This window comes from Telopea speciosissima, chromosome 7 (genome assembly GCF_018873765.1).
Source record: "Telopea speciosissima isolate NSW1024214 ecotype Mountain lineage chromosome 7, Tspe_v1, whole genome shotgun sequence".
Lineage (NCBI taxonomy): Eukaryota > Viridiplantae > Streptophyta > Magnoliopsida > Proteales > Proteaceae > Telopea > Telopea speciosissima.
Genome location: NC_057922.1, coordinates 58,409,386 through 58,471,486, shown reverse-complemented (window position 1 = coordinate 58,471,486; position 62,101 = coordinate 58,409,386). Strand labels below are relative to the sequence as shown.

The 62,101-nt window shown below is 38.1% G+C and overlaps 3 protein-coding genes and 1 long non-coding RNA gene across 5 annotated transcripts; 2 read left to right on the top strand and 2 right to left on the bottom strand.

Moving 5' to 3' along the window:
* The first annotated feature begins 26,951 nt into the window (after window positions 1-26,951).
* LOC122667528 (clavaminate synthase-like protein At3g21360) lies at window positions 26,952-29,551 on the top strand. The gene is made up of 3 exons (XM_043863830.1): window positions 26,952-27,390; window positions 27,486-27,739; window positions 29,028-29,551. The coding sequence occupies exons 1-3, from the start codon at window positions 27,004-27,006 to the stop codon at window positions 29,386-29,388; spliced, it is 1,002 nt and encodes a 333-aa protein (XP_043719765.1). The 5' UTR covers window positions 26,952-27,003; the 3' UTR covers window positions 29,389-29,551.
* A 182-nt stretch (window positions 29,552-29,733) lies between these two features.
* Window positions 29,734-33,152, bottom strand: LOC122667527 (senescence/dehydration-associated protein At4g35985, chloroplastic-like). Its single transcript, XM_043863829.1, has 5 exons — window positions 32,500-33,152; window positions 31,134-31,261; window positions 30,796-30,962; window positions 30,537-30,621; window positions 29,734-30,067 (listed from the first exon to the last, which is right to left on the bottom strand). The coding sequence occupies exons 1-5, from the start codon at window positions 33,073-33,075 to the stop codon at window positions 29,905-29,907; spliced, it is 1,119 nt and encodes a 372-aa protein (XP_043719764.1). The 5' UTR covers window positions 33,076-33,152; the 3' UTR covers window positions 29,734-29,904.
* A 5,106-nt stretch (window positions 33,153-38,258) lies between these two features.
* LOC122667526 (lysM domain receptor-like kinase 3) lies at window positions 38,259-50,120 on the bottom strand. Of its 2 annotated transcripts, XM_043863828.1 has the most exons (13): window positions 50,039-50,120; window positions 49,900-49,995; window positions 49,265-49,867; window positions 46,943-47,020; window positions 45,779-46,078; window positions 45,016-45,161; window positions 44,820-44,909; window positions 44,601-44,706; window positions 42,014-42,165; window positions 41,838-41,935; window positions 41,597-41,744; window positions 39,269-39,376; window positions 38,259-38,692 (listed from the first exon to the last, which is right to left on the bottom strand). In XM_043863828.1, exons 3-13 carry the CDS (start codon window positions 49,851-49,853, stop codon window positions 38,528-38,530), a joined length of 1,980 nt encoding a protein of 659 aa, XP_043719763.1. In that variant the 5' UTR covers window positions 49,854-49,867; window positions 49,900-49,995; window positions 50,039-50,120; the 3' UTR covers window positions 38,259-38,527. The 2 variants fall into 2 exon arrangements, with proteins under 2 accessions (XP_043719763.1, XP_043719762.1); XM_043863827.1 differs by lacking the exon at window positions 50,039-50,120 and having other exon boundaries at window positions 49,265-49,866; window positions 49,899-49,992.
* Window positions 48,143-56,874, top strand: LOC122667529. The gene is made up of 3 exons (XR_006333808.1): window positions 48,143-48,641; window positions 52,233-52,235; window positions 56,861-56,874. It is a non-coding gene; the product is annotated as an uncharacterized LOC122667529 (long non-coding RNA).
* The last annotated feature ends 5,227 nt before the right edge of the window (window positions 56,875-62,101 follow it).

Below are 62,101 nucleotides of genomic sequence, written 5' to 3'. Positions count from 1 at the left end.
AAATTGAGTTGCAGTTTAAATATGGGTGTAGTTTAAATTATCTTAGAAAGACTATTTAAAATGTGAACATCATAAGCTGCGTAATCATATTCGAAATAAGTACACAACACTTGCTGAAAAAAGAAGAACAAAAAGAGGAAAAGAAAAAGAAACTACTATAAGAACAAGAATACAAGTTGGCTCTACCACATTCCATGGTGGTTTACAGAACATTATCAATATTTTTTTTTTCCTTCCTTTTATCATTGTTCATTACAAATTTTCAGTATAGAAAGAGAAATACATAGATGTTTTAGGGACAATTTGGATTATACTTTATTGAATTGTTTTCTGTTCTTCCTTTTTGGTTAATTTTTTTTTGAATTGTTTTCTTTATGTTTGGTTTTTCTGAATAGCTGGCTGGAGCATCCAATTAGATGTCCTCAAGATTTCATATTAAAAAAAAAAAAAAAAAAAGATTAATCATTCTCTTGTTGCCAAATCTTAATATAGTACAAGTGATTATAGAATGAGTACCTACATTACATAATTAATCTAAACGCGGGATTCTTGCGATCAAATAATTAAAGTTTTCGTCTTACTTTTTCATGCAAAATTACAATAGTTTAAGAGATTCAAATATAAGCATAAAGCCATAATGTAATGATATGTAATATATCTCTTAAAGTAATTGTTGCAATGGGGGGGGGATGTATCAAGTGAGAATCTCATATTAATTAATTAATTAAGGAGAAAATCACACCTTCCCTAAGCAATGCTAAATTGTCAATGCTGTAGTTCCCTCATCTATATTACATCTCTAGAAGAAACTTATTAAAGTTAAGTGGAATTGTGGCACTTATGTCTCATTGCCCCTTCAAACACTGAATGTAATGGGTCAAAATGATCACAGTAAATCCCCTATCACATCATCAATATCATAATTGTCACTCTGGAAGATACTAATTCCTTTTTGGGTGGAAGGTGTAATAGACCAATTGTTCCATAGCATTTGATTCTTTATGTAGTTTATGATTAGATATTCAACACGTTTGAAATGAATTATCTGATAATTTGTTTGTTTTTTCACCTTGGACCCAAATGTATAGTCATTTCTGCATAATGAAGTATGATGATTGAAGAAGAAGATTAGAGAGAGAAAAGAGAGATGGAAACCAAAACGTTAACGTGGTTCAGTTGGACAAAACTCCAACCTACATCCACGGAATTCCCTGTGAATCCACTATGAAATCATTCCTCTATTACAATGCTTATTTAAGGTTGATGAGAGAGCAATCAAGGGGTAAGATCTCTCATATAAGGTAAGTGGATAATCACAATGACTAGGATCCTCATCTTTACTGATTTTATGTGCTAGATTGGCACTGGTATAACGGCTATGCTTATCCTGAGTTGTCAAGACCAAATCTTCCTTAGTCACCGAGATTTGGTCTCTTACACGCCCCTGCAAGCTCAATGGGGATGAAGTGACCTTGAGATTGGACAAAATATATCTAAATCATGTCGTAGAGAGTGCCTTTGTGAATATGTCAACAATCTGATCCTTAGTGGAGATAAAACGCACATCAAGGTTTCATTTGGCCACTTTGTCTCTTACAAAATGAAAGTCAATCTCAACGTGTTTCGTTCGAGCATTAAAAACAAGGTTGGCAGTAAGATAGGTAGCACCAACGTTGTCACACCATAATATTGGAGCCCGTGGCAGATAAATATTGAGTTCCTTCAAAAGAGATTGTAGCTAGGTGAGTTCAGCCGAAGTATTTGCAATGGCCCGGTATTTTGATTCTGTGCTAGACCGAGCAACAATGGCTTGCTTACGAGAGCTCCATGAGATTAGGTTTGTACAAAGGTAGATAGCAAAGCCCGTCAAAAAAGACTGTAGCCGGGTGAGTTCAGTCGGAGTATTTACAATGGCCCGGTATTTTGATTCTGTGCTAGACCAAGCAACAATGGCTTTCTTACAAGAGCTCCATGAGATTAGGATTGTACAAAGGTAGATAGCAAAGCCGCCAGTGGATTTTCTGTCGTCGGGACACCCTGCCCAGTCGGCATCGGAGAATGTTGATAATGTCATAGAGGTGTCTTAATCAAGAACAAGACCATGATATAGAGTCCCTTTTAAGTACCAGAGAATACGTTTCACAGCGGCTCAGTGATCAGAGGTCGGTCGATGCATAAATTGACAAACCTTGTTAACAGCAAATTGAATGTCGGGTCGTGTGAGCGTGGCATATTGCAATGCGCCCACTATATGGCGGTATAAGGTCGCCCTCCATTAATGTGCCGGAGGCCATGGTAAGCCGAGCTGATGGTGAAATGGGTGAGGAAATCGGTTTGCACTTTGTCATATTGGTGCGAGATAGTAACTCAACAATATACTGTTCTTGAGAGAGAAAGAAACCCTTGGAAACTGGCACCACTTAGATACCCAAAAAATAGTGTAGGGAACCCAAGTCTGTGATAGAAATGTAGCACCCATCTGTCCTTCTTTCTTGCACTAGTCATTCTTGATGGCACTTGTTTTTCAGCAAAGTCATTCGTTCTGGCTCGACTACTTGTGTTTCGGGCACTACTCTTTTCCTTCGTGCTGTGCCACTTTTCGGCATATATCAATGATAGGGACTCGTTTTGTGTACTTCTTTACTGCAAGGGTGTTTCCTCTATCCCCCTGGTACTGAAGGGCAGCTTGGAGGTATTCGGAGGGAGTACTTGAAGTTTGGACATCGTCGTTTATCTGGTCATCATGAATTTCATCTCTTGATTATGGGCATTCAGTAAGAAGTATCCCATAGAAGGTGCAGGTACAAGGGGATCTCCGCTTAAGGGAGGCGATCGATGGTACGGTTGGTGTCTGGTAGGTGGTTTATGGGTCTGGGTACAAGGTACAATGCGGGTAGTGAATCTTTTGATGTAGGGGTCAAGCGAAGCGATCGTTCTTTTACAATGTGATATTTGGGGGTGCTGTCGGTATGGATAAACTGAGAGACAAGAGTGGAATTATTGCCCGTGACAATTATGTCATCCACATATATTAAAATATAAATTTTCTTAGCATAAAGAAATAGAGACGTGTCTGTTTTGGAATCTTCAAAACTAACCTCCAACAAAAAAGAACTCAGCCGCTCAAACCAGGCCCGGGAGCTTTTTTAAGGCTTTAGAGTGACCTGTTTAAGCGGCACACATGACGGGGATGAGCTGCATCGGTGAACCCGGGTGGTTGAACCATGGACACCTCTTCATTTGAAAAACCATGTAAGAAAGCATTTTGGACATCTAACTACCGGATGGGTTAGGATCACGACAATGCAATGGAGAGAACTAGGCGAATAGTGGTTGGTTTCACAACCGGACTAAAGGTTTCGGCATAGTCAAGACCCTCCTGTTGATTGTAACCCTTGGCGACGAGTCACGCTTTGTATCTATTAATGGAGTCATCAGCCTTTATTTTTAGTTGAAAAACCCATTTGTACCCTACAACATTCATGGATGGATGATATGCTACAAGTGTCCATGTTTTATTTTTCAAAAGGGCAGTGAACTCAGAGGCCAAGGATTGCCGCCAGTGTGGGTGACGATTTGCAGATGTAAATGAGGTGGATTCAACAGTGCCAAGAGCAGTCACTGTGAGAGCCTTGGGTCGTAGAGTACCATCCCTAGCGAGTAATCATGTGATGCCGAGGTGGAGGAGGTGGTGGAGGGGGCAGTGGTGATGGGGATAGTGTGCCCACCGGCAAGTCCACAACTAGGTCAAGGGAAGGTAAAGAGGAGCTCAAATTGGGTGAGGGGCAGTAGAGGGGGGAGATGGCGGTATAAGAGGTTCTGTGGGGGTAAGGTTGTGTCCTGTTGTATATGTGAGGTAGGAAGCATGGGTAAAAGACTAAAAGGGGAGGTGGCCCAAGGATGGACTTTCGGTTAAGAGGTGATGCACTTGCACTAGGAGAGGACTTTTGAAATGGGAAGGTGTCCTCATCGAAAACTACATGGGGTGAAATGACAAGTTTCTTTGTAGTCAAGTCCAGACACTTATAACCATGATGTCTGGAGCTATATCCCAAAACACATGCAAGCTAGATCGGTAATCCATCTTATGACGGTTGAAGGGTCTTAAAAGTGGGTAACAAGCACTACCAAAGACACGGAGTTGATCATAGGTTGGGTGTTGTCCATATAATTAAACATAGGGGACACATTCCCTAAGACCAGTGTAGGAAGACGGTTAATTAAGAACACAGCCGTCTCGAAAGCATGATTCCAGTAATGGTTAGGAACATAAGCATGAGCAAGAAGGGAAAGTCCACTTTCAACAATATGTCTATGACAGCGCTCCGTAGAGCCATTTTGCTCGTGTGTGTGGGGACACAAAAGTCTATGTTCAATCCCTGATTCTTCAAGAAAGCGAGAGACATTTCGAAATTCGCCTCCCCAATCACTGTGAAACTGTTTAATGCGACAGTCATACAAGTTTTCCACCAACACTTAAAAATTTGAAATAATTTAAAAACTTTAGATTTGCATGTCATGGGATAGAACCATATGAATTTACTGTAGTCATCCACAAATATTAAATAAAATTGGTACCCATAGAAGGAAATGGTGACGGTCCCCTAACATCAGAATAAATAAGATCCAAAGGGCCACCCGAGTGAGATTTGGATCGGCCAAAAGGTAATTTGTGTCTTTTACCCATTTGACAAGCACTGCAAACAGACGAATTGGTCATGGTAGTAAAATGTAACCCAAAAGAAGAGATAATACTGTAGACCAACCGAAATGCCGGGTGCCCCAATTGACTATGCCACTGACAGAGAGAGGTACGTTCGCCAAACAACGCCTGTAAGGTACTTTTATTCTCTGGCGCAACCTAATTTAGTACGAGTTGATAGAGCCCATTTTTAGTGCTGCCCTGAAGCAGACACTTCCCTGTGCATCGGTCCTTCACATAGAAACATTCCGGGTGAAATTCAAATAGCACATTATTGTCTTTTGTAAACTTGGAAACGGATAAGAGGTTCCTAGTTATAGAAGGAACCCGAAGTATGTCCTGCATTAGTAATGGTGAGGAAAAACCAAGAATAGTAACCTCCCTACTAAATATATTAGGGTACAGAAATTTTTAGAGGGAGGGTTACTAGGGAGAGATTGCTGCCTCTGGTTGATAAGTTCATGCTTCGCCTCTCAGGATGGAAAGGAAAGCTCCTATCTTTTGCAGGAAGAGTTAAGATTGTGCAATCGGTGATGATGAGTATTTTGGCTCATAATTTCTCAGTGTATTGGTGGCTTGCTTCTCTACTGTCGTTGATGGAGAGATGGATTCAAAATTTTATTTAGTCAAGAGACATTGAGTCCAGAAAGGTGCTTCGGTAAAATGGGATTCTGTTTGTAAGCCTAAATCTGAAGGCAGATCGGGCATTTGTAGGCTTCGAGATTTGAATTCGGCGCTGCTTTGTAAATTGGTGTGGTCGGTTAAGCATGATAATTCGGTGGTTAACAATTTCTTGCGTGCGAGATTTGTCAACTTAGATGGCTCTCTTAAGACCCAAACACTGTCCTATTCGATTTGGCCGGGCATTCGAAGGGTATGGAATATTGTTAAGCAACATGAAAGGTGGGTTATTGGCGATGGAAATTCAGTTAAATTTTAGAGCGATTGCTGGTTGGGTAGTGAATCGATCACAACTGCTTCGGGTCTTGGGTCTGATTGGTTTTGAGGATAAATCCTCTTTGGTGGCAGATTTCATTTCTGGGTCCTCTTGGTCTCTTCTGTAGGTTCGTTTTAATTTTCTTGGAAATATTTTTGCTTCTATTAAAAATATTTCCCTTCCCTTTCCCCCTTTCCCGGATTCATGTTTTTGGAGCATTACTCCTTCCAGGGCATTCCCTGTGAGATCGTCTTGGGAAGTTATTAGATTGAAAAATCCTAAAGTCCCATGGGGTAGTGTGGTGTGGAATAAATCTCTCCTTCCGAGACACTCTTGCTTTGCATGGAGGCTTTTGTTTGGTAAACCGCCGATGGATAATGCTCTCTCCTTTAAAGGTATGCACTTGGTGTCTAGGTGTGAGTTCTATAAAATTCATGTGGAATCGGATGTTCATATTTTCCTAGTGTGCTCTTTGCTCGATCCTTGTGGTAGAATTTCATGAACCTGGTCGGTGTTCCTTGGCCTGGTTTGTTGTCTTTTGAAGAGATGTTTGTTTGGTGGTCTCGAAAAGCCAAAGTGGTTCCCATGCATGAGGCTTGGCTGGTTGGTATGGTGTTGATCCCTTATTGTATTTGGCTGAGAGGAATTGTATGAAATTTGAGGGGAAGTCCAGGTGCATTGAGTCTATTTTTGCTGGGTTTCTAGTCTCCTTGAGGGAGATTTCGGGGTCCTTCTGTTACCCGGTCTCTTCTCAATTTGATTTGATTTGTGCTAGTAGATTGAATATCCCAATTCTCCCTAAGCCAGCGCTGGTGATAAGAGAGGTTCATTGGTGTTGTCCTCCTCAAGGTTGGGTCCAACTCAATACCGATGGGTGCTCCTTGGGGAACCCTGGTAATTAAGGCAGGAGTAGGTGGCATTCTTAGGGATGATCAGGCTGCCTTGGTGTTGGTTTTTAGTCTCTTTCTTGGAATAAAATCAAACTATGTGGTGGAATTCTTGGCTATCTTTCATGGCTTGTTGAGAGCTAAGGAGATGGGTATCACTCGCTTATGGGTTGAGTGTGATTCGATGGCAGTTGTTGATGCTCTCCATTCTGGTTCTATTCCCTGGTTTGTCAGACAGCTTTGGATTGGTTTAAAGCCCTTTCTTCAATCCTTTTCTTGGAAGATATCTCATTGTTTCCGGGAAGCCAACCATGTGGTAGACTTTCTTGCTAAATATGCGACGAAAAGTGAAGCTTCCTTCCCATGGGTTTCGGTTTTCCCTCCTTTTGTCAAGGAATTCTTATATGAGGTTGCATTAGGCAGGCCTAGATTCAGATTTGAGTAGTGATAGTTTGTTTTTTGTGGCTTCTGGGTTCTTCCTTGGCCTGGTGTTTTTGTATTCGTCTAGATATGCCTGGATGTTAAATTGTTGTATTCTTTTTTCTTATATTAATCTTAAAATTGCTGATTTTTTTTAAAAAAAAGCACTCTCCTTAAGATCATAAATTTCCCCTAATACACTCCGGGTTCTGTACATTTTAATCTCCAAGATAAAACAACCCACAAAAGAAAATATATAGAGAAGTGTTGTACTCATTCTTTGGTTTACTTAGAGATGGGAAAAGCTATATACAACAATTCAAAAAAAACGAAAGAAGCTGAAGACTTAAATCCGAACTCAGTAAAACAGTGAGAGAGAAGGAGAGAGAGATAGGGAAATCTTCAATATTACGAATTTTGAATGAATGAAAATGGGCTGCCAATAGAGGTATTTATAGAGAGGAAGTGACTTCTGAAAGAAACTTTTGGAAACCTTTGAAATGGTGTTATCTGTAAATATATACAGGTATTCATACCAAAAAGATATGTGGGTCAAAGCCCACCCACCATACGCAAGTGTGTGAAAAGCACACTAGAGACACCCCCACCCCACATCCCCAAGGAGGGACACTTCTTTGTATATATCTCCCACTTCTCATATGGGATTAAAGAACTATAAGAAACAAGACACTTTCCAAAGACAAAGCAAAACAAAGTGTGAACAAGAAAGAGGTCAAGCCTTTAAGACTACACTCCAAAACTAAGGGAATAGTTTCTTAAAAAGACATTTTGAAACATATATAATTATAATAAACAAATACAACATTCTGCCTTGCGGAAACTTGTAATTTAATAGAAAGAAATATTTGGTTTCTCATGTTAGAAAAAAAATTTGTAATCCTAATCAAAACAACAATGAACTAAACCAAAGAGAACTAGCTAGACCACTCTAAGTGCAATCCATGCCTAGGGCGGGGTTGCTAATCTAACCTAGTTTGCTCTTCATACTACTCGGACCAGTAAGGCAACTTAAGGCTTAGAAAGGATCAGATTTGAGTTGGATCAACCTTTGATCTAATATAGCCCAATATAATTCAAGAATCCGATGGATCTACAAAAGGTGAATTCGTATTCGATAAAAATCTCCAATCTGATTTGATTGAATCCAAATGCATCATTCCACTAATTTTTTTTTTTTTTTTTTTTGGGGGGAGTAGGGGGTTGTGAGGAAATCAGTTTTTTCTTCACCCAAGGAAAAAAACCTGAAAATGCAAAATTTTTTCTTAAAAGTGTAGTAGTTACTTCCAATTAAGTTTTTTTTTTTCAGTTTTAGGACAATTATCTGCAGTAGTTGCCAAACTACAAAAACTAAACAATGAAAAAAAATAAAGGAAAAGGTCCACATCCCTAATATCACACACACACTCTCTCTCTCTCTCTCCTAAGGGTGTCAAAACCAAATCGAAATCAGTTACTGAAATGAAATCGAGTCGTTTACATCGGAATCGTAAAATCATTTAATAAATGGTTCAATGTTGATTTTAGAAATGAGATCGTTTAATAAACAGTTCGAGGCCGTTTAATAAACAGTTAGTTTTGGTTTTAACCATTTAAAAGTTATGTTGATTTTTATACAATCACATGATTTATGAGCAAATCTGTGAAGGTTGCAACTTTAGAGGTGATAAAGCATATACAGTGCACATTCCAAGGTTTTCTAATGGTATTCGGATCTTTGATGATGTGGATCCTATTTTTCATGTTTTGAGCATATGGATCATATGGTGTGTATGATGAAATATTTGGTGATAGTGTTGGGATGTGTTGGAGGTGTTAGAGATGAGCTTAGAGTATGTTTAATATTTCAACACGTGTTTTGTATGTCTGGGAAGCCCATGGGTGTTTTCATAATTATGCACAGTGAGTTCGATGTGTTTTGATGCCCAAAGGCATTTTGGTAATTTTGCACTGGCCCTAAAAATTGTAATTGATGTGATTTGTTAGTCACTGATGGCTACTAATGAGTTTGGGATGCATTCGGTATGTTGTTTTCATGAGCTGATGAGCTTTGTACTGTGTGTGGGCACCACTAGGGGATTTGGTGATGATTGTGAGTGAAAAATTTCAAGTGGCTAGCCCACTTAGGTTAAATCCTACCTTTCTTTTACTGGTAGACCCTAGGTTGTGTCGATGCATGATAATTGATCATTGTCGGGATTGGGGATATCAATTTTACAATCTTATTTTCATTGTAATAGTCTTTTAAGTTGTTGCTCATAAAGTATATGTAAAAATTTGTACGAAGACTTAAGGTTCTCTTTGGTATAAATTTTTTTTTTAATTTTTGTCTATTTAATAGAAATCATTAATGAAAACCATTTTTGATCAAAACGTAAAAATCGTTTGGGAACCAATAGACATAATAGATTATCTACTAAGAAATAGATTTGGTATATCTATGTGCATAATGATTTTAAAAGAGAAGATACCCCTCCCAACTGGACCCCTCAACTATGGCCACTCCTATAGTTGGGGCAAAGCAGGTCTCTGCAATTAGGGCTTCACATTTCCTTCAATAAACCTAAATAGGTAGAAACAACAGCAGCGGCACCAACACCGACCGCCTCAAGCGGTAGAAGTTTAAGTGAAGTTCTCTCCACCAAAAACCCACTTTGTTCTCCAATTCTCAATTCCAAACAAGTGAATCAAATGTGGGTTGAGATGAAGAAGATCAATGGAAGGTGATGAGCTACAAAGGGCAAAAGGGAACCCATTAGAATGGAAGTTTAAAAGAGGAAAATTCTCAATTTTTCTGTAGCTTTAGTGTTCTAATCTAGAAACACAACATTAGAATAGAAGTACAACACGAACAAACCGTATGACTACGGAGAGAAAGAAAAGAAAAAATCATTTCTATGACAACACCATAACCATCAGACATCAAGGAAGTTAAGGAGCAGAGGAAGAAATAAAGAAATGAAAACCCACATTTGAACAAGCAGTACCTGTTGCGTGTGAACACCTCCGTCGCCCGATTCGCACACGGATGAGCCTGCAAAAAATTGAGTGAGTGCAAGAGAGCCGGTGTGGCTCCGGCCTAGGACTCTCCGATGCTCAAGTCAGGTCTCCAATGCAATAGCGGAACAGCTAGTAAAAAGTGAGATGAGCATTTGAGCTCCATACCTGAGTATTTATAGAATGAGGGGAGGCGGTTGGAGGAGTCCTTGTATGGTAAGAGTCCTCTGTTGGTTGGGCTCTTCCGCGCAGAGCAGAGTAGAGAGTTACTTTCGGGGTCGGACTCTCACTAAGATAAGAGTCCTTATTGGAGTGTGATTTGGTATCGTGACGGGATCGTGGCTCGATCCTTATCCCGCGATACTCCGACGGTGCTGACGTGGCACCGTGATCCTCGGTGGGGCGTTATGGTACCTTCTGTGGAGAAGGGCTGGGCCTCGGGCGGCCGTGGCATGGGCGCTCGGCCTCGGACGGGAGTGGTCGGGGTGCTTAGCCTCCATCCGTGGCCTCGGTACTCGGCCTCCGACTGTCGTGGCCTCGGCATATGTGGCTGGGAGTTTCCCCCGGCCACGCTGGAGCTCGGTTGAAGGCGGCCGACCTTGGGCCAACCTGTATGGACTCAGCTCATGGCTCGGCTGGCTTGAGCCTCGGCCATGCCAAGGAGATCATTTACTTGCTTTGAATGAGGTATGGCGCCGTGCACCGGGTGCTCGGCCTCGTCCTCGACGGGCTGAGCCGATGTACTCGGCCAGGTCTGAAATGAAGTGTTGCTTCCTTCCGGATGAACGGTTCGGCCCGGTCTGGGTCGTGCTCAGCTCGGCCAAAGGTCTTGGTCTCAGCACATCCACATGGCGACCTCTGGTTGGTTGGGTGATTTATGACTCATCACAGTACTACTGAGAAGGCTTTTCTTGATGGAATAAAGAATTTTAGGAGGAACAACAGTGTTGGCTAGCATATACTGAAGATCAACGGAAGAGCAGACCCAAATGGTTCTTGATGATGTGATTCAAAGAGTTTCGGTGTCTTTGGAGAAGGAAGCTGATCGGACTGATGCTTTGATTTCCATTGCTTCAGATGGTAGTCCATGGAGAGAGAGAATTGAAATGGTGTTGCAGGGACAGAGTGGTGGTAGAGTGGGGTGGGTTGAAATCGTGTTGTAGGGACACGGTGGTGGGGCGGGCGGGGTTGCAGGAGGAGGAAGAAGAAGAAGAAGAAGAAAAAGAAGAACGGGATTGCTTTTCTAATTATAAGAACAATTGACTATTTTACCCTCAATTTTGGGGCTTATGAGCATGTGTTCATTAAAGTATTCGCAAAAATAGCGAAAAATGGTTTTCAATGAAAAACCATAAACAACTTTCGATCTATTTATTGTTTTTGTATTTTTTCAACCTTTTTTAAACAGAAATAGGCTCCATAAACGATACCAAACGCAACCAAAAATGTTTTTTGGGGCAAAACTCAAAAATACAAATGATACCAAAGAGGCCCTTAGGTACTCATAGTTGGGGGTTGTGAGTGTTTAAGGTAGTTGTCCTTCATCTTTGTACGATCAAGGACCAAAGTCATAACTATTGTTCCAAAGTATTGTGCAAATACTGCAAATACGAAACCCAACTCGGGTATTGCACTGTGGATATAGGTTTATTGTCGAACCACGTATATTTATATGTTGTGGTTTGTTTCTTGTATCTTGTGAAGTATCGTGGTGTGTGCAAAGTGGGTGTGTTACTCCAGGTAGGCCTACCCAATCTTGGTGATAGGCGGGGATACACACGAACTGTAGCTGACCAATGGAGTGCCCCAGCCAGTGGTGCTCAGGTTGATTTTTTCCAGCTCTTGCTAGCCCGTGAGTGTATGTATCTTGTGAAGCCAGTGGAACTTAGTTTTTGGGAACGATTTTTGGAGACTACTGATTCACCCCCTCTTAGTAATAAAACTTAGTACAACACTAACATCCTCCCAAATCTTCGATATCCTCATGGCCTCACCCCAAATTGATGAAATTATTTATGCTTTTTTTAAAAACAATCATTCAAAATTTAAAAAGATGTAGTAGATTTATATTAAATAATTATTTATATATTTTTATATAAGAATATATTTATATTAAATAATTTCTTATGACTTTTTCTTTTGTAATGAAAGTAGATTTTTGGGTGTGGCATTTTCTATGAAGCCGTATAACTGTTTAATAAATGGTTCAGTTTTGGTTTCATTACATGAAACCGTTTAATAAACGGTTTATTTTTTGTTTCTACTTCTGACATCATGAATTGAACCTAATCGAACTATATCGTTTAATCGAAACTACACCGTTTAACATCCTTACCGTCTCCTAATTTTCCCATCAATGCTCATACCTAAAATTCTCTTTTGCTCAAAACCTACTCTACATAAGGAGGGTGTCAATGTCTATCAAGTACTGGATACCGAAACCATTTCCATACCAAATTATCTATACCGAATCATACCAAATAAAGTAGGTATGGTATCGGTATGAGATGCATGTATCAAGTCAGTATTCGGTATGGTATCCATATGGACATAATATTGAAAATACCCCATACCCATACCATACCAATACCGTACCAAATAATATCAAATCGATTTGGTATGGTATCAGAATGAGATACCTATACCGGATCGATATTTGGTACAATATCCGTATGGAATGTATGTGTAGTGTATTGTATTGAAACTCTATCGATATCCCGAAACCATATTGATTGACATCCTTAACTATGCATTCTCATAAAAGTTTCACCTTTCCCTCCCCCAATCCTCATATCATGGTTTTTTTTTTTTTATTAAGTTTTCCATTTTGTCATCCCTTCTTTTATTATTTAGCTCTAGTTCTCTCCCCCCACCCACAACATCATCATATTTCTTTTGTTAATTAACATTATCCTATTTTATAGTTTCAAATAATTTCACTAAAGGAATTGTTGAAATGATACATCTATAGGTGTATTTAGAACTTGGCACCTTTATATTCTTTCTTATCCAAAAATTCTTCACGTCAACGGTTGAAAAAAGTTTTAAAAAATAATCTATCATTATGTCATTATCTAAAAATGTCATTATCTGCCATACTTTTCAAGTAAACATGTAAAATATCAGTAAAAAATTAAAGACATAAATTATTTAACTACTTTTAGAGTGTGCAATAAAAAAAACCCTTCACTAAAAGAGTATAAATAAATACAGAATACAAACTGAACACCCAATAAAAAATATTACAAGACAATGCACTTACCATTAATTTGCCCAGCCGTAATATCAATCAATCACAATCACAATTCTCATTAAAAAGAAAAAAAAATGTTTTTCTTCCCTCACTCAACGGAAAATTATGACCACAAATGCAAGATCTTTTTTTTTTTTTTTTAATATTTTAAGATATGTATGTGTCACATGGATGGTCTGAAATGGGTAAATGGCCCATGTCTCTTATATCGGCTTGTGATGATAATTAAAAAGCTTCAGATGATAATTGAAGTGGGTCCCATTACATGCTTTTTAAAAGGGTCATTGTAGTGGTTTCTTAAAAATATTGAAATGTAGGGATATCATCATATAGGGCCATTTTACTTTTTTGTAACCCTAAAATCCTAATCTATGATCCCATAATTATCTAAGTGATTGACACTTTTATATATTTTAATTCAATTCCATTCAACCATACAATGTAGCCATTTTGATTTTTAATTATTTAAATAAATTTTTTTTTTATGTAATTAACCTATTTTTTAAAAAGTTTTATGGCTAATGTTTTTGTCCTAGATCCCGAGACATTCGTCATAGGAGCCACTGAGCTAAGACAGAGACAATTACTTCTTTTCTTAGGTACTTTTTTTTCTGTTAGTTTTTGAAAATTTGTTTTTAATCAATAAAAACAAAATTTATGGGGAATGAAAGCTTTTTACAAACAGATTAAGAGAGTGAACTAGACAAGTTCAAACACAAACATAAGATGTGCAATAATTTCAAATCTACGTGATCTTAGTAAAATGAATATATCTTGTGAATGACTTACTTTCAAAGCCTACTGAATAAAGAATCATGACCCTACAATTTTGATGATAAATATTTCTCAGATAAATACTCTACAGTGCTTGATATGGTTCATGAAGGTGGTGCACAAGCAAGAATAGAATTTTGAAAAGAAATGGATGTGGATAGATATGAGGTTGAAATGCAACTTTTCTAGGATGATTGCAGTTCCAACGAAAACTTGCAACTCTTGTAGGATACAAGTGAAGAACAAAACCCCTACTCTTCTAGGAAGAAAAAAAAATTCTTCAAGGGTTTCTAAGTTGAACTTTTCTACGTTCAAATTAGAGAACTCAGCATAGTTTTAAGAAAATGTTCAAAGTAATTTTCATTCATCAAATTCAATCTATTACAAATAAGATAGATAAGCCTTTTATATGCAAAACAAAAGAAATTCTAAAAGTTCCTACGGTATGTTAGCCATTGAAGTACATTGAGTTTTCCAGAGTTGAGGTTATTTGTTTAATTTCAACGGAAATAAAACTCTAAAAAACAAATAAACAAAAGTAAATTCTAAGACATAGGAGTTGTTCCAATATGCCTTGAAGCAAGCTCCAAGGTAGAAGTGGGTTTCCTAATTGAGAAGACTTTAGAAGATGCTTGCTACTACTTTAGAAGATGTTTGTTGTTGCCCAAGAGTTTTCATGGGAGAATATGAACATTATAGGAAAATGAAGAAACACAAAGGAGATGAAGCTCATGGGCGAAGTAGACTACATGTGTTCAGTATAAAAGACATAACTCCTTCATTTTAGCTTGGATTGACATCATTACAAAGTCGATCATTTGAAAGAAGATTCAAAGGGCTATAACTTTTATGTTTGGTACTCTTCTAAATTCTCAATGAAGATAATACGAAACTTCCTTTGAAGTAGAGATATATGCACATGTATAATTCTGGATTATTCTGATAAACTTACAAAGATTTGGTGTTGGACATTAAGCTAATTTTGGAAAATGAAGAGACACAAAGGAGATGAAGGTCATAGGTGAAGTAAACTACATGTGTTCAGTATAAAAGGCATAACTCCTTCATTTTAGCTTGGATTGACATCATTACAAAGTCATTTGAAAGAAGATTCAAAGGGCTACAACTTTTATGTTTTGTACTTTTCTAAATTCTCAATGAAGATAATCTAAAATTTCCTTTGAAGTAGAGATATGTGCGCAAGTATAATTCTGGATTATTCTAATCAACTTACCAAGATTTGGTGTTGAACATTGAGCTAATTTTGGGCTTTATGAATTTGACCAGGATGATGCTGACCCACACAGTGGAATTGGGCTAGGGTTCAAGATTCAATCTAGGCCTGCATCAATGGGCTGTTGTTGATTTAACTCAAACCAACAAAAATATAGGTGAATTTTATAGTTTGACGATATTTTTTTATTGCTGTAGATGTAGACTTTTCGCATTAGATATTAATAGAATCTAGATGCAGGTGTAAAAAAAAAAAAAAGAAACTGTGCGGCAATATTATTATTATTATTATTAAAACTAAAGCCCGTATCCAGTGTACAAGGCTCCCACGTTTAGCAGGGTATGGAGAGGGTCAAATGTACGTAGCCGTACCTCTGTTACTAGAGAGGTTGTTTCCATGACTTGAACACCAATCGTTCAGCAAGTGAGCACTTGACCAACGTGCTTATTATTATTATTTATTTATGTTTTTGTATTTGCATTGCTACAATACCTTCGCACCATAAAATTTCTTGACCATAGGAGAAGGAAAAATAAACTCATCGAAATTCATAAATGATCTACCCCTACAATAGGAAGTTGAATCCCTTGATTGTTCCTTGGTACCCTCTGCATACCAACAGACCGCCCTCGGTCAAGAGAAAATCCCTTGACCATGGGTGAAGGAAAACTGTCTCCCACCATTTAATATTTTTTTCTCAGTTTTAGTTTGTAGTACACTTTTTTTATGCTTTTCTGATCAAATGTTGGCGCTACAAAAGAATTTGGTACTACTTTAAGCTAAACCATTTTCCGTAGTGAATACAAGAAAAAAACTAGTGCAGAGTTCCCAGCTTTTATGAAAAATGATTTCATATTGGACCCCAAATATACACTATTGGGATATGATGGCTTCTACTAACTCTAAAGATCTATATAATAAGTCATAGTGTTTGGCATTTTCTGTAAATTAGTATTGTCTTCTTAAATCTTGTTGATATACGTTATAGAGTGCAAGTGTGCAACCAGCTAGTACTATTACTCTATTATTTAAAAGGACCATCTAAATGACACCTCTATAGGTGTATTTAAAACTTGACACCTTCTTTTAATTGTTTCTTGTTTTATTTCCAAAAGTTCAATAAATTGGGATACAAAATTATTTTCAAAAATAATTTGAAAGTGACTTATATTTATGTCATTATCAAAATCTATCATAGCCTTGCACATTTTTTTGAATAAACATGTGAAAAAGTATGAACCCAATTTTTTTGCACGGCCGTGTACGTACACGGTCGTGCCTTTCAATCTTTGGAAGGGGTGGGGGCAGAAGTATAATAACACATCCTATTCTCTCCCGAATCCAACGGTTGAAAGCACGACTGTGTACCCACATAGCCATGCATAAAACCTTTTGCCAAAAATATTTACCCTTGTTAGAAAAAATAAATGAATAAATATATATTATACTAAGAAAAAAAAAAAGGCAATAACATTTAATATCATTAAAACAAAACAAAAAAACTATAATGATAATAATAATTCATGTGATTTTAATAATTTTTATAAGTATAAGGTCTAGGACCACTAATTATTGACTTCTACGTAGGTTTAGGGTGCTAATGGCATGTCCCATGCTACAAATCCAAAAGATCAAGATCCAAATACATGAGCACATCTTAACAATCAATGTAATCACAAATTCTTGACCATGTAGTGTAGGTGTTCCTCTATAGTTTTAAGGGCCTCAAAACTATAGAGGTATCTAGATATGGAAAAAATTTTGCTGATACTCTTGTAGCAGAAAGGAATAATTCACTTCCCTTGGGGTTCATAAATACCTTCCTAGGTTTTAGTATTTTCTAAAATAACCTTTACGAATCCATTTCCTTGGTTGCCAGTCTTGTATCAAGAACATTCCTTCTACAAGTGTAGCATCAAAATTTTGTCTGATAGACCTAGGATTTTGCCTATCTGTAGTTAAAATATGCATGATTATTAATAATTTCTCTAATTCATTTAGTTAACCAAAAATTTTAAAAAAATTCAAATTAAAATTGAGGATTATTCTTAATATTTATAAGGAGGAGTTCAATCTAGTTGACCCAATTTGGCTCTCCTCCAGCCTTGGCAGGAATTGAAGGGTCCAGCCCAGTAAAACAAGGCGGGGGTTTTGATCATTTCACAGATGGAATCATGATGTGGCTTCTTATGATTTTATACGGGGTTAACTAGATTGAGCTCCTCCTTATAAATATTAGGGTAAATTACACGTCACCCCCTGGTTTTCAAACGAAACTCAGATCACCCCCTAATTTTTTTAAAAACTCAAATCACCCCCTGGTTTCGACCCCAATATGACAAATTAGTCCCAACCGTTAGTTTTATGATGTTAAGTGATGATGTCAGCCAGTTAAATAAATTTAAATACCTAAACTACCCTTGACCAATGTTGAAGATGAAGGACGAATAGTATTGTAAATTTAAATCTAATATTTTAGTATAAGGGTAAAATAGTCCTTTCACATCAATAACTAACAGCAGACTAACACTGCTACTGTAGAGGGGGTGATTTGAGTTTTTTCAAAAACTAGGGGATGATTTGAGTTTCATTTGAAAACTAAGGGGTGATGTGTAATTTATCCTAAATATTAAGATAAGGGATCATGATCTGGCTTCTTATGACATGGGAAACTCTCACTTATTATATTAAAGATAATAATTTATTGACATGTGACAATTTGAATGGCTTCAAGTAAGGTGCCTTATTTATCCCAAAAAAAAAAAGTAAGATGCCTTGTTTAAGAATGGTCGAAAACATACAATGACTCTAGACAAATCCAAAGGTCACGCAATAAAAAAAGATTAAAAAAAAAACCTTTTAATTAATTCTAAATATCTTCCAGAGGTTCACTAATTATTTGACTATTGGCAAGTCTCTTTGTATGAGTTGTTTAAAAAAGAGGGCTCTCATGTCCTAGAAAATCTCTTTTGTCATTGTCATTTCCTCATGGAATAATTTGACTAAAAGATTTTAAAATTTTAAATCTCGAAATAAAATTAAAACAACATTCATAATTTAAATGTGAGAATATCTATCAGGGAATAGTTCAATCAACTGGCTCTTTCTTCTTCTTCTTTTTTCTAATGTAGAAGCACATACATATCTTGTGCACATCTTGGCTATTATTAGCCAAACATAGCTTTCGATACATTATTACTTTTATTTTAAGAGTTTAACATATTTTATATGGAGAGACAGTACAATATATATTTCGTTAATATTAATAATAACAATAACCTAATAATAAAAGTAAGGCACATGTTGGTAGACATGTTTATCAAACTCCGTCCACAAAGAGTTTAATAATAAATGGAGAAAGAATGCTTACTCGTGTTGTGCCACGACATGTACCTACGCCAAGCATATCCGTGTGTGACATGACCGGTGCATTCCTTGCAAAGGCAGAAAATACCAGGTGTGTGCCTGGACGCAGGTACACACTGAGGCACAACACCGATTAGCATTTTTTTTCCCAATAATAAATTATACCTTTGCAGTTTTCCTTTTAACAGTTTTGTTTTTGAAAAAGGAGATGCAAAGTAGCAATAACTGGTGTTAATTACCATAAGCAGATCCTAAATAAAGGCAATTATGCCATTAAAGGTATATGCTACATGTATATGTGCGATTATTCTCAATGACATGAAATTTTTTCTTAAAAAAAAATTGTATTTTTTGTGGCTTTTGTTTTGTTTTGTTTTTTTTTTTGTTAAAATAGAGTGTAGAGTTTACATGGGTGTGTTAAAATATTCTGTGGTTCTCACAGCCCTCTTCTTGTATTACCTTATCCTTGTATTTGGACTTTGTTGGAACATTGTTCCTTCGTCAATAAATTGCTATTTTACCAAAAAAATGGTAACCAAGGAAACTATTCCTCAAAATATGGCTATAACCATGTTTCGGGTGCCCCCAATCGTAGATACAAACTTGGATAATTCCTTTCCCCTTTGGGATTACAAATACCCTCTTAGATTTTAGTATTTTCCAAAATACCCTTCTAAATTCCAAATCGGTGTCTACAATTGGGACCTCATGAAGGTTGATTTCACCATTTTTTCTATTTCAACCAGTTATTTGACATAAACAAAAAACTATATAGGATTTTTGTTTCTTTGAAAAGAAAATTGTCACTGAATATTATAGGAAATTCATCATACATTATATTATACCATATTTTAAAATTTATTTCTGATGAGTCAAGAAATAATAGACCAATAATGGAATGAAACGTGGCAGCCCAGAGACAACAAGAGTAATCGATCGGACCAAGTCGTAGCCCAAAGCCGACTAGAGACAAATCTTCAAGAGTCGAGTGGTGTGCCTTAGATGTGGTCGAGCACTCTCAATCGGCGTTTGCACACTCGATCAGTAGTATGCACCAAGGGAAAACCTGAGTGCTCCCACTCGGCACATGAGTGGGCGAGTTCGAGTACTCCCACTCGGCACATGATTAGGCGAGTCTGAGTGCCTCTACTTGGATCATGATTAGGTGGAACCAAGTGCTCTCACTCGGATCCAGGTTCATGGTTGGAGAACAAAGAAGAACCGAGCGCTTGACACTCAGACCAAGGCTTCTCAAAATATATCTTTCAATTTCCAATTGTTGTCTCTACTGGAACTCTCAACAAAAATGTGGAGCAACTCTTTTTCTCTTGTTCTTTCTCTAAATCTGTTTGGAAATGTGTTCTCCATAAGTGTTGGCCCCATCATAGAAATATCCTTCCCTTTCCGAGAAAATGGAAGTAGATCTTGAAAATTTTCAGTGGCAAAACAACCTATGATTCCGTAGCTAAGCTCGCCTTTCCTGTCTGCTATCATTCTTCACGTTTAATGGGAAAGAAAAGAGGATGGACCTTCTTGACACATATTATTGAGCAGATTTGGGAAACCATCTCATTTGAGATAAGAAATAGACTTCTTCTCATTCGTATGACAAGTCCAGATACTCCTAGTCATAGGCATCTTACCTCTTCTTGGGATATCCCCCTTATTCTCCCCCTCCCCCGCATTTTTTATGTATCATCCTTTTGTTAATTAGTTGTTTCTCTCATCCACGGCTTTTGATGTGTCATCCTTTTGATAGTTGTTTCTCCCTCCCTTGTTTTTTGTTGTGTCATCTTTTTGTTTGCTTTCTTCGAGTTATTTTGGGGATCCCCTATGGTTAGCCTTCTGAGCTTTTGTGTTGTATTATGCTATTTTCCTTTAACATATTTTTCATTCACCGAAAAAAAAAGTTAGAAAAAGTTGTTTGAGGTGGCATTGACATGTGCAATAAAGACTTTTGAACACATTATAATGAGGAGTGATATGATTTATATTAAAGGTGCTAAATGAGTCATAGACTTACTTAAAATTAATCTAAAAGAAATGTTGAGGGGAAAGATATGAATAACCTGAAACTAGTAAAATATATGGATTTAAATAGAATTGATTGATGAAAAAATATCTATGAACCCAATCCCAACTGAATTGAGTTGAGTTGTATTTGAATACATTACAATCATGAGAATAAGATGACTTATCAGTTATTGGATGAATGTCCTCAGATCACCCTTTGATGCATGACCATCACTTAACTAATAAAGACCATAGCAGACCTTTCAATGGGTCACATGGCAATGATTGGCTGACCCATTAACAAGCTGTGTGGTCTAATCCTAGTTATAGGTAGATATTTTGGAAATTTTCTCCTCTCAGGTTCTCTGCCCGGTCAAGACTTGTTTTACTGACAGGACTAAGGGATGAGATGAAATAGATTTTGGCTTTCGAGTGAGTATTCATACTACAACAAATTGGGTTTTTAGCAACGGAAATAACCGTCGCTAATCTGAATTTTCTGTTGGTAAAGCATTTTGGGGACAGAAATAATTGTCGTCCCCTATACCAAGGGTCCCAAATTCTAGCAACGGGAAAATAACATTCTTCCCTAATAGGCTTATTAGAGAAAGTTAATTCATCCGTTGCTAAATGGAATTTAATTGGGGCGGGATATTCCGTCCTAACTATAATGGTTTTAGGGATGGTAAATTGCTGTCTATAAAAGCTTCTCTTTATGAGACAGCTTTATCGGTCTCTATATTACTATTTTGGGATGGTTATTTACCGTAAAATACATTTTAGGGACATTTATTTACAGTCTTTATTCATATATTTTTAGCAACCATTATTAACCGTCGCAAAAAAACTAAATTAGGGATGGAATATTCTGTCCTAAAAACTGGAATTATGTTCACTAGGGAAAGAAATACCTGTTGCTAAAAAAAGTGTTATAGGTAAGAAATATTATTTAGTTGCAAACAGCTTTTCTGACACATTGGACATTGTTGTCTATTTATTTGATACATTGTTCCTTATCTATTTAAAAAACGATAAATAGAAATACAATAAGATAAAACCAAACAAATTTAATATTTAGATCATAAAACATATTGAACAATAGATAATTCGATCCAAATTTTATATTTACATCAGCCAAAAAATTCTTAGCATGTTGTACAATTATAAGGAGTTTCTCTCCAACTAGCTTCTTTCCTTGTACCATACTAACTTCTTTCCTTGATATTCAATAGCAACATGAACCTATTCAAGTTAAATGGGATATACAAATAGTATAATATACTAAAAATGTTGTAACTAGGGGTGTCAACGGGCCGGGTTGGGCCGGGCTTGCCCTAAACCCTAGCCCAACCTTAAGGTTTTTTAACTCAGCCTAGGCCCGACCCGGCCCTATCAGGGCCTAACAAACCATTGACCCAACCCGGCCCTGCTAGAGTTTACCCTAGCCCGGCCCAACCCTGATTGGATCGGGCAGGACCGGATTGACCTTAAATTGCTACAGACTAGCATTGTTGACCCAAAACTACCAACGAATGTTTAAAGAAATAAAGGGTAAAAATCTCATGTTCCCTCCCTCTCTTTCAATTCTGTGGAATTCCATAGATTACATGCTAAACCTAGGTTCTCTACTATTGATCGGCTTGACTGTAAAGGACCAAGCTTGGAGCCCAATTCCTTTGTTTCTAAACTTCTAAGTGAAACCTAATTAATCAATTCTCTTCAAGGTTTAGGATTAGACTATTGGCCGGTTTTCATGCACGGTAGTGTATAAAAGGAATCTTTTACATTGGATTTTAGTAACCGTCAGATTAAAGCATTTTAATCTGAACCGTCGAAGGATAACTTCTCTTATACGGTTATCTTTTAATTACTTATTTAAATACAAGTAAAAGATTTTGTTTTTATCAACAATAATTAAAAAAAAAAAATACAAAACACGTCTCTGCAACTCCCTTTTTCATTCAACGCCTCTCCTCTCTTCTCTCACGATGATCAAACCCTTGCACCAACAGTACAACGGCTCTCTCACGCCGGCGACGGTCTCACGTGACGGAGCACCCTCACGCCGGCACATTATCCAACAGTCTAGGGCGAATCCAACTTCTTGGTTTTAAAACCCCTACTGATCCCTCTTTGCGAAAATAGTGTTGCAGTAGAGTTCCTCTTCTTCGCAACACTAATCTGGAGAGAAATCCATATTTCAATCCATAATATATATAGATAGAGAGAGAGAGGGAGAGATCTCAACAGCGCGGATTGGAAGAACCTTCACCTTCCCAAATAGCAGCCGTATTCCTCTTCTAGCCGCGGGGAAAAAAGCTTCCACGGCAGTTCGAGAGGGAGGAGTGGAGATTGCCAGGGAGAAGAAGAAAAAAAAGAGAAAACAGAGAGCATAAAAGGAGAGCAGAGAGAGTGAACCAGAAGGAGGGAATGAAAAGGATCTGAGACAGTGAAGCCGAGGCTTCTCTGAGCGGGGGGAGGCGACCAGCCAGTGTGGTTCATCATCTTCTTCCCGTTTTTTGTTTTTATTTTCTTCTCTTTGCTTGAATTCCAGCCATGGTTCTCCATCTTCCTTCCATTTTCTGAATTTCTTTCACTCATCACTGAACCCATTACTCCCTAAACCCATCTGTTCACCACCATCAACGAATCTCACTCACACCCCAGTCAAACCCATTTTCATTTTTCCTTCTGTTCTTTACTTCTTCACTTCTACCTAAGAGTTAGCCAAACTCGGTTTCTGGAAGGGAACAGCCGATGCCTCTCCTCGATGGAACCAAGCAAACAGGGTTGTTCTTGGAGAAATAGGGAGTGGAAAATGATAGCTTACCTGGACCGTGAGAAAGCCCTAAGCAATGGTTTCTTTTGCAAGAGAACGTATTTGAGAGAGGGAGCTGCAGAGAAGGAAACCAAAAGGAAATTATTTCGTTTTTTGTCTTTTGCAAGAGAAAAGGAAGTTGCAGAGAACTGGAAAAAAAAATGGATTTTTTTATGTTTAGCATGAGAAAAGGGAGTTGCAGAGAAAAAAATGGAAGTTGTTTCGTTCTTTTTTTTTGTTAATTATTATTGATAAATATAAAAGGCAATCTTTTATACGTATTTGAAAATGTAACCGTATAGGAGTATATACCCTACTTTATCCTTGAACGGTTCAAATTAAAACTCTTGAATCTAACGGTTAATAAAATCCAGTGTAAAAGATTCCTCTTATACACGACCGTGTATGAAACTTTTTGCCTTTAAAAATTTAGGAAAACTATTACCTATTATGCTTTCATAAGAATTAATTGGAAACTTATGAAATTGGAGCTAAATTACCCCATGCATGTTTAATTCAGTCACAATAACCTAAACCTAACCATGTTCTAACCTAATTAGTAACCAATCCTCATCCTATATACCAAATTGACACATTTAGAAACCAAACCCAGCCATGCATGGCTGAATGATCCATGGATTGGGAACCCAAACTCCCACGCATGGATGATCCCATCTTGAATCCATCAATTAACCACCCCATAGGCCAAATTAGGGTTTCAAATTTATGAATTAGGTGGAGTAAACATCATCCCTGTGGTCAAATGGCCGAGCCCATACCAAAAATCCCCCAAAAACCTTGTTTTTCTATTTGATTTTGTTGTTGCAAAATCTCTGGTCAATGTCTCTGGTCGACCACTCCCATCTACCAAAGAATGGTTTTCTCAGGAACATTACATGTTTAAGCACTACCAGTCTCTGATCGATCACTCTGGTCGATGTAGGATCGACCACTCTTATCGACCAGAGTTGCTGTCAAGCCAATTCTGGTTTTAAAACCCAATCTAACCTAACCTTATGAACACCCTAGGTCCCCACCTCCACTAAACATAATTTAACACGTGTGTATGGGTTAACAGTCGTAGAATAGAATCAATTGATCGACGAGACCTATCGGCAACCATCCCAAGAACCAATTCAACTATGCAATCACACACATAGCAACGTGAGTGGAGATAAACATTGTTTTCTTTTGGGAGTGTTTCTTTATCTATTTTCTTAATGTGAGACATACATGCATATGTGACTCATCTCTTATATATTGTTATGGGATCCACAAGAATTGAGTAGGTCATCTCCTTCCCATCCCATGCATGGAAAGAGGGATCCATCCCATATCCGAATACGTAGTGAAAAATAGATCGATTTGGATTTCTTTCACATCCCATGATTACCAAATAATTAATAAACTTAATGCATAAACAAAATATTAAGATCTACTAACCTATAGAGCCTCAAGTGTTGCTCCTCCTCCAAATAATGGTTCTTCCCCTAACGAGCCGTTCAAGAAAGCCCCAACTTGGATCTCCTTGATGTAGTAGAAGATCCTCAAGCCAAACTAGAATTTCTTCTCCAAAACTTGGATCCAATCCGAAAAATCAGGTATCCAAAATCCTAACCTGATCTCACAACTCTAGAGAGCAAGAGAACCAAGGAGAAGAGAGAGAGAGAGAGAGAGAGAGAGCCAGGGGCATTCCAGAGGGGGAGCAGAAAAATTCGTCCAAGGCTGGAATTGTCTGTTTAAATAGTTGAAACTCACAGAAGTTCCCTCATTCCCAGCGAGAGTTTGACACTCTCTCTCATGTTTGACTTAAAACCCTGATGAGGTTCTAATTAGTGATGAAGTAGAATCTAAAAGGGAATATTTATAATTAATAAATTTAAACATTAATGGACCTTTAATTAATTAGCATCAAGCCCATACTAGTTTAAATAAATTAAGTATTAATTAATAAATCTCAAAAATACCCTTGCATATCAATTTATGCCCTAACCCTCCACTAAACAACATCATCGTCATGAAATCTAGGGCATGTACACTGCCAAACCCCATTCCATGGTACATGTCCGTATTGGAGCATCTATGTAAGTGATCAGAATCCACAAAACACGATTAAACTCTTTAATCAAATACATAATTATAAATTATCATTTTATGTAAAAATATGTTTTGCAAAACCATTTAACAAATCGGTATAGGATCCTGATTCAAATCCGACCATCCACAGTCTAATTCCCCTTGATGTTCGTCAATCGAGTAGTGGTGACCATGTTGAATGTCACTCACCTAATATTTATGCATTCCCAAAACACTGACTTTAGTTCTCTTGAACCGCGGTCATTGGTGAACCAAAGAATACGCTCACATCATACAGTGATAAGGCCCTCTCAGGTATTGGGTCTTGGTGACATATGGTCTATCCCAAACCTACATCTGACAGTAATACATGAGAAAATCGACAAAATAAGATTATTTGCCAATACATACATTAACATGTGTGTACTCGCATTCGTACCCCAACATCAAATATGTCTAGGCATACCCAATGTGATGACCATATGATAAGGGTTGTCCAACCCAAACCCTAGTCGAGACTACCAATTTAAAGTAATTCTTATGGATAGACATTGCTCAAAAGTTTATATCACAGATGATCATATTAAACAAAAATGTATGAATGTTTAATATATAATAAATCGGATCAAAACAGATTGAACCGAGTTTGATGGACACACACATCCAACACTTATGACAACATGGGATTTGTTTCTCAAACGAAAACATTCTCTACTTGGGAGAGAACGAATAAAAAGAGAGTCGTCATAGATTAGAGTTTATAACTATGACCATCAATACGATTCCAAACATGATTCCTATGGGATTGATCAAACTATAAGAAAGGGTATTGTATCAAGTTATGGTCCAGAGAATGTGTTAGGAACCTAGTCTGCCCAATAAAATCAGTCTTCTCGTACACTAGTTATGTAAAGAGAAAACCTAAGCCATGAATATTACTAATTACTAAAAATTAAAAAATGAAACTTTACCCATGCATGTTCATGTTTGAGGTTCATTCCATTATCTACATTCTACATCTTATCAGAGATCTCCTTTGTGTTGTTGTGAATGAGTTAATGAGATGAAACTCATCACAAATTTGATTCTCACCACATTCAACACTCAATATAATTGAGCAATCTAATTGTTGATTCTCCAAAAAAAATCCTCTTCCCAAAAAAGATTTGGCAAGTACCAATTCTTTGAATGAGTTGGGTTCAGAGTTGAGACTTCAGAGCCATCAGGGTCGAACCTGGTCTCGAACTGAGTTCGATCCAGAGCCTTGTGATACGATTCCCAGCGGAAATATCAAATGTTGCTATCGCGGCAATTGAACCTGGACGCGAATCCGTGTTGGGGGTGGGTGAAGGGGAGTACTGGAGTATAGTGCCAAGTAAAGCCCAACAAGTGTTTTAATTTTGTCCGTTTCGATCTCTCAAATCTTCGAAATTGGCTTAAATATATAATTCAATACCTGCAACAAAATCTTGGCGAGGAAGTCGTTAATCGAAGCAAACGAAGCTAAAATGCCAGTAGAAGGAGGAAAAGGAAGTTCCGGCATGGGGTTGGTGGAAGTTAGTATACCTCATCAGAAATCCTTTGATGGGATCCCCTTCCCAGCGATTGTCTCTCCCGAAACTACTTTTGATTTCGATCTCCCTCGATTCATCGGCGCTATAACCCAACACAAATCATGGCTAGAAAGTTTGATCCATACTAGCGGTGCTCTTCTTCTGAGAGGTTTCCCAGTCATTACAGCTTCCGACTTCGATCATGTTGTCCAGGCTTTCGGTTACGACGAGTTACCCTATGTTGGAGGAGCTGCTCCACGCACCAAAGTCGTCGGTCGAGTCTTCACTTCCAATGAATCCCCTCCTGACCAGAAAATCCCCTTTCACCATGAGATGGCTCAGGTTGGAATTTCGATTCTTCAAAAATTGTATTTCTCCATGTTTTCTATTGAGTTCTTAATTAATTTTTTTGACCTTCTTTCTGTTCTATGCAACAGGTTCCTGAGTTCCCTTCCAAGCTGTTTTTCTTTTGTGAGGAAGAGCCAGCCAATGGAGGTGAAACTCCCATAGTTCTCAGTCATCTTATTTACAACAGGATGAAAGAGAAGTACCCAGAATTCGTTGAGAAGCTGGACGAGTTGGGTTTGATTTATACCAGGATATTAGGGGTCGGAGACGATCCTTCTTCTCCCATCGGTCGTGGGTGGCAATCCACTTTCTTAACCACCGATAAAAGCATAGCAGAGGAAAGGTTTGGTTTTTCCTTCCTCTCTGTTATTCACTATTATTTTTCTAAACTAATTGTCCTTAATCATTTAATCTGAGAAATAAATTTTAGTATTTCCATTTGGTTGATTGATGCATTGGGTGATTGGGTAGAATTTTTTTTGTCATGTCCTACATCACTTATCACCTAGTATCATGCCAAAAGCTTCGTTTTTTTATTATCTTCTCTGTTTTATATTTTTGTCTGTTTTAAGATTCCCTGGGGCCATCTATGTTTGTGCACTTGGAATTTTATTAATGAGTGGGTGGAATGTGAAACTTGATCAAGAAGGATCCATATTATATACTGTATACAGAAATTCTCTATTCTCTTGTGGAGGAAATGGAAATCCTAGATTGTCTTCTAGCAAAGTTATCTTGGTCTTCTCTCTCTAGGAGCTTATCCTTGTCATTGAGACCAGCTTCAATGCAATTTAGAGACTACCAAGGCCATCAGGCTTGCTACTTACTCTTGTATTCTCTTGATAAATGATACATTTGAGCCTCCAAATGTGGCTAGTATCCTTTGTTTAAAATTTCCATCCAACAGTGCCACATGAACCAAATAGCAGCTTCAGTATCCTTTGTGCCACAATACTTTGCAAACAAAGCAAACATGTCTCTGCCTTCACAGAAACTGCTGCTGCAACTAAACTTTCTGATAACTTATTGCTGTCCTGGAACCTGCTTTTCTGAAGTTGAGCATGAGAACTTGACCCAAAAACTGTCATATGTGATAGAGCCATCATAGTTTTATTGTATGAATAGGCTGTCCGGAAGAGTATTTATTTTCAGAAATCCTTGAATTCCTTTCTATCTGAATATCTAAGTAATTGACAACCCTAACAAAAGGATCCCAATGTTTTCTTATGGGGCTTGTCAGTGGGATCAAAATATCCTTGTCAAAGTGAAATGGAGGAAGAGAATGCTTGTTCTATAAGATAAGTCAGCTTCATGGAGCAGTTTCGGTGAACATAATGTAGTTTGTATGTCTTAGTAGTCTTTGATTTCAGTTTGTAAACTGTTTATATCGTCTTGTTAATAGTATTGTATTATGCTATCTTGGTTTTATTTGATTGCAATTTGTAAACTGTCTCCATCGTTTCTCTAACATTGAATTCATCTGATGAGTTTCACATCATCTATGACCCTCTGTGTGTGTGTGTGTGTGTGTGTTTTGTGTGTATTTGTTGGGAGAGGTGTTAATCCCTGAAAGAAGAAAACCATTGTTTGTAATCATGAATTCGTCACTCTACAAATCAAACATGTGACAGGGCTGCCCGACTAGGTATGAAGCTGGAATGGATGGAAGATGGAGTGAAAACAGTAATGGGTCCAATCCCTGCTGTTAAATTTGAACAGACAAGAGGGCGCAAAATTTGGTTTAATAGCATGGTAGCTGCTTATACAGGCTGGGAGGATGCACGGAATGATCCTGTGAAAGCTGTCACTTTTGGGGATGGGACACCATTGCCATCAGAAATTATCTATGATTGCCTAGCAATCCTGGAAAATGAATCTGTTGCCATTCCTTGGCAAAAGGGTGACATCCTACTAATAGACAACTTGGCGGTCCTTCATGCTCGACGATCATTCAAACCACCTCGTCGTATACTGGCTTCACTATGCAAGTAGTGTAGGCGCAGTTTCTCTTTTCCTGTGCACCGCTACCAACTTGTACTATTAATTACCTCCTACACACCATTATGCATAAATAAACAGATATGAGAGAATAGTTACAATTAAACTGCTTATGTTTCTTATTATGGCAAAAGGTTCATCACCAGTTGTTTTCATATATGCATCCTATTTATCTGTGTTTAGTATTTTTTGTTTTTGTTTTTGTTTTTATTTTTTAAATCCTATTAATCTTTGATTGATTTCAGAACATGCTGACACAATGTGTTACTTCAAAGATATGAAATTTATGAACTTCATTGAGAAAATGACCGCAAGTTCATCAGTATTCCATGGACACAATTTAAAAACATATCAACCTCTATTATCAATTTATCAGGACCCAAATAAGATATTTAAACCGATGAAATTCTTTGGCTGGGGCAGTACACATAGTTAATATTCATTCCATTGCTTGGAGATTTTGGATACTTGATCAGTGTCATCAGATGCTTTGTCAGGTCTGAGTAGAGTTTACTTTTTTCTATTTTTTACTGCATTTTTCACTAGTGCTGAAGGGACAGAAGAGGCAGGATTAATGGCCTTCCGGATCTTAAAGACATTCCAAACAGTGCCAGCACAGTGCCCTGCAGTTGCAAAGACATCTCCCGTCACCTCCCCTGCATTCTCCCCAAACCTGGCATAGAAACAATCATCATAGAGGGGGGGGGGTAGACCAAGAAAATTAATCAAACAAAATTGTGAAAAGTATCAATATGTTGTGTCTTTAAGATCAGAAAACTAGATAGTTAAGAGTTGTCCTTGTGACCCCATGGTTGGATCTACAAATGAAACTTTAAGTGTAAAATACAATGGATGGGGGGGCTTGTAAACAATGAAAAATTGTATGAACTACTTGTCATACATGAAACTGGTCAAGACACTTAGCAAAAGGTTTCATAATTATTTGCTCTCTAAATTCCCATAAGTTAGAATAGATTATCTTATATGGTCATGAAAAGGAAACTAGAAAAGGTTCTTAAATTAATGTCCAAGGCTAGGTTACCTGGGAGGTTTTATAAGTTCAGTATAGGTCTTGATTTTTAAATATCCTTGATGCAAGGTGAGACCAAAGTGGTGCTAAGATTAGTTCGTCAGTTTTTTACCTCTGGCTGACCATTCTAGTTGCTGTAACAGATGTGGCAGAGAGAGCTTGTCTTTCAGCAGCTTCGACTGCATCCAAAACCTGGTCTGAAGTTCCAAGATGGAAAATCTGGTTACTTCATCTTTCTTAAGTCATTGGACAAATTAAGTTACAATTTGTTTGTCGAAATGTTCAAATGACTATATACATGATCACAAATGCATCAAGCAAAAAATGTCTTATGCATTTTGAAACCCATGTACAGAGGTGGCTTCACTTACTGACGGCATCAAGTGAAGCCAAGAGGACCTCTCCAGGAACCATATTTAGGAATGCCGTTCCAGCCTGGGACCGTGCCACAGGTTCCACCATGGATCCAGTAGCTACCGTTATTCCATCTAGAAGAGATTTACTCATTCTCTCTGTCATCTTCGATATCTTCCTCACCCTGTACAGATGACAACAACAATGAATACATGAATTATGTGTTTGGGAAACTATTATGCAAATGGTGAAGCAGAAATATAATGATATTGACACCTTAGATCCATTAAGACACTATGGAACAGGGTATATTGGGAACCAAGGCTTACTTCCCAGGTCCCCCATTCTTTTATACCGTTTTAAGTTTTTCTCGATTCCACCATTTTTGTTCTTGCCAGAACTTTTGTTGCTTTTGTTTTCCATTGCAGGAACACCATTCTTCTCCCCAATTTGACTTAGAATCATCTCTCCTCCCTGTTGAACCTGCAATTTTCATGCTGTTATTATACACATATATGTTCTTTTGTTTCTAACCTGTTATTTATATTTCAACTATTTGAAATGCTCTTTTGTATGCAAACTTGTGACTCCGTTTGGTTGCAAGAGAAATTAAAGGGAAGGGAAGTAAAAAAGTTTTAAATCTAAAAAGAAAAATACAATAATCATTATTCAACATGATTGTATAAACTACTTAAATTTCTAACAATATTTAGTAAATATGCTTTTTAGATGTAATTTTTATTTTTCTTGGAACCAGCCTCTTGGTGAATAAGATACTATCTTCTACCGAAAAAAAAAACATTCTTTCTTATTTGTTGTAGGGAAACAGAAATTAGTTAGTGAGGGAATGATATTATTAGGTATGGTTTTAGTTCTTGATTTAGATTTAAGTACCAAAGCAATTTATTGATTTAAACTTAAATTTGTTCTTTTAAATTTCTCATCACATAACATTACCAAGATTAATACATCAAATAATAATATAATGAGATGAAAACTTCACATGTTTTTATTTATTTAGATTTTCTTTCTTTGTTTTTTAGGGGGGGGGGGGGTGGGGTGAATATTTATCACCTTCGGTTCCCCTGCCCAGTACGATTACCTGTGCCTCTAATAAAAGGGTGGACCCCACCCGGGCAGTGTGTTCGGTTAGGGGGTGGAATGGTCATTTCAGCCCCCCTATGAGAGGAACCGCACAACCGTACCGGTCAGTGAACCTCAGGGGATAAAGGTCCGGGGTGGGGTGGGTTAAGCATAAGCTATTACTCCTAGACAAATGAGTTTCTTAACCATGACTCAGCAACTACTCTCTCTCTCTCTTACGCATACACACAGAGACCCCTACAAGCATTTAAATTTCTTACTCACGGAATGTTGTTGTTTAAGTATTCCTTTCACTTGGGTTTCTCATAAATTTATTTAATCTTTTAATAAAAAATTTACTTAATAATTTCATTTATTGGAAATACTCATATTTTATCATGCTATAATCATTTTACGACGGAGTTTCCCTCCATCCACGGTAAATAGGATAGCAGGGCGGGAGAGGATGGGAAAAGGTATCGGGAGGATATTTTATAACATAATAAAACCCTAGGATGCTGGGTGAACCATCCTCTATGTTTGGAGGGAAACTTAATTCCCTAAAGTAATGACTAACCTATAAAAAGCTTAATATTGACTAGTAAAAGTTTCATATTAGCCAGAGGTTATAGTCAAACCTTCTTGGTGTAAGCATTGCTACATCCAAAAATTCCCTTGACAATTTGGCCTGTTCCTCCAGCAATTGCCTTTGCTAAGACTCCATTGTAGTCATCAACCTTTGGAGCAAAATCCCTCCAATCAAGAAGTCCATTTTGAGTAGAAGAGGGGCTGCTAGCAAAGCAAGAATGCTCCTTCAGAAATAAATCCAGGGCACCCAATTCATTACGAGATTGTTCAGAGAAAGAGACTCCATAGCTCAAAGGATCACCATCTTTCACAGGCAATGAGAAAAGATAATGGAGAGCATCAAGCTTCACCACTGGTTCATCTTTAGTGAGAGGCCATTGAAGGTCATCACCAACTTTGACAATTGTGGCAAGGCTAATATTCTCTTCAGTGAGCTTGATTAATGTGAAATATCCATTTTGGATCAGTTCAGCTGTCTCTCCTTCTTCCATGAGATGAACTGTGCATCTTGGTATCTGCAACAATACTTCTTGTCTGCGTCTTCTGGTTTCTGGGTTTTCTTGTTTTGATGAAAAGGCCATATCATGGGAGTTATTTTTGCGACGAGGGGATCTGAAACAACTCATTTCCTCGACTCTGTTTTTCTCTGTATTTGAAAGTTTTGCAGAAGAGTTCTTGAAAGACCAAAAAAAGGTGAAAATGAAAGAAAGTTTGCAGAAGAGAAGCGTAATTAATAAGCAGAAGAAATATTTGAATGACATTAAAAGGATGTAAGAGAGCATCAACAAGTAATGCTGTGATTGATTCCATGTTTAAGAACCTACTTGAAAGTTATTCTTTAATTGATTGATTCCATGTTTTGCAACCTTTATACCATTCCTGAGAATAGTTTCATGTAATGGGAAGGAATGGTGCTTTCATGATACTATCCTTGTGGTTTACTGAGTTAGTCGTTAATGTTTGCTGCGACAGTAAGGCTTGTTTTCCAATTTAGGGTCTGTGAATTGTGATTCAGAGGAGAGGAGACAGGATGCGTAGTTGCTGACCCACTAATGAATGGTCTCTCAGGTCTCACAGCCACAGCTCACTTCTTAAAAGAGTGTCAACTGCCAATTGCAAGTATCCAGATCGTCTACGGCCTGCCTGCCCGTAGCGGCCAGAGCGGCGCACTGATGAGGCATGGCGCAATGACCGCCTTACCCCTGTCCAAGCGCCTTGCCTGAGTGGGGGTAAGGCGGTCATTACGCCTTGCCTCATTAGTGCGCTGCTATGGCCGCTACGAGCAGCAGGCCGTAGACGATCACGATTGCAAAGGCCTGAACAAACGAGACTGGATCACCAACCCCTACATGTACACTTCACATATGGTTAGGTGATAGACATCTGTCATTTTTGGGAGAGGGATTGGTATGCTAGCGGCATACCATATGCTAGAACCCTATGTGTCTATCTCTCTCTTCCCTCCTTTGTAAAGACTCTCTTACCCTTCAAAGGGAGGGGGGGGAGAGAGAGAGAGAGAGAAAGACACATAGGGTGCTAACATATGGTATACCGCTAGCATACCCAACCTTTTCCATCATTTTTTTAAACTTCCATAAATACCCTTTCATGTTCAGATTCGTCGAACTTTGACCTTAACATACCATTTATTGTTATTGTGTATATTCGTTTTGGGAAAAAGAATGCTACCTGGTCGGGTGTGGTGCACGGCCCTTGCGCCCGAACACAAGGACACATAAAATGACCGCCTCGCCTCCAGGGATTTTGGCCTTTCCATGGGGACGTGACAATCAGTTCACGCGGCCCTGTGTCTAGGTGCAGGGGCCACACACCACACGTGACCAGGTAACGTTCTTTCTCCTTTTTTTTTATTTATTTATAAGTTTCTCCTATTAAAAAGGTAAATCATAGGTTGAGCCGCTCAAACACCCTCAATCCAAACACGACCCGTCTACTGATCATATCATGTTATTATGTGTTGTCTCAAATTACTCTAATCCCTAACTTGTAATTTCATATCGTGTTAATTATTGAGTTAGCAGGTCGTGTTGGTGTTTGCCACCTCTTAGTAGTAGTAAGGGTGTTAAACGGTTTGATTTCAAGTTAAATGATTTATTGTTTGATGGCTGTCATCCGGGGGGTGAATCAATGATATAATTTCTTTCAATTTTTCCTTCCAACACAAACACTAGCAACCACTGCTGGAGTCTAACTAATTATCACACAGTCGTCCATGCACCCCAGCCTGAGTGTTAAAGGCTCCACCAGGTGTTTACAACCATCCTGCAACCCATACACTTCAAATGTTGATACAGATATAATGTAAAAAATCGACAGGCACAACACAAGGTATATGTGGTTTGACAAGTTGTCTACATCCACAGAGCAATGCCATTGAGGGCTTCGTATTTGTTCAATATTCAACTTCGCTAGACCAACAGTTGGGAGCATCCACACCCAATTTTCTTAGTATAAAATTGAGAGGGCAAATACTTCCAGTACAAGATAGCACTCAGTACTTGGGAGCACCCACTCCCAGTATTCAACACCTAATGAATACTCTTTTCATTAATCAAAATGGTTTTGGGCTTATGAGAATGCCCTACAATTTCCATTGTCTAAGATAGGTCTATCAACACAATAAACCACCTATCACTAGCATACATTAAATTTGGGATGAAGCAAAAATTTGTTGGATATGTTACATATTATGTGTGTCCATCAAACCCAATTTAATGTGATTAAATTAATTAATTGATTTACTTATATTATGTGTTTGTCATAATTGTTATTCAATGCAACTGCCCATTTTATATCGTTTGTTGTTTACAACTTTGGACAGAGTTGGGTAATATGTTCTATGGTTGCCGTATTGTACATTCGTTCAATAGGGATTGGGCAAAAATGTAAATACGGGCACATTTAGTGTTGAACATTGATCCACAGAGATTCTTGGATTATTCACCGCTGTGTTTTGATCTGCGGCAGAATCTCTGGTAGTTAATTTTTCAATACCTGAGAGATACTTGTTATTTTATTCGTGTTGAGTGCATTTGTGGTGAGTCAATGGTTGATGTCTACCGAAAGGACTGACTATATATCGGCCACTCGGTGTATGTAATCCGGATAATAATAGATGTGATGCTCAATAAGGTTTCCACTGCCCGTATAAGGAGAACATCCAAAAACGAGTTGTCGGATTTGATTGTGCCAAATCCAAGGCCTTGGTATTTACAAAGTGTTTGTAAAAGAGAATTTTATTTTATTATTATTAAATTAAATTATTTTGAAAATAGTTTTCAAATGTTTTTCGGCCATTCAAAGTCTTGGACACTCTCGTGATTAATTATAGCAGATCGAAATCTTAGCGGTGAATTTTATTCCATGGTTGCGAAGGTTTATTATAAATGGTAGTAGTGTGGGGAGAAAATATAATAAAACATCTACCGATTGGGTGTTTTCAGGTTATATTTTTTGTAGAGATATCCTTTTATGCAATTAAGAAAAATTTTAGTAGAGATTTTCTCATGCGTAAATATGGGTAACTTAAAGGACTACCCTTTAGGATCACACCACTTGGGACGGTTTGAACCATTAGTTTGTAATCTCTAAAATAAGTATTCTCTTTAAAAGAGAAGGCATAGATCAATTAAGGACTAATCGTTAGTTCTCAATTGCTAATAATTTTAATTGAATTTTAAAATCAAATAAGAGATCATTAGTTCAAACCATCTTGGGGCCTATCCCCATCCCCTATCCCCCTCCCTATTAAAGCTCTCCAATTCCCCCCCCCCCCCAAAAAAAATAATAATTTAAAACCACTTACCAAAAATTAATTTTAATATACCTTCTTTTGTGTTTTATTTGTTTTGTCTCTCATAATCGTTGAACCCAAGACCTTCCCAATGTTGCTTTTGCAAGGCAAATGAGGGGAAAATATTTAATTCTCCAATGGATTTGGAAAATAGTAGAGTGAGACTTATACATTAGAATGGGAATTACAAAGGTAGTGTTCCATGAAAGAAAAGCTCACTAAGATCTCGTCTCTGGGGATTCAGAGTTTTGTTTAAACATGTGCACATGCGTTGGGCTGGAACATGGCGAGTCGTGGCTCAAGTGTGCAATGCAACACTCATTGCGTGTATTTGTGTTCTATTTTTGCTACGGCCACACTCAAATTTGGAAATCTTGGCTGATGTTAGGTGCCATTCCTCCCATGTCAGCAAATGATTGTTGATGAGAGTCGACTGATGCCTCGTTGATGTAGGTGATTTTACATTGATCATTGGCCAAAATTCGTTAGACGCCCGTAATTGTTAGTTTTTTATGTCCTCTCTCTGAGAGATACATCTCTTGGAACCTTTAGACAGGTTTTTCAAAGGGATATCTCTCCCCTATAAATACAAGACATCCTTCATGCTTTAGAGATGATTTTCTAAGTGTTTTACTTCATTTGTAGTGTATATCCAAACAACACACAAGTGTTCTTTAAGAGCTTTTGTTTTACCAATTCCCTTTCAAAGTTTATGTTGGATCTGAATACAACTCTGTAATACTCAAAGGGTGCAATATACAATTCTCAATTACTTACAAATGCCATTGAGTTGTTTTATCTTAGAGATTGATTCGTGTTTTTCTCAATTGTACCATTAAGAGCACTATGATAATAAAAATAGTGTCAAGTGAGACGACTCAACCCACATATTCATTTGATATGAAAACCAGTTGCAGTTCATGTTCATGATTAGGGTTCTCCTATCGAGGAGACGGTTTGATATTGATTAACATATAAGTTTTACTCTCTAATATAGTTAATGCATTTTTTCAACAAAGCAACACTGTATGGTCATCATGGTTTTACTAATCGGTATCAAGTATCATTCTCGGCCAATACCAATTTGGATCAGACAGATTTACCCTTGCTTCTTTTGAAAATTGAAATTTTTTTAATATTTTTACCCTTGTCCGTACCAATCTATTGATATGGGATCAGCCAAGAATCACTATTGGTCTCTTCTGATACTAATATGAATGGATCAATCTGATACCGATTCCTCAAACCATGATGGTCATCGTCAATGGCCATGAATGATCCTGTAAATTCAAGGTGTGAATCCAGGGGTAGATGAAGAAAAGCGAAAAAGAAGTCTATCTAGAAAATCCATGTAGGGTCGGATGCCCAATAAAACGTCAGAATAGAAAGATTTTCTTGTCAGTTGTCAGACACCTGTTGGAGTTGGAGTATATAATAGAAGTCGCTATCCCAAATATTTCACAAAGAAACCCTAATTAATGACCTGCAGCTGGATGATCGGATTGCACGCACTTATGGGCCCAAACCGAAAGGTCGATCCCCACACTCATAAAGGAACGGAACAACAAAGAAAAAGAAGGCTATAAAGCCGAGAACAATTGAAACATGTAGTTCAAATCTCATCATTCACATGATAGAAGGTAGAAGAAAACTAGAAATAATTGATCTTTTCACAATAATCATAATCCTAATGAGGAATTAACGGATGATGCACTCTACTGTGGCCTGGGGTTGAACGGCCATCATACTGCGCTCAACTCACAGGCTGCCACATGGATTTCATGCCCATCCAATGGTTGGTAGATGATTGAATTGAGCTCGTCTACCAACCATTGGATCAGCATGAAATCTACGTGGTGGCCTGTGAATTGAGCGCAGCACGAGGGCCGCTCAACGCTAGACAGCAGACAAGCCAAATCCACTTCATAGACCATAACATTACGGAAGTAAAAGGAAAATGGCTAATAGTTGAAACAAGCTACTCAAATAACTTACTTTGGATTGGAGTAACCAAATTCTTCTTTAATCTCAATCTGTAAATATCATATCACAAAATTTTCTCACAAAGTGAAATGAAATAAAAAAAAAAGAATACAAGATTTTAAATTTTATGAATAAAAAGGTGAAGATGATAGGTGGCAGGCATGACTATACATATACATACACATACACATACACAAAGGAACATAAGAAGTCCAGATGGGAATGAGGAAAGAAGATGTCGAAGTAGTTGGGTGGAAAAGAAAAGAAACTAACCCCATCATCTATCTCCCTTGCACAAGCCCACTGAAAACTTGGCTGTTCCCGGCAAGAGTTGCTTCCCATTCCACAGAGGATAGAAGGATTTGTGACAGGGAAATCACCACTTGCTTCATGTCTGGCCTTAATATGGGATCATCATCCACACATTGCTTCGCCAGCATAGCCATCTAGGCAAACAGAAACACCACAGAATGAGATAAAGAGGTAAGTTGATGAATTATTGAATCAATAGAAGAGCTTCAATATTTATTCTGAAAGTGTAACCACCAAAGTAGCAGAAAAAAATTGTTTTTACTGCATGTGGGTCAGTCTTGGACATAAGCCTTAGGGCATCGAAGTGTTGGTATCCTTTAGCACATACAAACAAGATATTAATGTAGTGCAAAAGAAATATCTACAGTTGATGGATGCCATTTGGTCCAATACGCAATAATCCATTGTCTCGTATTTTATTTTCATCTTCTTGTTATGGTTTATACCCCCACTACGTAACACTTTGTAAATGAAGCTATAAGCATTCTCATAGAAGACAGGTCATTTCTTCATCCAGATACCAATGAATCACTATCATGCAGTTCTGGTTGTTTTGCAGATACTGAAGTGTAATTTCTGTTCCCTTCACACTTTTAGTTCTATTTCGTAAGGTGAACTGGAACTTTAACCTCTTAATGGTTAACCATCATGATCCTTACTAGTTGGGTACAAACGAAATCCAATTTGGATCAGTTGAGGGTGATATTTACCTTGTATACACAATCATGGGGATACAAATCCATCAAATTAGGATCAATGTAGTCCTTCAAGCTTGACATGCTCATTGAGTTGGGGGAGTTCCTAAGAGCTACCAGCATCTGAAAATTTGCTGAAGTTAGAAAATAAAGTATCATGTAATAAATAATTTTCTTGCCACTCAAAAATTAAGTGCAAAGAATAAGAATTAGAACAGGTTTTCTAAAAGAATAGTTTGAAGTTAGCATGCAAATTATTAGCTTCAGAAACTGGCAGCTAGAATGCTTTGGAAGGAGCAGGCTTTATGACATCAACCGAAGACACGAAAACCCAAAGTATACAAAAGAATAAGAAGAGATAAGACTGTTCCTAGAGTCATGTAGAAAAAAAAAGCAGAGTTTTTGACCTAGCTTGACAATCCAAATAACACAGTAGGAATTCCCTTATCACAGATTTAATTCTGAAACTAGATTAAAATTTGAATAATTGATCCATAGACAACCAATTTTGGCTTGGTCTACCCTGATAATTATATTGATCCAGTTGAAGAGTAGTTCCATTTCCAATACTGGCATAAATCATGTTCCACATTGCATTAGACAATGAAGTATTTATAAACCCTTTCAAGTGCTAGATAGCAGTAAAATCCCTATTAATCTTCAAAATCCTATATTTGGTAAAAACCCATTTTTGAATGACTCAAGTTGGAATCTTTTGCAGATGCCTTGGAATTTCATAAAAAAAACTTGGATTTTATATCAGAACAAATACAACAAAATCTTCATATTTAAAATATTTTCTGATCCTTCCTAGTTTTCATTAAACAAAAAAGCAATACCTGAAGTGTAGAAGTCATACTTCTCTTTATTTACTCTGGTTCCTCAATGTATGCAAAGTAAATGGCAAAAAACATATCCCCCCTACTCTGTGGAATACCTAGGGTATCTACCAATTTTACAAAGGGGCACGGGACTGCCACAGGTCGACCAGGATAAGTAGGGCCTGAGTTTTTTTACATGACAAACCCAACCCTAATCTTTTAAGTGTTATATGAAACCTAATCAATAAAGTGGAGTAAGGCAGGCTCAGGCTTGATCCACTCAATTGCCTTCTCTAAATAGTTTGAAAGATTTTGCAATATTTTGGGATTAACGGTGACTGAAATATTTGATCATTACACTTATTTTCAAGTGGTTGCCATTTGCTCCAGCATTGAGTTTTTAATCTAGTTTCCACAGTGTTGTGAAAGAAGAAGAATAAGAATAGGAGCATTTCTTTGATAGGTTATTGATCGTTAAAATCAATAATTGGGTTGATTTTGTAAATGGGTGAAGGGATTTTTGGATTGGGATTTCAGCTTATGTTTTTGCAGAGGGTCTGTGTTGTGGCAAGCGTGCAGCATCCTGAATGTACAGGTTGCTTTTTTTTTTCCCACATCATTAACACAATACTCTTTATTTTCTCTTAATTATACCAAACTTCCATTGATTTATTTTCATTCTTTAATATTTTGTCCCCCGGTTTCCTTTTCATTGTTACATTGTCTATGGCTGCATCTTGATGTGCCATTTGAGAAATGAAGATATACAAAATATGAATTCGTTGAGAATCCAACACTTTCCATTATCCTTTTTTAGTTACTTTGCATCTCTATTTTAGTTCTTTACAGAATAAAACAATTGTAACACTTACGATTGCCAAACCATAAGATTCAAGCCATTTTCAAACATATTTGTCCTGTCTCTGTAGGGTTGGATTCAATGCAGCAAACCATTCATCCAATAATGTAGATGTCAGTATTACTCTGTCTAAATGAAAATGTTCATCTTCTTAATCCCAAATTACTAGTTTCCAGGTATAATAGCTGTGTACTTTATTTTTATTTTTTTCCTTGGGAACGGGGGGGTTGGGTACATAAACTTTAGTCATATTCACAAAAGAGTACACCTTCTTGTCTCCAAGGTGGTGAAATGAGAAGTTGTAACCTTCTTTGATTGCCCTTTGTCTTATTCCCAAAAGTTTTTCAAGTCGAGGGTAAAAAAGTATTTGAAAATGAGTTAGAATTTAGTCATTTTCAAGAGCTGCAATTGTCCATGTGTAATGACAGGATTTACCCTCACTGAAAAACAAAAAATGTCATACTAAAAGGGCAAACAAACCTAAGGTTACTTCTTTTCACCAACTTTGGTTACAACAAGATTTTCCCTTTCACAAAATTATAAATCTAAGGAATCAAACTGATTTAAGTTTTTAGGCAACAAATACTGAGTTCAAAGAAAATTATCCCCATATCAATTGAATGTCCAGTAGGAGGCATTAGAATGTGCAGCACCAAAACTTACAATGGACGCCAATGAACGTCTTTCAGGATTTTTCATCATCAAGCCTTCAGTTCGTGTAATTGCTTCTTTTCCAGAAATTAGCTCAAAAAGAACAACGCCAAATGCATAAACATCACTTTTGGCTGTAGCAATGCCATCACTCAAGTACCTGTTGAAGAAAAACAACAGTGAAATAGTCAATAGAAATGCAGTTCTAGGTGAATCTCAATTACCTACACTCACAGAGAGTAGATTTCCATACTCTGGAGCCAAATAACCAAATGTTCCCACAACCCTTGTTGTAGTAGCTTCTCCTTCACCAGATTTTCCAACAAGTTTCGCTAGTCCAAAATCTGAAATCTACATGTAAAAACAAAGTCAATCAGATGCACTAATAAACATTAGGGTGGAAACCGAGGATCCCAAGAAGGTCAGCACCTTTGCCCTCAAGGCACTATCAAGTAAGATGTTACTTGTCTTGATATCGCGATGAACATAATGGGTCTTAGTATGTTCATGAATGTATTCGAGACCTCTAGCAGCATCTAGAGCAATCTGAACCCGCACAATCCATGAAAGGGATGTATGACCTGAAGAACAAGGAACAAGAAGTGCTGGTTCATGTTAGAACCAAATGAAACATTATTAACTAATTATGCAACCGAAAATGCATTAACAAATCCAACCCCCCCCCCCCCCCCTTCCCCCACGGGTGGTATAGAACAGATACAAAATAATCAGATGAGTGTAGCATCCACAAAGTGAAAAGAATATACATAATCTAAAAAGTGAAGGTACTGTTCCAATCATAATTTTCACAACAGAAACTTGTATAAACTTAAAGTTAAATATAACTGGCAGCAATATGGATAGAGCATTTTTCATTATCCCACTTCCCACTCCTACAACTTCTCCTACAATTTCTCTTCAATTCATCCCATTATTCATAAGTAATTACACACTTTCTACTATTAATTAACTACTTAATATTAAATAATTATTAATAATTAACTATTTAATACTAAATAAGAAAAACATGGAGTAGTACGTAACATAATCACATGAACTTGTGGGAACAAAACAAAATTTCTCAATGCTTGTAAAAGCACATTGGTTCAATAAGGCCAGACCCCTATATCAACCTCTCTTTTTTATGTGATTCCTAGAGGATTTAATGAAGTATTCAGGACATCTATATTTGAAGGGGATGTGATCAAATAGGCTGTGTCTCCATGGTAAAGATTTTTAAGGGCCACAAGAGAGACTGAATCCGATAGAGATGCAGATGCTAGGTACCAGTTTAAGCACCATTACAGGAAGAAGACCAGACCAGAAACTTAGCTTGTGATTCTGGTTTCGATCAGTTTTTCTGGTTCTGAAGTTGGAGTTCTTGTTCTCCTTAAACACCAGAATCGTGGGGCCTATTTAGGCTGTTTATTTTCTTAATTTATTTATTGTTCAGTTTTGTTTTCAGGCTATGATAAGTCCAATAAATTCCAGCTCGGTTTTAAGTCTATTTACTAGAGACCTAGTTGTAGTAGGATACTTCCATTACGGCTTGTGACTTAGAAATCCCCTAATATGTTGTTTCTTTCTTTCTTTGATCGATTATGTTTCCAGCTTTCCTTCATGGAGTGTACTTGGACTCTTATTCAATTCTATAAAAAGAGTAAGGGCTAGGGCACTAGGCCCTCCCCACGATTTTCAGAATGACAATAGCTTTCTTCTGCTTGCTCGTTCCGTGGAGTTCAGGAAATATTCTTCAGTGAGAAGTGTTGTTGGTGAAGCCTGATTTGGTCCAAAAAGTGCGGTTGAGACCTTCGGAGGGCCGTTTCGGCCTCAAAACGACCTCGGAATGCCAAAAAATGGCGGGACGCCTATTGGAGTTGTGTTGGGCTCGTCGAGATCTTCGAAATGAGTACTTTTGAGCCATGTGTTATGTTTTGGTCCGGCTCTGGTTTTTTGGCATTTTTTGAGCTAGGGTCATTTGTGTACTTTCTGGGGTTAGGGCTTCCCTATATAATGTTCTTATCTCTTTGAGATAGGGTTATGAGGGTTTGTAACATTTTCAGAGAAAGATAGTGAAACCTGTTCTACTGCTCAGCCGTGGATGTAGCTTCCATCTTGGAGGTGAACCACGTAAATCTCTGTGTTGTGCGTTGTGTGTGCTCTCTCTATTTTCGTTTTTCTTCTGCAAATCACCATTCTGGGCGTTGTTTTCTTAACAAGATGCAATAGAAACCCTGGTGGATTCCAGGTTAGGGTACTGGTGGGATTCTAGACATGCAAATCAGATGGGACTCTTTATTATATCTCTCTTATCTTCTCAACCTTTCTCTCCATCGAATCATGTCAGTTTCTGCTATTTTTCTAAACCCTGTGGCTAGTATTGTTCTCTTTCTGTTTTGCTTTCTTAACATTAGTCTATTAGTTACTACTAGAGGGTGGGCCTTGGGTAAGGTTGCTCCATTCCTAGTGGTCACGGGTTCAAGTCGGAAGCTTATCTTCTTCACTATCATCTTCTGATTTCCTACTTGAAGTCTTCATAAAAATTGCCGGCTTCCAATCACTAATTTTGTTCATCCATTGATACTGTTTTGAGTCTATAATAAGCCCACTATCGATTTCTGAAGTTATTGTCAGAGTTTAGTTTCCTAATCCAAGTCAGTTACTTGCATATCTCTGATCTGACCATCAGTTTTCAACCAAACTTCAGTGGGTTGTTCCTCTTGATAGAGCCTTCGACCATAATTTTATAAGCATCTGATTTGTTTCTGTTGAGTTACTGATTTTCTCTTGAACCTGATTGTTGTTCCAATCCTGCGATTTTGGCTTTTCCCTGGGTTTTCTAAACCATAATATCAGGTGACTTAGAACCCCATTAAAATCAGGTGTACTGAATACATGTCAGAGAAGAAATCAATTTAATAGTACAAGGACTTTCCAAATTATTGAAGCTGAGAATAACCAAATTCCTGCAGTAATAAACGAATTTGTTTGCACCAATGTGTAAATGTATACTTACCCTTGTTCTGAGGATCATGTAGATGGCTTCTTAGAGGGCCCTTTTGAGCATAATCATAAATAAGGAAGAGCTCGTCCTCGGTAGCTGCAAATCCATTCAATTCTACCTTGACAGAATAAAGCCAAACTCAAGAGTCAAAGCTTAATGTGCGAGCTGCATAAATAAGTTGTGAAAATCCAAAAAGAAATAGGAGAATTTGATAAGCACAAGGAGCATTACCAAATTTGCATGATGGACTTTGCATAAAACTTTCAACTCTGCAATAAATTCTTTAGTCTTAGTTGCTGTCATTCTTTTGATTGCAACCTCCTGAAAGGATTCCAAAATTTCTATTTGTAATTACCCTGATAAAGGATATCACCGCACATAATTCTGAAAAGCATTATTGCAAGATCAAAGTACAAAGGCTGTATACCTGGTCTCGAAGAACTCCGTAATACACAGAACCATATGTCCCATGCCCAAGCAGATTTGAATCGGAGAAACCATCAGTTGAGGAATGAATTTGCTCATATGTGAAAACAACAGGTTTCTCCATGTCAAATACATCAGTCTCCACAGCTGTAACAAGTAAGGAATGAACATTAGATGCAGGACATTTAAGAATAAATTTTTTGAAGGGGTTTTTAAGAATCAAAATAAAACTGTAAAATGAGGTTAATATAAGCCAAAAGAACTTGTAAGTAGCACAAAAAGGTTGTCTTGCAGCAAAGAATTGGCAGTGACCAAATTAAATTATTGAGCAAATCCAGTAGACCTTACAATCAACATTGGAAGAATAGATGAACTCAAATATTATGTCTCATCACAACATACAAACTCCAAAAACAATAATTTATTAATTAAGAAAAAAATAAAAGATGATTCAAGAAACACAATCCACTTTTCATCAAGAATTTTCGACATAATGGATAAAAAAATTTTAGATTTTCTAAAGTCAACCTTTCCTCGGCCTTCTTCGTTTTCGATGAAAAATAAATCCAATCTCGATCTCTGAAAGTGTTTTCCCGGATCAAGGGCCCTTCGTCAAGCAAATTCAGGATGGAATGAAAAAAAATTAAGTAAAATTTAAGATCTTAAGAAAAAGCACACTGCACAGTATGCGATTGCACTTCCAAGGACAACTAATAAGAATATGTTTTAAAATAGTTATCTCATTAGTTGTTTAGAAATTACACCTTTAGGAATATTTATTTGGCGATCGCTAGATTCTTCATTAGTTGGCTTCCAGTTCTCTGATTTGCAGCTCAAAGACCGTCCTGAAGCACAACAGAAACTTGTTCTCCGAAGGATATGAAATTTATGCGAGGTCTTTCCATCAGGATCTTTTGCATGACTTTGTGGGGTAGAGGCACAGCAGATGGATGACTTGAATGCAACATAGATAAGTATGGCTGCAAGAATCACAACAAGACCAACTCCTAGGCTCCCTATAATCCATCCATATGACAGATGTGTCGTGTGATTTGCTTGATTTGCTGCAAAACAGGAAGCATACAAGTCATTACATTTCCAATTAGTGGAAAAAGGAGGTAATGTAAGGCCACTGTAACAGATATGGAAGTAAGTAGGATAAAAAAGAGCTTAAGAGTATGCCTTCATGGGTAAATGTCTGTGATACATCGGTAAGGCACAACCAGCTTGTCATATGATGCAGGCAACCTCTTGATAAGTTTTACTACTAAATAACCTCTGACAAAGTATTATGGTAGTGAAACAACGGACTACCAATTAGAATGTGGCCAGGGGACAAATTCCTTTTCCAAAGTGGGGTGATACCTCAGTTTTGGGATCTTTTTTGGCTTTTTCCCCATTGTTGTTTTTAGCTAGTCTCTAAGCTTCCCTTTCTGCTATTAGAGGGATGAAGTTTGTAGGATCTTGGTTGCTGTTACGGAGCTCGCCATTTTCTTTTGGAGGGGGGGGGGGGGGGGAAGAGAAGCAGTTTGGCATTACAAGGCTAATCACAGTCTTGCCTGGCAGTTGAGGTTCTGGTATCTTTTCCCTGTTTTGCCCTCTTCTCTCTGTTCTGGTATTTTCTTATGTTGGGGGAGAGATATTTTGTTCCTTCTAACCATTTTATATAACTCTGAGGTGGGGAGGGGTATTCTGTTCCTTCCAACCATTTTATATAAGAGGGCTATTCTGTTCCTTCTTCCTTCTAACCATTTTATAAGACTCTGAGGGGGTCAAGCATCTCTATTTGATCCTCTTCTTTCTCAGGACATCATTGTCTTCTTCTTATTCTTTCCTCTTCTTACTTTACGCGATCATTGAATGTTCCACATATATTTTCAAGAGAATCATACCAAATCCACGGGTTAAATATAGATAATACATCATACCTGAGGAAGTGTAGACAGATGGTGCCGGAACAGGAGCGGGAGAAATCTCCTCCTCCAGAGGATACGGCTCACCAGGAACTACAAAAGACAACATTATTACAATAATTAAGGGATCTAAGAATGGATAATCAAAGGAGAAGACTCCACAGCTTACAATCGACAAACCAGAAAGAATAATACAAAGAATAAACCATATAGATTAAGTTTGAGTATGAACTTTAAGATAATTAAGTTTGAATTTTCCATCTTTGTAGCACCATCAGGGTAACCAGTCCAAGAACAACTAGAAATCAAATCAGATTGCAAATTTATAGATATGATTGAAGTGGGTAACAGAAAAGATGCAGTTCAAACACAAAATGACAAATTAGCATAACATTTGGTGGGTGGGAAAAGAATCAACCAACTTGGGGACTCCACCACCAAGGATTGGGAATCATTGAACTCCGAGAAAAGCTAAAATAAGCACTCAAAGATAAAAGAAAATTACATGTCTCTCATGTCAGATGCAACTCTCAGGAAAGGCCAAAAAGGCACTCAAAGCTGCCCCAAGTCATTTTATTCTCTGTCCCTGGAATTTTTATTTTAGGCTATCTATTCACCTTATACACAGGCACAGAATTAAAAGTAAGAGTATATTTTGGAGACCATCAAGAGATGCTTTTGTCGTGTTCCACACCCTCTTTATAATAATGCAATACTAAGACAACTTAGGATTTTAAAATGAGTAGACTTCAATAGCTCCCTCAAACCATTGCAGAAGAAAACTTAGAATTTAGATGGACTCTTTAACATATTCAAATATTCATTCAATATGCTTTGTATCTTTTTCTGATTCGTCATTCCTAAGTGCAGCTATGCAGAGAGGTCTCCTCTGCAACAAACCTTTGCCTCCATTTGGATGAGGAGGTTGTTAGGTTTTACTTAGGAAACCCCCTTTCAACCCATTTTAACAATGGACAGGCCTATACTTTTATTCTTTTGAACATCCTTGACCAAGTTGAGGGCTTTCTTTTCTCTCTCTCTCTCTCTCTCTCTCTCTCTCTCTCTCTCTCTCTCTCTCTCTTTTGTTTTGGAAGAGGACTATTATGTATAAATTTCTCCAATTCCTGTCATGACACATGTACAGAGGACACATGCTGCACCTTGTCAAACACAAACTAGATAACTGGAGATCACTTTTAACATTCATAAATCTTCATTTCAATACTTCACATACCTCTAGTTATAATCAACCTTTCTGTGATTAGATAGTCTTCTTCATCCACCATTAGACCCAACAACATTTATACAGCAAACCCCCCCCCCCTGATATTTTGCTTTCCTCTTATATTCAGTTAGTATACGCTTGGATACTTTCCCTAATTTCAATTTCCTGAACGCTTTTACTGCTGTCATCCATAAAAAGAACAAGACAAGTACATGCTTTAACTTAGAATTAAACCCAAGAGAACTCTAGAATGATTATTTGCTATAATTATCAGTATTATAAATTAGTGGGTGATTCAGGGCATTCTGGACTAAACAAACAAAAGATGACGGCCAGTCCCCACTAAAACAGTATTTAAGGAGCCTCAAAGAACTTCAGGTTCCAACCAACCTAAGACTATTTTCCATGATTGTCAAACACTATAGAAAACCAAGGAATTCATGTCACACAGAAAAGAATCTACCCCAAGATCTTGAAGTGTTTCTGTAAGTTTAGCTCCCAACCTCACGTCTGTCAAAGACAACGAAATGAGGGTACATGTTTGAAAATGATACATCCCTGATGGCAAACCCTATTGGTTCGTGCGAACAAAGAATTGTGTCAACAACAATCACTATAATGGCATGCCGCAACACAATTTTACAAAATCCCGAGAAATTCAAATTTTCCATTAGAACTTTTATATCCTGCGTACAAGACATGGCCTTGATTGACATTTGCTCCATACAACCTAGTGATTGTACTGCGATGAAATATGAACCCTCTGAAAGGGGTTCACAAGTCAGAAATGGGTCTAGGATTTTTTTTAATGAAATTCAGTTGTATGTATAAGTTTTTTACTTGGGGACTGTCGAACTTTGTTATCCAATCACACACAGTTTGGTTTGATCTGACTGGTTCACAACTGCCACAATAAAAAGAAAAGAAGGAAGGAACAGACTAATCTGCTCTTTTGATTCATTAAATTGGTCCACAACTTGCAAGATTGTTACTGGAGTACAGTCGCTACTAGACATACTCAGGCATTCTTATCATTCCTACTACTTAAGAGAGCTAATTCAGCAGGAATCTCACAGTATAGGACGAAAACAAGAAATGAAGAACAAACTCACCTGAATTCAGTGGAATGTAATAAACGGCCCCAACTGAAACATAATCTGGGTTTGCAATACCATTTATAGTCTCAATGTTATCCATGCTCACCCCAAACCTGCTCGCCAATGATTCGACCGTGTCCCCATCTTGCATCACATAGCTCATCAAGTAATTCCACAACCTGTTGGAACATCCACACAAGAGTTGCAAGGAAATCACGGAACCATAAAGCGCTTTCCGTGTAGAATTGGACATGAAGGCGAGACCGCCGTACGCTTCTCTCACCATTTCATAGACCAATCCTTCGTCTTGCCTCACCGTGAAAGTTGTGTTGGTCAGATACTTATCGATCAAAGCACTACACGAACAGTTTTTCTTGATGAAGAGATAGCCAAAATCGTTTCCCTCGACCGTTATATCATTTGGTAAAACATCAAACATGCTCTGAATAGCAGCCAGGGTCTGATTCCTGTTTGGCTTGAAAGCAAGAAAGGACGTGCAGAGGCGAGTGGAATCTGAGCAGTTCAAGGGCGTAGGATCTGAAAACAAGCATTGCATGTAAAGCAACAGCAGTATAGGCAAGAGATAGATCTGCACGAACTTCATTGAAGCTTCGGGTCAGTGATGGAACCTCGGAAGAAATTGCGTGGAAGTGAAAAACTGCTAGCAGAATTGAGATTGAACTCCAGAAAAATTGCTAAGATGAATCCAGAAACTGAACGGAAAGCAGTGCAGTGAATCTCAATGATGATTAGACGAAAAAGAGAGAATAAAAATAAAAAAGATTGCAGAGAAATAACTAGGAACAAAAGTAATGCAATTGCTTTGTTTTTCGTGAAAGAAAAGCGAAAATCTGAACTTGGAGAGTGAAGCCTTTGAAGAATCGCGTAGAAACGAATCAGAGCACAGACTTTACATGCTTTACAGAGGTGGAGAGAAATGAAGCTCTGCCAAAAGCAGCGAAAGGCTTTGATATGGAAGAGCAGAAGAAAGCTCAGCTAAACTTAGCAGAGTTTTGAGTAAGAAAAACAAGAAAACTAAATCATGGTAGGAGTAAGTGACTAGCTACGAAGGAGATTGAAGGACGAGAGAGAGAGAGAGGATTTTCCCCTCCAATTTTCCTAACACAGAACTGGTAAGTGGCAACAGTTAAACCAGAAAGCGACGGATTACAAAAAAAAAAAAACACCAAAGGAGAAAAGGGTCAAAAGACTAGGAACACACGAGAATGGAATCAATAGTCTTTCGCTAGGAATGTTCGTGTTACAAGGCTGGCAGCCAAGAAAATGGAATCTTAAGGGGTATTTTAAAAAATTTAAAAATCTAAAAGGATATTTATGAATCCAAAGGGGAAGTGAATTATCCCATTTCCTTGACAGGCAGCCGTGTAGCAAGAACATTCCTATAAGTGTAGCAACAAAATTTTATCGGAATGGAATGTCTATGTGCTAGGTGAACGTACATCTGAGTGGCAACCACAGGAAAGTTATCTCCTCCAATTTTCTGCCTAGCCCAGTTTCCCAATTCCTCTAATAGGGGATGATGGACCCCACCTGGGCAGAGCGTTTGGGCAGGGGTAGGGTGGTCATTCTAGTCCCCCCTTGTCAGAGGAATTGGGGAACTAGGCCGGGCAGGGAACTGGAGGTGATAAAGATCTGGCAACCACATGCAAATTGGGATCCTTGTCCCCTCCAGTTCCTTGCCCCGCCCAGTTCCCCAGTACCTCTAATAAGGAGGGACGCAAATGCGCAATGACCACCCTAACTCTGCCCGGGTGGGGTCCATCCCCCTTATTACAAGATCTGGGGGAACTGGGCCTGGCAGGGAACTGGAGGTGATAATTTTCCTACAATTTGGCTCTCCTCCAATCGTGGTGGGAGCTAGAGTGTCCAACCCAGCAAAACTACGGAGGGGGGGGTGGTATGGTCATTTCACGGGGGACCCACTTGTCCTTTTTGTTTCTATAAATACCCTTCCTCCCATTGTAAATGGCAAAAATAAGACATGTGGACGTGGTTGCCTCTCACATGTACGTGCACCGGTACGTACAAGCAGAGGAATTGAACTCGGAACACACATAGAAGTATGCAAAATTGGATTTTCATCCTCTCAAGTGTGGTGGACTGTCAAGTGCACCACATTTAAGAATCCAACCGCAAAAACATGGGCAGTGGCGTCTTTTTATCCTTTGAAGTTTTGGGTGGACAGTTTGATTCTCAAGTGTGGTGCACTGAGTAGTGCACTGCACTTGAGAGGATAAATTTCCTGCAAAATTATCACCCTGCCTCCCATTAAATAAAAAATATCGTCCATGTTGATGTTGCACGTGCTCTCCTTCAAGACATCACTATACCTAGTGAAGTTTAACTTTTCGGGTTAGTCCATGTGAGAGAAGAACCTACATAAATCTAAATGACCGTAAGTAAAGTTGCCCAAAGTGTGCGATTCAAAGTTTTATTAAATTACCAAAATATCATCAATTGAAGATGAATATAAAATACAAAATATGGCACCTTTTGTGATTTTTTCTACTTTCTTCTTCTTATTTTAGCTGAACTTATACCAATGAGATACTTGTTTGGTTTTTTATCACATTGACTAACCTATGTACTACCATGTGACAAATATTGAGACATTATACTTCATTAAGCATAGTGACAAGAAAGAAAACCCTAATTTGTACTTTTTTTCCTTTTTTTTTTTTAAATTTGGATTTGGAGAGAGAGCTCTCCACAGGCTTGCATTTTTCTTAATGGTGACAAAAAAAACCCCGGGCAACTCGAGCCCACTCTAACCTGCCTTGAGCCCTTTAGGGTTGGGTTGGGCTGGGTTGAAGCCTCGGCCCTAGCAGGGCCAGTCCGACCCTATATTATATATAATATAAAATAATAAAGCCTGGCCTGGGCTTAGGTTAGCGATCCTATGGTTCAGAACCCAACTCTAATCTTGTAACCAAAGTAGAAGAAGCAGCAAAGAAAGCACGAGACTGTAACAACAAAAAAATGCCAAGAATACCCAAAGGGTGCTTTTGATGTTTCAAACGCTTTAGTTTCTTCAAGGCCTCCCAGTAAGACATGGTTTCTGGTTCTTGGGGACAAGGGTAGGGATGTAAACGGATCAGATTCGGCTCGGATAGTGTTATATCCACATCTGCATCTAATTAGCTTTCGGATGGATTCGGATAGTGCTAAACGGATATGAACACGGATATGGATTGGATATTTTATCCGTTTACATGTAAATATAGCTTTTCGGATAGCTATAGCCTATCCGTATCCGCATCCGTTTAACTTTCAGACGGATTCGAATAGTGCTAAATGGATACGAACACGAATACGGAAACAGATTTCGGCTATTCATTTACACCCCTAGACAGGGGTTCTTCACCATTTGGAGAGACAACACTAGTTAAGGAAATGATTCCGGTTATTTAAACTGAATAGAGCCAGAGAAAGGAGGATTGGAGGTTCTGTGGTTTGCAAGCAATACAACATTCATGGCGAAGGGAAATGGGATTTGATTTGAAACCTTCGCCGTTGCATAATTTCTCAGGGCCACCAGCCTGAGGCTCACTAGGGCCCAGAAGCTCCCGGTTCGTGCGTGGCGTGGGGGTCATGTACGAGCCCAGGGGGATTTAGTCGGCCTAAAATTGGATACTCCTCCTGTCTCCCAAAAAAAAATAAAAATATGGGAATTGATATGATTTTCTTTCTTCTTTCAGTTAACGCTGTAACTTAAAAAGAAAGAGATGAGGATGAGTATAAAGGAAGCAAATATGCATTCATGGTAGAGAGATTCCTTTCTTCTTTTTTGTTTTTTCGTACTTCTTTCTTCTCTTTCTTGCTTTCTTGCAGAACAGAGGAAGATAAGAATGCTGGTTGGAGAGTAGAATAATGATTTCTAGTTAATGGTAAATGGCCAAATGCAGATGAGAAAGATAAGAAGTAAAACTGTGAAAATGGATTAGAAATTTAGAACCCAACTCTAATCTGGAGGAAGAAAGAGAAAAACAGCCAAAAAAATAGACTCTGCAACACTCGGTGTCATCAGTCAAGGCCGGGCCGGGCCGGGCTGGGCTTGGGAAAACCCTGCCAGGCATGGTTTGAGGTATCGGATCGGATAGGCCAATTTTGGCCAGATCGGATCGATATCGGTCGAGGCTGATCCCGAGATTAGACCGATACAACAAGGTTTGACTGGATCATTGACTGGATCGGCCAACCGATCCAATCCTTGACCAATCCAACTGAATATTTTTTTATTTTTTCAAAGTTTTTAAGTTTTTTATATTATCTTGACCAATACCGACCGATATTGATCGATACCAACCGATATTAACCAATCCGATCCAATCCCGAGATCACAACTCCCACAAACTCTAGTCGATACATGACCCGATCCATAAAAAACGATTTTGGGGGGGAGGCTTTTGACCAATCCTGACCGATTTGTATCGATCCGATCCCGATTTGGAAAGATTTTGGCCATAATCAATCCCGAATTCGATACCTGGATTTTGAACCTTGCTGCCAGGGTGGAGTTGGGTTAAGGGTATGCTTGGTCCTGACAGAACAGAATAGGGCTTGGGTTTAAGTTAAGACTTCCAGAGGTTGGATTAGGGTTTAGGGCAAACCTGACCTAGTCCGGCTGTTACACCCTTAGTTTTTCTTTTTCTCAAGTAGCATCTCGACCTCCATGAAAATTTGTGGAGCCGGGATCCTCTAACAACGTGTAATTATTTTGCCAAATCATGTGGAGAAATGAAACTTTTAAATAATTGATGAGAGCGGGTGATATGTATCGGTATCGTAAGTCATCTATATTGTGTCAATATCGTATCAATGAAATAATATAAAAAAGGGAAAAATATAGGGACACCCTCTCAACTATGGCCTGTTTTTATGTACACCCCCTCATCTTTAAAACCTTTCAAACACACCTCCTCATCTATTGAAAGTAAGTAAATTAGTCCATCAAACTAATTGCCGTTAGTTTTAAACGTTAATACTCACCCAACCATTTTTTTAGGACCAACTTACCCAAATTAAAAGTTTGAAGATGAAAATACCCTTCAGGGGTAAATACTAGAACAAGAATGCTATACACAACCGCCTGTTTCTGATCTTTACCTGCCTGATAAGCCGGGGCCCATCGATCGATTCATTAGCATCACGTGATTGTTAGGGTACCTTTCTGGGACAGATGTCGATCGAGATTGGCACAACAATTTCATCGTAATCCGTCAATGGCGCAGTGTCATGAGCGTGGCACTCAATCATTTATCTGAGTCTCCAATCAAACTCGGGCTATTTCACTGTAATTCGACAGTGGCGCCGTGAACATGGGTGTGACACTCGATCATTTATCCGACTCGGAGTCGGACATGGGACTCCGGAGTCTGGAGGATCTTTTCCTTGTACTACTACTATCACGTGAATGAAAAGAAGAAAAGGGGGGGGAATATAGGGACACCTAAAAGGGCAGACTAGGAAAAAAAAAGGCATGATTTGTATTTAGTATTTACCCCTAAAGGGTATTTTTATCTTTAAACTTTTAATTTGGGCAACTTGGTCCTAAAAAAATGGTTGAGTGCATATTAATGTTTAGAACTAACAGATGCTAGTTTGACGGATTAATTTACCTACTTTAAATAGATGAGGAGGTGTACATAAAAACAGGCAATAGTTGAGGGGGTGTCCTTATATTTTCCCCTATAAAAAAAGGTAAAATAGAAAATAAGGTCAAAATTGTCCAACATAGACGGATCCATGCGGATAGATTATCGATTTTGTAGGTCACCATTACTCAATCCGATTATGTGCACTAAAACCATGGCGACAGTTGGTGAGGTGAGAGACATAACAACAGCCCACGAATATTAGTTCATGGGGTGATCTTTTTATATGGGGCCTACATGGTGATTATTTTGGTACTAACAACCCCACGGGAGCAGGGGAACAGATAGATACAACGTACTCCTGCTCTCACGTCGTGCTGGTGGGGGGGGGTTGTTGTTGGCAGTTGGCAGTGCAACCATGTTTCGTCCTGACATTTATCTAGTCCAATTTTTCATAGGGGCATGGCGGTTATCTCGTCTATCTTATGTTTGGGTGGAGGGGTTATAGGAGTACGATAGTCATTTCATCCACCCTTGTATCTAGCACCGCATCACACATACCCAATTAGAAACCAAACAAAACCTACAATTAACAAAGGGAAAGGGGGAGGGGTGCTTTTTAGGGCACAATTATGACCAGGAGAGCCGAACACATGACCTCCGGTAGACATGAACTTCACCTGACAAACCTCCAACCAACCGACCAACCGATTATTCGCAATAATCATCATTCTTGGATGGGAGTAAATTACTATAACAAATTATTATCCCAAAGACAACGGATGTAGATCGTCTACAGTGCAACTGCCTGTCCTGTCTGTGCTACGTAAATAGGGCCGCATGCAAAGACCGCCTTACCCCCACTCGGGCAAGGCATTCAAGCAAGGGTAAGCCAGTCTTTGTGCACAGCCCTGTGCCTGCACAGCATAGGCAGGACGGGCAACTTAAACGATCCAAATTCAAAGACAAGGCTTTCCTCTAGCCGCAAGTTAATAAGGAGTGGTTCAACGGGTCGGATTTCAGGTGCTTCCCCCCATCTAGAGAAACTGATCATATGGCACCAAAAACCAATAAATAGAAAAGAAACTTATCTTATAATATCTATAGAGTTCCCTAACGGAGGGAGTGGAGTCAACACATTGGAGGATGTCTGATAAGGGGTGTTAGTCAACAGATTGGTTGTATAGATTAGGCTTTTGAGACCATACACTGGCTGTGAAAGTGATGGATTTGGTAGACAATTATGGGAAAAAGAACTTTGCTGGAGGTTCCTTATGCCCACTCACATGGTGGCAGTGAAATGATCACTTCGGTCCTTCTGTTGGTTGCACATGGGTGTGCTTCGATTGGTCTTTTCACTACAATCGGTAGCAAACCCCTTCTCCCAACCATTAAAATTTATCTAAACATTATTGGATCTGATGGCAGCGTGTTGTGCGCGGTTCTTGGACTTAGACACAAGGCTGCGAGAAATGACTGTTTTATCCTTGGGGGTTTCCTTTAGGGATTTTTTTAGAAGTTTTCCACCGATTATGGATTGATTATGGCCAATTCTGATCTAGGTCAGACCAATTCTATACAAAAAATAGGGTTGGGGGGGGGGGAGTGTTAGCGTATTTCCACTATTCTAGCCAATTCCGATCCAAATCCTCTGGTTTTAAACCCTGCACCTAACATGACAATTTTTACTTGAAGCTTCTGATTTTCTTCGACCCTTGGAGGATTCATATGAGATCTTAGGTGGTCCCAAGGGGAAAAGGAGTTGAACTCTTTTTTTGATAGGAAATAAACTTATTTATTGAAGTGTGCTTAACGCAACGCATCTGAATTACATAATGTAGATAACCAAGGAATGGAAGTCGGCCAAATTGTCTTGCACACACAAGATAATGCCATTCTAGCTAGGGAGTCAATAATGTTGTTTGTCTCCCTTGGAATGTACTAAAAGGTACAATGCCTAAAGTGGGTAGCCGGTTGACGGATATCCTGTAAAGAGTTGATCACTTCAATTGGAGGAGCTGTGGAGATACTATTGATCAATGAGATTAAATCTTTAGCGTCAAACTTGACCTACACGTCGTCAATGCCCTCTGAGATACCATGAAGCAATCCCAGTCTCAGCGCAAGAGCTTCACCCTGGATAACTGATGTGAATGAAGCAGGGGCATGTGCTGCCAATATAGGGGTGTTGTGGCCATCTCGAATGACAAATCCCATTCCTCCTTTTTCCCTCATTGAGGGAAGCATCCGCATTGAGCTTGAAGTAGCCAGATTGAGGAGGGTGCCAAGCAAAGGTGTGTAACATTGAGCATGAGATGGCAAAGGGAGGTTTTGTCAAACTAGAAGGATTGACATTGCAGAATTCCTTGAATTGAGCTCCAGACTGTTGAATGACCTCCATTAGAGATCAGTTGATGCCTTTAAAAATTAACTCATTCCTTGCCCTCCAAAAAGCCCAAATCGACATGAGGGTTGAAGGAAATGTGAAATTTAAAAGCAAGGTAGTATTAGAAAAGAAGTTTAAGACAGGATAGTTTTGGTAAATATAGGCTGAGCGTAAGGTACTGATAGTATTTGCCCCCTTTTTTTGGGGGAGGGGGGGTGTTGAAAAAGAGTGTCTGGAGTTATACCCTGTTTTTTTCTATGGTTTCCCTTACATCCACATTCCTAGATGATTTTCGAACATTTTTAAGGGTTTAGTAATGGCATGTGGATTTGTTAGATTGGCCTGAAATTTTGGCTATGATTACATGATGATATGAGTAACATGTGCACTAAACTTGAGCCACAAACGAACACCAAGTGCCTATTATTAAGGGTGTGATGCAAACGATTCTAGGTACATGCATGGCAAGCTGCCACACTCCCTTAAATATACTGGATTAAAAAAATTATTAAAAATCAAATATTTTCTGAAGAATTTAGATCATTGAAGAAACAAAGTAAAAATGAATTGCAAAATAATTTGATATTTCCATGTGTTATTATTGTCTATAGAAGTTTTGGTTACATTTGGTTGCAAGGGGAATTAAAGCGAATGGGAGTGAAAATTTTCAAATTTAAAAGAGAAACTTTTGTAATCATTTCCCAATTAAGGGTGTCAATCGGTACGATTTCAGTATGGTACAGAAAACATGTACAGATACCTGTATTGTACCGTTTGAAATCTACAATTCTAATACCACTATTGTACGATTTTGGTACGATTTTGATACGGTATAAATATGGAACAGAAAAATGTATGGAATCAATACAAAAACGGTTCAAAATTCAGTTTTTTAAACAGTATTACAAAATAGTATAAAAAATGGTATAAAATGTGAAAGTTGAAGAGTTAAAAGGGTGAAACTATGAAACTATGAAATTGAAAGTCGAAGAGTCAAAACTCAAAAGGGTTGACCTAAGGGAACAGGTAGCATTAGGGTCTTTTAGTCTTTACTCTTTATGGTTTTTAGTGAATCGTGTAACTAATCAAAACTTTTCACTTTTCATTCACTTAGTATTAGAATTACACATTTACTCCTATTCGGTATGTATTTTGGTAATATGGTACGATACATATCGAACGGCTTCAGCTCTAAAACTGATACCGTAATGTACCATTTTTGTAATGGTACGGTTTATACGATCGTTTTGATATAGGTATAGGTATACGGTTTTGGTTTCAAATTGACACCCTTACCCCTTGTGATTCTATAAACTACTTAAATTTCTTATCATATTTAGTAGTGATATATTTTACATGTAATTTTTATTTCTCATTTTAATTCAAAGGGAATTGGATGCAAAGTAAGTGGAATTTAATAACCAAATATGGAATGATTTGGAGTTAATGATAATAATCACATGGGGTAATGATTACAAAAGTTTTTTATTTAGGTATAAAAATTTCACATCCCTTCCTTTTAATTCCCCTTGCAACCAAAGGAACCTAGTTTGGAAATGTAACAAGTGAGATCAATATGAACCCAACATAAATTGTTAAAAATAAATAATAAAACTAAAATGCGAAAGACCATATGATTGAAATAGACCACCAAATTTGATAGATTTATCAAAAGGCTCTTAAATCAATTCAACGATCAACCTACCAAATCATCAACGCTCATTGTTGAGAAATGATAAGAGTAATGGAAAGGATTTGGATATTCTATCTATAATACGTAAATATATTAAATTTTTGGCTTGGGGCTAGGCTAAAATATTAGGCTACTTTCAACGTCAGTTGAATGGGCCTTGGGCCAGCCCAATACAAGTTTCATGCGTGTCACATGGTCCACATCTAGCTACTGAGCTACATATGGTTAGACCAAAAAATAAATCATCTGGCTATATAATTGGCCTGAACTATTTGGAATGGTCAAGTAATAGAGACTCTATCTATGTGGTAATTTCAGGCCAAGCCCATTTTCCTACACGAATGGGCTTAAAGGTACCTGAACTACAGATCACAGACAACTAAGTTAAAAACAACATATCGAACTGAGGATTTACGGAGGTGGTCATTCTTTTGGATGCTCGATCAAAAAAGGTAGAGATAGGCACACCAATCGTGTGCGGTGGCACCAATGGAGGCGTGGGATGGGGCATAATACATGAGGGGCATGGGTCATTTTAAAGGGGGGAAGAGAGAGAGAGAGAGAGCAACGTATACAAGTGGTGTGCCCTGCCTTTTCCCCTAAAAAAGGAGTATTTTAGAGGATCCAAGAAAACTAAGGAAATGGTGTTTATTGGGTTTAGTATCCAAAGAGTGGATGGATCAAGTCCCACAACTAAATGATCATGATCAGCATGATTTGATTAATTTTAACTATTTGATCACCAGATTACTATACCCTATGTAACTATGTCAGTGGTTAAGTAGACGTGGAGTTGTAGTATTTGTTGTAGTTATTTAGAGATGTAATTGAAGTTGTACGTGAGGTGTGGGAGATGTAGAAGAAGTTTTAGGAATTAGTAATTACTTATTCGACATTGACTATTTCATAGGGTAATATGAAATGGAAGATAGGCTATTGAATTCCCTAATTTATCTCTTAGAGATCAGGTATGCTTCCTCACCTAAGCCAGCCGCCCTTGTTTCGTCCGTAAAGCAATTCCTACTCTCTCTCTCTCTTATTTATCACTTTTTTTTATTTTATTTTTAGATTATCTTTGCACATAATTTTTTTTTTTTATTGAACCTTTGCACATTACAATTACCCAAAGAAAATGGTGTTTAATTGATTCCGCAACATGCTATTTATTGGCCTTCAACCGCTCCCGTTACAGCAGACCTAGCAGTGATATATCTATCTATTGCTTGTACCCTATTAAGACAATTTTTTTGGTAAGACCTATTAAGACAATTACTTACACAAGTGGTGGACCCCATAAACATTTCTATGTTAAATGTAAAGTTACCTTTTTGAATTCTCTCATCCAATTAGTAGGTTCTCATAATGGAGTGATAAAAGAATGAAAAATAGGTTACAACACATTTATATCTAGGTTACAACTAGATAAATTGTTACATTCGTGCCCAAAAATCAGTTCTAATTTAAATTTTTGTGAATGTAGTGGTAGCTTTCGCAACCATCTACATCATCGATTTATGGACCAATGTCAAACCGACATTCAAAATCATTAATCGAATGTCGGGAGAGGTTGTCAAGGAAAGGTTCATAAATCAGAAATGGGATAGATTTGTGGACTGTGGTAGATTCATCGACGGCCCATCTCATGTTAGCGAATGGTGCAAAGCAGAAAAAAGACATACTTGAGACCAGATTATGAAGATGCCCATCTGTGCATGTGTGAAGACTGTGTGGAAGAGAGGAGATTATTCTTGATACTATCTTTGTACACACGAGATGAGCCAGCATTAACAAACCTTATGTTTTAAACATGAATAGAAGCCTATAAATACAATTAAATTAAATTCAAATTCAAATGGACGTGGGCCCTACCTTGCCCTAAGTGGGACCTACCCCGACTTAATGCTAACCTAGACTACGGGTCCTAAGGTCATTTCACCCTAAGTGGTGTTATTAGGACACATGTCTATAGGGGATAACAAGTAAAATAATGTAAAATGAGTGAATAGAGTAGAGTGCACAACCAAACAGGCCTTGGTGCCTATGTGCTCTTAAATATGGACCCTTTTAAGATTTGGGCATTTTCCCATTTCTTGAAACCAAATCCGATTGGGAGAGAAAGAAGAGAAGAAGGGAAGAAGGGAAGAAGAAGGAGAGAAGGAAAAGAGGAGCCAAGTTCAATTCATTCTACCTTTGGTGAGTGATTCCCTCCCCCATCTCACTATCTCTCTCTCTCTCGCCCCATTTATTCTATTTTAGGTTTGGTTTGGAGATGTATGGTCATTAATGGAGCTTCACCAACTTACATGGGAGAGCCATTAGTGGAAGGCATTAATGTCATCCTTGTGAGGCTAAATGAGCCCTTATGATCCCCATACTATTTCCCATTCAAAACCCAACTCATTGGGTAAACCCTAGAATAGGAACTATGAATTTTTGGGGGATTTCTATGGGTTTGGGAATGCTACTCTTATGGCTATGAATTACGATGTATCTGGGAACCCTAAAATGAGTCTGTCTCCATTTGCATCTCACTTCTACTCCCCCTCCCATGTCTTGATGGGAAACTCATATAACCCTAGGGTTTAGGAACCAAAGTGGATTTGGGTGCACAAAGTCCTAGTTTTAGGTGACCATTAAGGTTGGGGAACGAAGGTTCGGGCCTTGAATCGAAGTATCAGACTGACAGTACACATGAGTGAGTTAAGCACTTGACTTGTTTGAGTGTTTAATAGTATGCAAATCTTGAATGTCATTCATGCAATTGATTGTGTTGTGATGCGCATTTGTTAGTCAAGTCTTGGAAATCACTATGCATACCTTGACATGTTTTAAATACATATCTTGTATGTGACCATGTTTGCGTTTATAATTTCTAAAGTTTACGATGAATTATTGTGTATGTGCATATGGAATTGAAATGGGATCTGGGAGCTGAGGGGAATCCCGGGCCCAGGATTGCCATCCTGATAAGTAGGTCATGCTCATGTAGCCTAGGTGTTGGAAACGGGATATGGTGAGTTGATGGGAATGTCGGGGACCTGTAGTCTTGTACTATTATTGCATGTACCTTTATATAACTATTGCATTAGAAATAACCGTTGCATAGGGTTGGACACGGGATACGGTGAGCCGATGGGAAGGTCGATTGTCGTAGTTTC

Coding starts and splice junctions, on each gene's coding strand:
- LOC122667528 (XM_043863830.1), top strand. CDS start 27,004: ATGCCAGTAGAAGGAGGAAAAGGAAGTTCCGGCATGGGGTTGGTGGAA. Junction 27,391..27,485: donor TTCACCATGAGATGGCTCAG/GTTGGAATTTCG, acceptor TCTATGCAACAG/GTTCCTGAGTTCCCTTCCAA. Junction 27,740..29,027: donor AAAAGCATAGCAGAGGAAAG/GTTTGGTTTTTC, acceptor AACATGTGACAG/GGCTGCCCGACTAGGTATGA.
- LOC122667527 (XM_043863829.1), bottom strand. CDS start 33,075: ATGAGTTGTTTCAGATCCCCTCGTCGCAAAAATAACTCCCATGATATG. Junction 31,262..32,499: donor GCAATGCTTACACCAAGAAG/GTTTGACTATAA, acceptor TGAAAATTGCAG/GTTCAACAGGGAGGAGAGAT. Junction 30,068..30,536: donor ACTAGAATGGTCAGCCAGAG/GTAAAAAACTGA, acceptor TTTCTATGCCAG/GTTTGGGGAGAATGCAGGGG.
- LOC122667526 (XM_043863828.1), bottom strand. CDS start 49,853: ATGAAGTTCGTGCAGATCTATCTCTTGCCTATACTGCTGTTGCTTTAC. Junction 45,162..45,778: donor CCAAATAAATATTCCTAAAG/GTGTAATTTCTA, acceptor TACTTGTTACAG/CTGTGGAGACTGATGTATTT. Junction 38,693..39,268: donor CCCATGATTGTGTATACAAG/GTAAATATCACC, acceptor CTGTTTGCCTAG/ATGGCTATGCTGGCGAAGCA.